The sequence below is a fragment of the Halictus rubicundus genome, unplaced genomic scaffold (assembly GCF_050948215.1).
Source record: "Halictus rubicundus isolate RS-2024b unplaced genomic scaffold, iyHalRubi1_principal scaffold0047, whole genome shotgun sequence".
Taxonomy (NCBI): domain Eukaryota; kingdom Metazoa; phylum Arthropoda; class Insecta; order Hymenoptera; family Halictidae; genus Halictus; species Halictus rubicundus.
This window is the reverse complement of record NW_027488588.1, coordinates 1,268,498-1,332,500: the sequence shown is the minus strand read 5'-3', so window position 1 is coordinate 1,332,500 and position 64,003 is coordinate 1,268,498. Positions and strand designations below refer to the sequence as shown.

The 64,003-nt window shown below is 33.9% G+C and overlaps 1 protein-coding gene, 1 long non-coding RNA gene and 3 pseudogenes across 2 annotated transcripts; 1 reads left to right on the top strand and 4 right to left on the bottom strand.

Moving 5' to 3' along the window:
* Nucleotides 1–3,634: 3,634 nt before the first annotated feature.
* On the top strand, nt 3,635–20,740 carry LOC143363429 (uncharacterized). Its single transcript, XR_013083824.1, has 2 exons — nt 3,635–4,942; nt 19,766–20,740. It is a non-coding gene; the product is annotated as an uncharacterized LOC143363429 (long non-coding RNA).
* LOC143363447 (cytochrome b-like) lies at nt 17,741–19,045 on the bottom strand (annotated as a pseudogene).
* A 1,142-nt stretch (nt 20,741–21,882) lies between the features above and the next one.
* On the bottom strand, nt 21,883–22,491 carry LOC143363468 (cytochrome c oxidase subunit 3-like; annotated as a pseudogene).
* Nucleotides 22,492–23,590: 1,099 nt separating this feature from the next.
* LOC143363421 (cytochrome c oxidase subunit 2-like) lies at nt 23,591–24,293 on the bottom strand (annotated as a pseudogene).
* Nucleotides 24,294–57,539: 33,246 nt separating this feature from the next.
* LOC143363466 (uncharacterized) lies at nt 57,540–62,783 on the bottom strand. The gene has a single exon (XM_076804042.1). The coding sequence runs from the start codon at nt 62,781–62,783 to the stop codon at nt 57,540–57,542; it is 5,244 nt and encodes a 1,747-aa protein (XP_076660157.1).
* Nucleotides 62,784–64,003: the final 1,220 nt, after the last annotated feature.

Sequence of the window (64,003 nt, the reverse complement as noted above, 5' to 3'; positions counted from 1 at the left end):
GAATTAGTAATGAAAATTTATTTGAATGAATTTTTTATATAAAATTATTTATGAAAAGAATTATTAGGGAAATTTTATTTATAAAAAATTTGTATTGAATTAGTAATAAAAATTTATTTGAGTGAATTTTTTATATAAAATTATTTATGAAAAGAATTATTAGGAAAATTTTATTTATAAAAAATTTGTATTGAATTAGTAATAAAAATTTATTTGAATGGATTTTTTATACAAAATTATTTATAGAAAAGAATTATTAGGAAAATTTGATTCATAAAAAATTTGTATTGAATTAGTAATAAAAATTTATTTGAATGAATTTTTTATATAAAATTATTTATAAAAAGAATTTATATAGAATTGTTAATATTTAAAATTTATTGAATTAATTTAGTAAATTTTTAATAATAGTTGATTTATATTAAAATTAAATATATTTAATAAACCTATAATAATAAGTTAAGTTGTGCATTAACGTCAATAATAAATAAAAAAAAAAAATGAGAAAAAAGCTTTGATTTGGGGGAAAAATGATTTTTTTTAGAAAAAAAAAATAATTTTATTGAATTAATATAAAAAATTTAAATTTAGGGGTAAATTTAAATAAAATAAGGGATAATTAATTAATAATAAATTTATTAATATAAAATTTTAGGGAAATTTTATTTATATAAAAAATTTGTATTGAATTAGTAATAAAAATTTATTTTAATGGATTTTTTATACAAAATTATTTATAGAAAAGAATTATTAGGGGAATTTTATTCATAAAAAATTTGTATTGAATTAGTAATAAAAATTTATTTAAATGAATTTTTTATATAAAATTATTTATGAAAAGAATTATTAGGGAAATTTTATTTTAAAAAATTTATATTGAACTAGTAATAAAAATTTATTTGAATGAATTTTTTATACAAAATTATTTATGAAAAGAATTATTAGGGGAATTTTATTCATAAAAAATTTGTATTGAATTAGTAATAAAAATTTATTTAAATGAATTTTTTATATAAAATTATTTATGAAAAGAATTATTAGGGGAATTTTATTCATAAAAAATTTGTATTGAATTAGTAATAAAAATTTATTTGAATGAATTTTTTATATAAAATTATTTATGAAAAGAATTATTAGGTAAATTTTATTCATAAAAAATTTGTATTGAATTAGTAATAAAAATTTATTTGAATGAATTTTTTATATAAAATTATTTATGAAAAGAATTATTAGGGAAATTTTATTCATAAAAAATTTGTATTGAATTAGTAATAAAAATTTATTTGAGTGAATTTTTTTATATAAAATTATTTATGAAAAGAATTATTAGGTAAATTTTATTTATAAAAAATTTATACTGAATTAGTAATAAAAATTTATTTGAATGAATTTTTTATATAAAATTATTTATGAAAAGAATTATTAGGGAAATTTTATTTATAAAAAATTTGTATTGAATTAGTAATAAAAATTTATTTGAGTGAATTTTTTATATAAAATTATTTATGAAAAGAATTATTGGGAAAATTTTATTTATAAAAAAATTTGTATTGAATTAGTAATAAAAATTTATTTTAATGGATTTTTTATACAAAATTATTTATAGAAAAGAATTATTAGGGGAATTTTATTTATAAAAAATTTGTATTGAATTATTAATAAAAATTTATTTGAATGAATTTTTTATATAAAATTATTTATGAAAAGAATTATTAGGGAAATTTTATTCATAAAAAATTTGTATTGAATTAGTAATAAAAATTTATTTGAGTGAATTTTTTTATATAAAATTATTTGTGAAAAGAATTATTAGGGAAATTTTATTTATAAAAAATTTATATTGAATTAGTAATAAAAATTTATTTGAATGAATTTTTTATATAAAATTATTTATGAAAAGAATTATTAGGTAAATTTTATTCATAAAAAATTTGTATTGAATTAGTAATAAAAATTTATTTGAGAGAATTTTTTATATAAAATTATTTATGAAAAGAATTATTAGGGGAATTTTATTCATAAAAAATTTGTATTGAATTAGTAATAAAAATTTATTTGAATGAATTTTTTATATAAAATTATTTATGAAAAGAATTATTAGGGAAATTTTATTTATAAAAAATTTATTGAATTAGTAATAAAAATTTATTTGAGTGAATTTTTTATATAAAATTATTTATGAAAAGAATTATTAGGTAAATTTTATTCATAAAAAATTTGTATTGAATTAGTAATAAAAATTTATTTGAATGAATTTTTTATATAAAATTATTTATGAAAAGAATTATTAGGGAAATTTTATTTATAAAAAATTTGTATTGAATTAGTAATAAAAATTTATTTGAATGAATTTTTTATATAAAATTATTTATGAAAAGAATTATTAGGGGAATTTTATTCATAAAAAATTTGTATTGAATTAGTAATAAAAATTTATTTGAGTGAATTTTTTTATATAAAATTATTTATGAAAAGAATTATTAGGGGAATTTTATTTATAAAAAAATTTATATTGAATTAGTAATAAAAATTTATTTAAGTATAAATATATATTTAAATAAAAATTTATATAAAAATTATATTAAATTAATAATAAAAGTTTATTAATTAATATTGAAAATTATTAATAAATATTTTATTAAAAAATTATATAAAAAATATTTGGTCCAGCATTTATATAAATATAAATGATTGTAGATGAATTTTATAGAAAATTTAATTATAGTTTAAAAATTAATTATAAAAATTTATTTATAAATGAAATTTATTTAAAAGTAAAAATTTAAAAAATTTTTATAAATTTTGTGTAAAAATTAAGTTTATATTTAAATGAAAGTTTGACAAAGAAATTTAAAATAAATAATGGTAAATTTTAGTGCCAGCATCAGCGGTTACACTATTGTTATGAGTTAATTAATGAAATAATTAGAGATTTTGAAATTTAGTTTAAATGTATATTATTTTTTTTGGTGAAATATAAAAGTATAATATATTTAATTATTAAAATACAAATTTTTGAAAAATCTTAAGAATAGACTAGGATTAGATACCCTATTATAAAGATAAATTAAAAATGTTAAATATTAAATGTTAATCATTAAAATTAAATAATATGGCGGCTTTATATACTTATTAGAGGAACTTGTTTATTAAATTGATATCCCACGTTAAGATAAACTTAAATGGAAAATTTATGTATTGTTGTTTAAAAAATTTATAGAAATTTTATTTTTAAAATATTATATATATATATATATATATATATATATATATATATATAATAGTAATTCAAATCAAAATGTAGTTTATTTAAGATATAATGAGTTACATAAAAATTATTTTTTTTTAAATTAAATTTTAATATTTAATAAAGATAGGATTTAAAAGTAAATTTTATAAATTAATGAAATTGAAATTAGTTTTATTTAGTGTACAAATTGCCCGTCACTTTCATTATAAATGGAATAAGTCGTAACATAGTAAAGGTATTGGAAAATGTTTTTAATAAAAAATTTAGTTTAATATAAAAATATTTCGTTTACATTGAAAAGATTTACATGAAATAAAATTTTAAATTAAATAATTAAATATTTAGGGTTGATAGTATAGTATTTAAGGTTAAATATATTATAAAAAAAATTATTTAAAAAAATTAAATTTTTAGTATTTATTTAAGAAAAAAATAAAAATTTTATACATATAGTATTGTGAAAGATAATAAATAAAATATTTAAAAGTAGAATTTATTTTTGTACCTTTTGTATCAGGGGTTATTAAAATTTAAATATAGTTTATATTATTCTCGAATATAAATGAGCTAATTAATTAAAATTTTTTTTGTAACAAAAAAATTACGAATATTTAATTTGATGTGAAATGTAATACGAATTTATAGATATCTAGTTTTTTTAGAAATGAATTTAATTCATATATTTATTTTAATAATATATATATATATATATATATATATATATATATTAATAAATATAAATAATTTAGGGGATAAACTTTAAATTAAATTTATAATTTTTAATTGAAATATAATAAATAAATTAATTTTAAAATTTAATATATTATAAAAAAAATTTAATAATTTAATAATAATAATATATATATATATAAAAAAAATTTAATTAACTAGAATATAATTTAATTATAAAAAAAATTAAATAAATTAAAAATTTAAAGATATAATGATAATATAAGTAATTGATTATATAAATATAAATATATATATATATATATATATATATATATATATATATATATATATATATAATATTAAAGAATTTGGCAAAAATTATACTCACCTGTTTAACAAAAACATGTCTTTTTGAATTTAATTTAAAGTTGTCCCTGCTCCATGAATAATTTTTAAATAGCTGCAGTATACTGACTGTACAAAGGTAGCATAATCATTTGTCTTTTAATTAAAGGCTGGAATGAAAGGGTTGATGAAGTATAAACTGTTTCAATATTAAAAAATGAAATTAAATTTTAAGTAAAAATGCTTAAATTAATTTAAGGGACGATAAGACCCTATAGAATTTAATAGATTAATAAAGTTTTTAATTTATTTATAAAAAAATTTATTAATTTATTTTATTGGGGTGATATTTAAATTTAATAAACTTTAAATTAAGAAATCATAAATTAATGTTAATAAAAATGATATTGTATTATAAATTATAAGAAAAATTACCTTAGGGATAACAGCATAATATCTTTAAGAAGGCCTTATTTATAAAGATGTTTATGACCTCGATGTTGAATTAAGATAAATTTTAAATGCAGAAGTTTAAAAATTAAGTCTGTTCGACTTTTGAAATCTTACATGATTTGAGTTCAGATCGGTGTAAGCCAGATCGGTTTCTATCTTTAAAAGTAAAATAATATTTTTGTACGAAAGGACTAAGTATTTTTAATAATTAATATTATATATGTATATATATATAAATATAAATAATTATTTTGGCAGATTAGTGTAATAAATTTAGAATTTAATAAAGTATACAATGAGTATACAGATAATAATTTATGCATTAAAATTTAATTTATATTTTAATTTATTTTTTTTTATTGTTTTAATTTTAATAATATTAATTAGTATAGCTTTTTTAACATTATTTGAACGAAAAGTATTAGGGTTTATTCAAAATCGAAAGGGGCCAAATAAAGTGTTAATTATAGGAATTTTTCAACCTTTTAGAGATGTAATTAAATTATTAAATAAAGAATTATTTTTTTTAGATAAAATTAATTTAAATTATTATATATTTGAGGGATAGGTTAGTCGGGAGTCTGCGACTACGGTCGGGCGCGAATGTGATTTCCCAGATCAAGGGAAAGATGGCGTCACGGTGGTTCCGCTCGCAATTTAACGAATGCGGGAGAAAGGTGGCGTGATGTTTTGTTTCACGCGGGAATGAGCGATCGCGGAGGCGCGGCGCGGCGTGGCGTGGCGATTGTTTTGAGGATATACGTTGTAACGGTCGAATGCAGCACGTTGTCACGTCGTTTGTTGTATTTCGTATTTTTTTTATTAAATCGTTAGTTGTCATAACCTAACCGTCTCTTCATTTCCGTCACCCTCGATAAAATCGATCCTACAATTGGGGGCTCGTCCGGGATCGAGAGATTGAGACGGATCGCGAAGTTTGTACGGGGGTTAGAGAACGTGGCGTAACGTCGCACGGCGGTCGTTCGGTTCGCGAGTGAGACGATCAGGTTTTACGGTTGTACGGTGCGGTGGAAAGTTGACCACGTGCCGATAAGTTGTGCCTATTTAAGTTGTAAATCTCGTGAAAGAACGGTCGAGCAATATACGAGGAAGAACCATGAATCCCACACCAGGAAAGAGTACAGACAACGATACGAAAGGCGGAGATGAGGCTGACAAGAAGGAAAAACAGAGTGAGAAGCTGGACGAGGAAACGATATACGAAATGAAGGTAGACCAATTGAAAAGAGAATTGAAAGCCCGCGGTTTGTCATTGGTGGGGAAGAAATGGGAATTGCGTACGCGATTGTTAGTAGCCATGCAAGATGATACGAAAAAAGAAACCGAAGATGAAGATGAGACCACGGAGGTTGACGAGGAAAGCAGTGAGGAAGAGGAAGACGGAGAACAGAGGAACAGGAAGAGGAACCGGAAGCGAAAGGAAAGCAAATTTACCATCAAAGACGTAGAGGGTAGTCTTTGCTATTTCACTGGAGACGATAAACGACAGGTTAAAAAGTGGATATCGGATTTCGAAGATACAAGCGAGTTATTAGGCTGGGATAGCATACAGAGTTTTATATATGGCAAAAAAATGTTGCAAGGATCAGCAAAAAAATTCGTGACGTTTGAAAAGGGAATCACGTCGTGGGAAAAATTGAAACGTTGTCTAATCCGTGAATTCCATGTTCGGAAAAACAACGCGGAAGTGCACGCCCAGCTGTATCGGCGAAAGAAATTACCCAGTGAGACCAGTCGGCAATACATTTATGAAATGCAAGAGATAGCGGAGCAAGGAGACATCGAGGAAGATGCTCTTATACAGCATATAGTTGACGGTATACCGGATAACAACGAGTCAAATAAAGCAATTCTGTATAGTGCTAGAAGTTTACGAGCATTAAAGAAAAATCTGGAGGTATATGACCGGTTGAGAGAAAGAACCGACCGGAAAAAGGGAGTGACGAGGAAAGAAGAGTCGAAGAAAGACGAAAGAAGGGTAACAAGTAAGGCAGCGTCGAAGGACAAAACAAAGTCACACTGCTACGCGTGCGGATCGACGGAACATGCAGTGAAGGAATGCCCGAATAAAGACAAAGGCCCGAAGTGTTTCGGCTGCAATGAATTTGGACATATCTCGAAGGCATGCCCGAAAAGGAGTGAAGAAGAGCAGCGGAAGTCAGTGAATTGTGTGCGAAGTGCGGACGATAAACTCGCGGTCGTAACAATCAATAACGTTATGTGCTACGCGTTAATAGACACGGGCTGTTTTGCGATGCGACTTCGACTACTGCCGCGCGGATCTCGACCGTACATCCACCCGAGGGCGTAAAGCTCGGATTCACCGATGTGAACGCGTCGCGTACCCGTGTCGCCGAAAAGTTACCCGCCAATTTAATATTGGGTAACGGGATCCGATTGATTTGGTCTGTGGTTGTGTGCGACTTGTAAGTGTCTGAGATAACGCGATGACTAATACGTTTTCTATGAGAGCGTTTGTTTCGAATGGAAGACTCAGACAGACTGCCCCGGGGTCCGTTTGCTGGCCACCTCGTTGGTGTCCAACTTTTCCAAGGGATGGGCCCAAAAATCCCGAAAGACTCATCCCCATTCGTTGATTGACCCGAGGGAGGCGGATCTTCCGGACAGTCCTCCACGGTAGAGGTGGAAGTCCTTACCCTCTGGTCAATCACCGAAACTTCGGAAAATTCTCGAACGACGGGACCCCGGTGCAGCGTGACGAAGAGACCCGAGTGGCCTGCACATGGTGGTATAAATTTATGGCCCCTTGTCCCGAGTGGATGGACGACCATCGGGTTCAGACCTTGAACACGAGACTCCTGAGTGCTGTACGTCCGGTACCTCTTCGAAATTTCGTATTTCTAAAACAGTGGGACCCGTGTCTGGTCTGAACCAGATGGCCCAAGGGGCTGCGACGCGTGTCTCAGACCCTCACGGACCTTGAAGATGACAGGGCGTGAGGGCCGGGCGTAACGAATGCTGTTACAACGCTACGGTCACGTCTCGAAACCGAACATGCTCCCCCCCGTTGATCGATACGATCGATCAACCTTAATTGAACGCTTCGATTTACGCTCGGTCTTGTTTACTCTATCTGTACAGTCTCTAATCGTGAAGGCACTGCTGTCAAGATTCGGCGTCTGGAAGCGGTGCCAATTTCTTGACGTTCCTCTTATAGATGCCATCTGCGGTACGAACGGTCACCGCTCGGATGACACCGTCTGCTCCTGGATGTACTTGTTCGATTCGACCTAGGCGCCAGCACAAGGGTGGTGTGGTGTCTTCCTTCAATACTACAATGGTCCCTTCTTGGAGGCGATGGGACCCCTTGGTCCACTTGTGTCGGACGTTGAGTTGGTGGATGTATTCCTTGTGCCATCTGGTCCAAAAGTCTTGTTTGACCTTTTGGATGTGTTGCCAATTTGATAATCTATTGCTCGGAGTTGTCCTGAAATCAGTCTCGGCAACGGCCGTTAAGGAGCCACCAATCAGGAAGTGGCCAGGAGTTAATGAGGATGGATCGTTCGGATCGGATGAAAGTGGGGTGAGCGGACGAGAATTTAATATGCCTTCGACTTCGATAACAAAGGTGTTGAATTGTTCGTACGTGAATAGTTCTTCGCCTACGACTCGCTTTGAATGGTGTTTGAATGCCTTTACGGCCGCTTCCCATAGTCCCCCGAAATGTGGAGACAGTGCTGGCATGAAGTGCCATGTAATTTCCTTGCTTGCGAGGAATTTTTGTAATTTCGGTTCCTTTGGTAGCGTATGGTAAATTTCTTTTAGCTCGTTGTCGGCGCCGACGAAGTTTGTCCCGTTGTCTGAATAGACATTTTGGCAAAGCCCCCTGCGCGCGATGAACCGTTTGAGGGCCGCGATGAATGCCTCTGTGGTTAGGTCGCTTACTACCTCGAGGTGTACCGCCTTTGTTGAAAAACAGGTAAATACTGCAACGTACACCTTGATTCGGGCTCGATTACGGTGACGCCGTTCCTTTATGTAAAAGGGACCGCAATAATCGACGCCTGTATTTCGAAACGGTCGACTTTCGGTGACGCGGGCCGCAGGTAGGTTTCCCATAACATAGTCGACGGCTGGTGGATTGACCCGGAAACATCTTACGCATTGTCGTACAATTCTTCTGGTTGTGTTTTTCCCGTCTATGGGCCAATATGTCTGTCGTACGTCGTACAATGTTGTCGTGATGCCTGAATGATGGTTTTTTACGTGTGCCTCGCGGATGATTAGGTCGGTTGTGTGATGCCCTTTCGGTAGGAGGATTGGATGTTTCTGTGAAAATGGTAATGTGGAATTTTGAAGGCGGCCTCCCACGCGTATGATTCCTTTGTCGTCGAGGAATGGGTGGAGCGATCGAAGTTTACTTTTTGTATGTAATTCTCTGGATTTCAAGTCTTTGATGTCCCTTGCGAATGAAATTGACTGTACGGAACGAATGATTCGGGTGTTGGCTTCTTGCAGGTCTTCGGCGGTCAAGGGCCCTGCGCCGCGATGGGTTGGTAGAAACCGTAGGCAATACGCTACAATTCGTCGGAGTTTTCGAATGCATGAGTATCGCGTCAGTAATTCGTTGTTTTTAACGACTGAAGTAGCGAGGCAAGTCATCTTTTTCATTTCCGGGAGCTCGTTTGATAGGGTGAACCTTGATTCAGGCCACACGGACTGTGGTTTCGCGAGCCATTCTGGTCCGTGTCGCCAGAGTGTGTTGCGAAGAAATTGTGTGGGGGTGATTCCTCTGGAGAGTGGATCGGCCGGGTTGTCTGCTGATTTGACATGGTGCCACGATGATGCCTTGGTTTTGTTTTGAATATCGGCTACGCGATTCGCTACGAATGTTTTCAAAGTGGATGGGTGTTTATCTAGCCAATTGAGTACAATGGTGGAGTCGGTCCAGAGCATGACCTTGTCAATGTTCTGGGTGATGGCTTTACGAACGCTGTGATAGAGTGAAGCCAGGAGCATGGCGCCGCATAATTCTAAACGTGCGAGTGTGACCGTTTTCAAGGGTGCAACACGAGATTTCGCACAGAGCAAATGTGTTTCGACATGACCACGTTTGTCTGTGGTTCTCGTGTACAGACATGCACCGTACGCGCGTTCGCTGGCGTCGCAGAAACCATGTAGTTCGATACTTCTTGCGTTTTTCATGGTTGCGTGTCGGCTGAATTCAATATGGTTCAACCTTTGTAGCTCTCTTTCGTAGTTGATCCATTCTGTGTGAATATTGGTCGGCAGAGATTCATCCCAATCGATTTTTAATTGCCAAAGTTGTTGCATGAGGATCTTGGCGGTCACCGTTACGGGTCCAAGCAATCCTAATGGGTCGAAAATTTTGGCGATGGTTGAAAGAATGTTTCGCTTGCTGATTTTGTTAATTGTAGCGGGTTGTACTGTGTACCGGATGGAGTCGTGTTTCGCGTCCCATGAGATCCCTAACGTTTTCATCTCGGCTGCGTCACCCAGAATCTTCGGATGAATAAGATTTTCGGGCAATCCTGCGAAAAGTTTGGGTTCATTGGAGGCCCATTGTCGGATGGGGAGACCTCCTTTTTTTAATAAATCGGTGACCTGTTGCTGTATGATTCTTGCTTCCTCGATCGTATCGGCTCCGGTAAGCAAGTCATCAACGTATAAATCTCGTTTGAGTATGGCGGCTGCGTTCGGTATGTTTTTTTGTTCATCATTCGCAAGCTGATGAAGACATCGGATGGCGAGATATGGGGCGGATGACAGTCCGAATGTGACGGTGTTTAGCTCGAATGTTGCTATTTTGCCGTGATTGTCTCGCCATAAGATGCGTTGATATGCGCGATCCTCCGATCGGACAAGGAATTGTCGATACATCTTTTCGATATCGGCGGTTATGACAACTGTGTACATCCGGAATCGTAGTAAGAGCGAGAAGAGATCGTCCTGAATGGTTGGACCCGTCATTAAGGTGTCGTTCAACGATATGCCGCTGGTCGTTTTGGCGGAGCCATCGAAGACCACGCGAACGTTTGTGGTTGTGCTTGATGGTTTTATGACGGCATGGTGTGGCAGGTAGAATCCGGGCGTGTCGAAGGTATCTACCTGAGTCATATGACCGAGCGCGAGGTACTCGTTGATGACCTTAACGTATTGTGTTTTTAAATCTATGTCGCGTGCCAATTTTCGTTCGAGCGAAAGAAAGCGGTTTAGGGCGCGTGACCGAGATTCCCCTAAATGACTCCTTTTTTCGTTGAATGGCAGCGCGACTACGTATCGTCCGGATGCGTTACGTTTGACGTTTGAAACGAAATGGTTCTCGCATTCTTGATCCTCGAACGTCGGATATTGAATGCTGGGTCCCTCTTCGATTTCCCAAAATCTCTGTAGATCGAACTGTATGTTTGCTGCAAACGTTTTACGTGTGGTTCTTGTATTAGTGGTCGGGACACTGCCTCCAACGATCCATCCCAACTGTGTCTTCTGTAGAATGAGATCTGTGTTGTTACGTTTCGAGAGGTTGTATTGGCCTACGCTAAGGCATGATAACGCTGGTCCTGTCCCGAGTAGCATATCGATGTTTTCCGGGCGGTGAAAATTTGGATCGGCTAATTTAATGTTTGCAGGAATGCCTAATGTCGACCGATCTATTTGAATGTCGGGAACCGGTCCTGCTATCGTCGGTATCGTAAAAAATGTTAACGTTCGTTCGTAGTTTGAAAGTCGTGACTTTATCGTTGTTGTAACAAGTTTGTTTGTAACTGTGTTTAATTGATTTAGTGCCTCGATTGTCGCGATTTGCTGTTTCGTGGGTAGTCGTAGCCTTTTAGCTAATGCGTCTGTCATGAGATTAGCGTTTGAGCATGTGTCGATTAGTGTTCGGCATAAAATCGGTTGTCGATCGCGATCCAACACGTAGATGGTTGCTGTGGTCAATAATCCGTTCGTTTGTCCGTCTGAAATGAAGGTCTTGGGTCGGAAGTTTAGTCTGTCTGTCGTCCTTTGTTCTAGTCATTGTTCTTTATTTATGTCTGTCGATCTCGAGTCGCGATGTAATTTTGTGTTATGTTTGCCGTTGCAGACACGACATAATCCCGCGTTACATTCTCCCGACGAATGGTTCGGATTTAAACAATTTTCGCATAGATTGGTTTTCCGCACGATTTTTATTCGTTCGGTTACTGGCATGTCTAGAAATTTTGGGCATGAAAATGGTGCATGGTTTGCGACGTTGCAGATTTTGCTCGCCTCCTTTGTTGTTATTGCGAAGGTTTGTTTGCGGTTTAATTTTGGTGAGGTCGGTGGACTTCGTTGGGTTCTATTGAACGCTTCCCTTGGCCGTTCGGGAGCGCGAGTCCAACGGTTCGCGGTTGCCTTTGGGAATGTTCGCGTATCGTTGATCTTCCCTCTATAGTTGATTGTGGATTCGTGCGTCTTGCAGCGATGTGACGCGTTCCTAAGATATTTAAATATCTCCGTGATGTTCGGCATGCGGGTATCGATTAAAGTATTTTCCCACGCCTTGCGCGTGTCGGGGCTCATTTTCGAGATGACGATGTTCGTAAGCAAGTCGTTCGCGATGTCCTCCCAGGACCGCCCGAGAGATTGTAAGGAACGAATCTGCGATTGTACGTGATTGACGAGATCTCGGATGGAATCTGCGGAATCGTCTGGCATCGCGGGTGTGTCCCAAAGCAGCGAGGTGTGCCTTAGGACGAGAGCGCGGACATTGTCATAATCTTCGATTAATTGTTCCCACGCGGCCTTGTAATTATCATCGCTGATGGTGAGCGATTCGATGGAAGACGCGGCCTTTCCGGTTAGAGATAGTCGCAGGTAGCTCAGTTTCTGGACATCGCTGAGGTCGGTGCGCGAATCTATCATTTGGCTAAATGAATCTTTGAACGTAATCCATTTCTCAAGGCGGCCGTCGAATCTCGGGAGGTCTATTTTGGGTAAGTGGACTCTGTTAGCTGTCGCGGACGCGGATGGCGCGGGGGAATCGGTGGTGACTCTAATGTCCGGACGTGATTGTGCGTCGGCTGTCTGTAGTCTCTCCAATAAAACTTCCGCGCTGGCGATAACGTCGTCGTAAATTGCCGTGGTCGCTTCTCGTTCGGCCTCGACTTCATCGGGATCTTCATGTTCGTGGAGTTTGTTTTGTGTGTCGTTGAAGACCTCGAATTGGCATCGCAACCGTTCGACGCGAAGCCGGAGTTTTGCGCGTTCGAGATCGGAATCTTGGAAGCCGGTTATGTGATTTGAGACCTTCGTCAGCTGAGCTTTGAAGACGCGTCGTTTTGTTTTCAATTCGCGGAGATACTGTTGATTATCGTTGGCCATTTTGCACGAAGTCGCGAAGGAGGATTATTGGGAGTATGTAGAGATTGTATAAAGGACCTGATTGGCAATTCGGTAACGAGCCTACCTTGACTGGATTTCGGCTGGTGTGCGATGTCTTTGACTCGTGTGTTGTCCTTGATCGTGATCCCAAGCAAGGTTGGCTGCTTTGAGTGCTGTCGACTAGGCTGCTTCGACTGTGCTGACAGCTTGGCTGCTTCGGCTCTGTTGTCAGCTTGGCTGCTTCGGTGTTTAATACACTTGTTGTTTATCGTACACACACTGTTATCACAGATCACTGGATCCGGTTCGAAGGACCATGTTTTGCGATGCGACTTCGACTACTGCCGCGCGGATCTCGACCGTACATCCACCCGAGGGCGTAAAGCTCGGATTCACCGATGTGAACGCGTCGCGTACCCGTGTCGCCGAAAAGTTACCCGCCAATTTAATATTGGGTAACGGGATCCGATTGATTTGGTCTGTGGTTGTGTGCGACTTGTAAGTGTCTGAGATAACGCGATGACTAATACGTTTTCTATGAGAGCGTTTGTTTCGAATGGAAGACTCAGACAGACTGCCCCGGGGTCCGTTTGCTGGCCACCTCGTTGGTGTCCAACTTTTCCAAGGGATGGGCCCAAAAATCCCGAAAGACTCATCCCCATTCGTTGATTGACCCGAGGGAGGCGGATCTTCCGGACAGTCCTCCACGGTAGAGGTGGAAGTCCTTACCCTCTGGTCAATCACCGAAACTTCGGAAAATTCTCGAACGACGGGACCCCGGTGCAGCGTGACGAAGAGACCCGAGTGGCCTGCACATGGTGGTATAAATTTATGGCCCCTTGTCCCGAGTGGATGGACGACCATCGGGTTCAGACCTTGAACACGAGACTCCTGAGTGCTGTACGTCCGGTACCTCTTCGAAATTTCGTATTTCTAAAACAGTGGGACCCGTGTCTGGTCTGAACCAGATGGCCCAAGGGGCTGCGACGCGTGTCTCAGACCCTCACGGACCTTGAAGATGACAGGGCGTGAGGGCCGGGCGTAACGAATGCTGTTACAACGCTACGGTCACGTCTCGAAACCGAACACGGGCAGTGACGTAAATTTGATTCGAGACGATGTTTTTAAAAAGATTGCAAGTGCGAAGTTATGTGCAACGCGTCGAGTGTTGACGGGCTTCGGGAATTTGCAAACAATACCGGTGGGTCGGTTCGACGCGAATTTAAGTGTAGATGGAACGGAATATAATACCGAAATTTTAGTAGTACCGTCGGAAGCGATGACGTCCGAAGTCATTTTGGGGCGAAATTTTTTAGCGCAGGTAGAAGTGTACATTCGCGGCGGTGAGATTACCATAAGACCGGTGAATATCGCGGTTTCGGGATTGAAAGAGACGTGCGAGTGTGACAGAACGAATGATGTCGTATCGGACGACGTAAGAAACGAAGTAGGGAAGCTGATGCAAATTAATTACGTGGAAGAGAGTGAATTAGACGTGTCTCAAAAATACCGCGAGAGAATAAACGTGTTAGTTACGAATTATCAGCCAGCGAGAAATACGAATACGTCGGTAGAGACAAAGATCGTGTTGCGCAGTGAGGAGCCGATTAGTCATCGTCCGAGGCGGCTGGCTCCAAGAGAGAAAGCGGTGTTAGACAAACAGATAGGTGAGTGGCTGGAGAAGGGCATAATATACCCCAGCACCAGCGAATTTTCGAGTCCAGTGGTGATTGTGCCGAAAAAGAATGGGGAATACCGAGTGTGTATAGATTATAGAAAAATAAACAGACAAATGCTGCGCGATAGATTTCCCATGCCTCTTATAGAAGACAGTATAGATTCCTTAGCCGAAGCGCGAGTGTTCTCGTTGATAGATTTAAAGAGCGGGTTTTTACATGTACCGGTAGAGAAAAATAGTCGGAAATACACGGCGTTTGTGACCCCGAGTGGGCAGTATGAGTTCGCGAAGACTCCGTTTGGTCTGTCGAATAGCCCAGCTAGTTTTACGCGTTTTATAACCGAAATTTATAAGGAGTTAATTCGGAATAAAAGCGTTATTATATACGTCGACGATATAATAATTCCAGGGAAAACCGGAGAAGACGCGTACGAGAAGTTAGTAGAAGTGTTAAAAATTGCGGCGAGAAACGGGTTAGAAATTAACTGGTCGAAATCTAAGTTTATGCAGACGCGTGTAGAATACCTAGGTCATGAACTTGAGGGCGGATGCGTATATCCCTCGCCTCTGAAGACGAAAGCGGTACAACATTTTCCGACGCCGAGAAATAGAAAACAAGTGCAGAGTTTCTTAGGCTTAACGGGTTATTTTAGAAAATTTATTCGTGATTATGCTAAACTGGCCCGTCCGCTATCGGAACTATTAAAGAATGAAGCAAAATTTCGGTTTGGGACGGATCAACAAAGATCATTCAATACGTTAAAGAGTGCGTTATCGAGCGGGCCGGTGTTGCGTATTTACAGTCCGACGGCGGAGACCGAATTACATACAGACGCGAGTAAAGAGGGATATGGCGCGGTGCTGCTGCAGAAAGATGTAGGAGAAAAAATGTTGCATCCAGTGCATTACATGAGTAGGAAAACTTCCGATGCCGAAAAGAATTATCATTCGTACGAACTCGAATTATTGGCGGTTGTAAGAGCGGTGCAAAAGTTTAGGGTGTATTTGTTAGGAGTAAAATTTAAATTAGTTACCGATTGTGAGGCGTTGAAAAAAACGTTGTATAAACAGGATATAGCACCTAAGGTCGCGAGATGGGCGTTGACATTACAGGAGTTCGATTACGAAGTCGAGCACCGATCGGGATCTCAGTTGCGTCACGTCGATGCGTTAAGTAGGTACCCCGTTCGCGTGATCGAGGACAGATTAATGAATACGTTGCGTGCGAGGCAAGAGGAAGATGACCGAATCCGAGCGATAAAGCAGGTGCTACAAAGCGAACCCTATGAAGACTACGTCCTGGAAAATAATCTCGTCATGAAACAAGTTGGAGATAAGAGAGTTATGGTCCTACCAGCTTCTATGTACAATGAGGTCATCAGGAGGGAGCACGAGAATGGGCATTTCGGAGTAAAGAAGATGGCTGAGAAAATTATCGAAGAATTTTATATACCGAAATTGACGGAGAAACTGGAGAGGTACGTGAAGTGTTGCATACCCTGTATATTAGCAGAAAAGAAGAAAGGAAAGGTAGAGGGAGAATTAAAACCAATACCTAAAGGAGATGTACCATTGTCAACGTACCACGTAGATCATATGGGACCAATGACGACTACAGGTAAATCGTATAAGTACATTTTCGTAGTCGTAGATGCATTCTCCAAGTTTGTATGGATATATCCCACCAAGACGGTAAGAACAACGGAAGTACTGGACAAGTTGGGTCTGCAGCAGAAGACCTTTGGAAACCCAACTCGGATAATTTCAGATAGAGGGACTGCATTTACATCGAATGAATTCCGTGAGTATTGCACCGGGGAAAATATCGAGCACATACTCATCACCGCAGGAGTGCCGCGAGGAAACGGACAGGTCGAGAGAATGAACCGAATTATAATACCGGTATTGACTAAATTGTCATTGGATAATCCGGACAGATGGTATCGGTATGTAGACAAGGTGCAGCGCAGTATTAACAGCACTTACCAACGTAGCGTAGGGATGTCCCCGTTCGAAGTAATGTTTGGAGTAAAAATGAAACAGCAGGAAGACTTCAAAATTCTTGAGCTGATTCAACAGGAAGCAACAGAGCTATACAATGAAGAGCGGGACAAGTTACGGGAGATGGCGAAGGAAAATATAACTAAAATACAAGAGGAGAATCGAAGGAGTCACAGAAAAAACAGCAAGGCAGCGACAATGTACAGAGAGGGCGATTTGGTTGCCATTAAAAGGACACAGTTTGGGCCCGGTCTTAAAATAAAGGCGAAATTCTTGGGGCCCTATAAAGTAACGAAAACGAAGCGGAATGACAGGTACGAAGTTGTTCGCATGGGAGACGGAGAAGGTCCTCGTCTCACTTCTACGTCAGCAGATTTCATGAAGCCGTATGGAAGGACCTCTTCGGGGAACGAAGAGGATGAAGCAGGAATGGCCGAATGAGGGATAGGTTAGTCGGGAGTCTGCGACTACGGTCGGGCGCGAATGTGATTTCCCAGATCAAGGGAAAGATGGCGTCACGGTGGTTCCGCTCGCAATTTAACGAATGCGGGAGAAAGGTGGCGTGATGTTTTGTTTCACGCGGGAATGAGCGATCGCGGAGGCGCGGCGCGGCGTGGCGTGGCGATTGTTTTGAGGATATACGTTGTAACGGTCGAATGCAGCACGTTGTCACGTCGTTTGTTGTATTTCGTATTTTTTTTATTAAATCGTTAGTTGTCATAACCTAACCGTCTCTTCATTTCCGTCACCCTCGATAAAATCGATCCTACATATTTATACCTATAATTTCTTTAATTTTATCTATAATATTATGATTAGTTTACCCATTTTATGTAAATATATTTTCAATAAATTTAGGAATTTTATTTATATTAAGATTAATAAGTGTAGGGGTTTTTCCAATTATATTAGGGGGGTGGGCCTCAAATTCTAATTATTCTATGTTGGGTGCTATTCGTTCAGTAGCTCAATCAATTTCTTATGAAGTAAGATTATTTTTAATTATTTTTAATTTAATTTTATTAGTTGAAAGATTTAATTTATTAGAATTTTTAAAATTTCAAGAAAATATTAAATTTTTAATTATAATTTATCCAGTTTATCTAATATTTATGGTTAGAATATTAATTGAATTAAATCGTACTCCTTTTGATTTAGTTGAAGGAGAATCTGAGTTAGTCTCTGGTTTTAATACAGAGTATTTCAGAAGATTATTTGCTTTAATTTTTATATCTGAATATTTAAGGATTATTTTTATAAGGTTTTTAGTAACAATTATGTTTTTAGGGTTTAAATTATTAAGATTTAAATTTATTGTTAGAATAATTTTCCATATATTTTTTGTGATTTGAATTCGAGGGGTTTTACCTCGAATTCGTTATGATGAATTAATAATAATATGTTGAAAGAAATTTTTGTCATTATCATTATTATATATTTTATTTATTTTAAGGATAAAGGAATTAATTATTTATATAAATATAAGTTAATAGATAGTTTTATATCTATAAAATATTTTCAAAATAAATGCTATTAAAGCTTATTAACTAATAGATTAATTTGTCTCAGATATAATTTAGTGAGGGGGTTAAAATGAAATATAAAAAGTAAATTAATGTAAATAATATTCTTAAGTTAATAAATGGAGGTTCAATTAATTGTCCTCCTAATCATGTTAATATGATAAAAGATAAAATAAAAATTCAAAAAAGAATTTTTCTTAAAAAATAAAATTTTCTTGAAGTTAATTTATTATAATTTAAAATAGGTATAAATATTAAAATTAAAATAGATGAAAATAAACCTAGAACTCCACCAAATTTATTAGGAATAATTCGTAAAATTGTGTAAGCAAATAAAAAATATCATTCAGGTTTAATATGTTCAGGTGTAATTATAGGATTAGCTATAATAAAATTATCTGGATCACTTAAATTATAAGGAAAAATTAAAGTAACTATAATAAATAAAAATAAAATTAATATATATCCAAGTACATCTTTAATAAGAAAATAAGGTGAAAAATAAATTAAGTAAAATTTATTTCTTGACCCTATAGGGTTATTTGACCCTGAATTATGTAAGAAGAAAAGATGGATAATTACTAAAAATAAAATTATAAATGGAAGAATAAAATGAAAGGTATAGAATCGGTTTAATGTGGCATTATTGATAGAAAATCCCCCTCAAATTCATTCAACTAATATTTTTCCAATAAAAGGTAAGGCTGATAATAAGTTAGTAATAACTGTAGCTCCTCAAAAAGATATTTGTCCTCATGGTAAAACATAACCTAAGATTCTTCAAATATATCTGCCCCAGTGTCATTAAATTTAGTGGGAGAAATTATATTATTAGTAGGGTTAATAATATGAATAGAGTATTTAATAATTGTTATAATTTTTTTTTGTTTTTTTAGATTTATTTATTCATTATATTTATTTTGTTATGTCCAACATGGGGAATTAAATTATTATTTAAAAATTAAAAGAAGTAAAATAATTAATTATATTGTATTAATTTTACATTGATTACCTTTAAATATTATATTTTTGGATTTAATTTTTTTTTAATTTAAATAGTTTAAGAAAAAAATTTTGAATTGTGATTTCAAAGATGTATAATAACTTTAAATTATTTATGAATTAATAGTTTATGGGGTAATTATATTTTTTTTAGGAATATTTTTTATTTTAATAAGTATATATATATATATATATATATATATAATATAATAATAATTTTAGAGTGAACAATTTTTATATTAAGTAGAATAAAATTTAATTATATAATTTATTTAGATTATATAGGTTTAATATATATAGGAGTTGTTTTAATTATTTCTTTTTTTATTATATTTTATAGAATAAATTATATAAATGGGGATATATATATTAATCGATTTAAATATCTATTATTATTATTTATTTTTTCAATATGTTTAATAATTTTAAGTCCAAGGATTTTAAGAATTTTATTAGGATGAGATGGGTTAGGTTTAATTTCTTATTGTTTAGTAATTTATTATCAAAATAAAAATTCTTATAATTCAGGGATATTAACTATTCTTTGTAATCGATTAGGAGATGTTGGGTTATTAATATTAATTAGGATATCATCATTTTTAGGTTCTTGAAATTTAATATTATATAGAATAAGATTAATTATAATAATTTTAATATTAATTTTAATAATTACAAAAAGTGCTCAATTACCTTTTTCGGCTTGATTACCTGCTGCTATAACTGCCCCTACTCCTATTTCTTCTTTAGTTCATTCTTCTACTTTGGTTACTGCTGGTATTTATTTAATAATTCGGTATAATAAATTTATTTTAATTGAAGTGAAAAGATATATTATTATTATTTCTAGTTTAACAATGTTTATGGCTGGGTTAATAGCAAATTATGAATATAATTTAAAAAAAGTAATTGCTCTTTCAACTTTAAGACAATTAGGGTTTATAATAAGAATTTTAGGGCTAGGTATAGTAAATTTAGGATTTTATCATTTATTAATTCATGCTTTTTTTAAATCTTTAATATTTATATGTGTTGGGGGGTATATTCATACATCTTTAGGAAGACAAGATTTACGTAAATTTAAAGGTGTAATAAGAATAACTCCTTTAAAGAGTATTGTATTTATTTTTTCTTTTATGAATTTAAGTGGTTTTCCATTTATTTCTGGATTTTATTCAAAAGATTTAATTTTAGAATTTATAATAGTAAGAAGATTAAATAAATTAATAATTTATATTTTAATGATTTCAACAGTTTTAACAATTAATTATAGAGTTCGAATTATAAAATTATTTTTTGAAATATATTTAGGGATTTATAGGTATCAATATGTAGGAGATGGGAAATTTATAATTTTTTGTAAATTTTTTATAATATTATTAGTAATTTTTTTTGGGTATTTTTATTTAAGGTTAATTAATTATTTCACTTGTATAATTACAGAAAATGATAAATTAGTTTTAATAATAATATATATTCTTAGATGAATAGTAACCTTTAGATTTCATTTTAGATGTAAGAAGTTAATAAATTTTAGTTATTTAAATTTCATCATGAGAATATTTTATTCAATTTTTTTTTATAAAATAATTTACTTAAATTTTTAAAAATTTATATTAACATATGAGAAATTCAATGAGAAATGAATAGATAAAATTTTAGGTGTAAATATAAAAAAAATATTTTATTTACAGAAGGTGTATCCATTGATGAATAGATGATTATACTCAATTCATATAATAAAGTTGATAAAATTTTATAGTGTTATTAATTTTTATTTTATTTATTTATAATTATTTAAATAGCTTAATAAAAAGTTTAATATTGAAAATATTAAGATAATTAAAAATTTTTAAATAAATTTATAAACTTAATAGTTAATTTTATATTGAAATTATAATATTTTTTTTAAATTATATAAATTTAGAAATATTTATGATTAAATCATATTAAAAGAATTAGAAGTTCTAAATTTATATTTCTTTAATTGGAGATATTAATCTCAAAAAAATTATTAACAATAATTTACCTAAATTTTGGTTTCAATTAAAAGATATAAATAATTTAATTTTAAAAAGCAAATTTAATGTTATATATAATATTAACTAATATCCTGTTTATATAAGAAAAATAAATTTCTTTTTTTTAAGTCGAAATTAAATGTAAAAATTACTTTATATAAATTAATGAATTCATTTAAATAAGTTACAAGTTCATTCAATTCATAATCTAATAATTAAAATTAAAAGAAAAGTGAAAAAAGTATAAATAGATAAAATTGAAAGATTATTAAGTAATTTTAAAATTGGTAAAATTAGAATAATTTCTACATCAAAAATAAGAAACATTAGAGTTATAATATAAAAATTAATTGAAAATGGTAATCGTGCTCTAGTAATAGGGTCAAATCCACATTCAAATGGTGTAATTTTTTCTCGATCTTTATTTATAATTATTGAAAAAAAAAATTAATTAAAATAATTAAAGAGATAATAATAAATATAAAGATAAAAAATATGAAGATATTAAAAATTATATATATTATTTAATTAAATCTTTTAATTGGAAATTAAATGTAATTATTTATACTATATATATATATATATATATATTTAATATATTCATCAATAAATTAGGATATAAAGAATAAGTCAAATAATATCAACAAAATGTCAATATCATGTAGCTGCTTCAAAATGAAAATGATGAATTTTAGAAAAGTGATTTAAATATATTCGAATTAGTCTTGTTCTTAAAAAAATGATACCTAATAATACATGGAGACCATGAAATCCTGTAGATATAAAAAAAATTGATCCAAAAATTCCATCGTTAAAAGTAAAAGGAGCTTCCATATATTCAATTATTTGGATAGAGGAAAAATATATACCTAGTAGAATTGTAAAAATTAATGGTGTTATAGATTTTTTTTTATTTTTAATTAATAAATTATGTCTTCATGTAATAGTAAATCCCGAAGAAATTAAAATAATTGAATTTAAAAGGGGGATATCATAAGGGTTAAATATAATAATATTTTTAGGTGGTCATATTATACCAATTTCAATTCTTGGGGAGATTGCTGAATGAAGGTAAGTTCAAAAAAAAGAAATAAAAAAAAATAATTCTGAAATAATAAATAAAATTATTCCAAATTTTAATAATTTTAAAACACTTAATGTATGACATCCTTGTATTGTTCTTTCTCGAATAATATCCCGTCATCATTGATATAGAATTAAAAATAGAATTAATAAATTAAATATAATAATATTGAAGTTAGAAGAATTAAATCAATAAGTTATTAAAGGTCAGGGTCTTAAAGTTACTATATGAAATGGATGGTGATGAGATATTTTCATTTAATTAGATTCATTAAAATATAATAAAGTTAAAATAGAAAATACATAAGATTGAATAATAGAAACTGAAATTTCTAAAATTATTAACAAATTTTGGATAAAAAAAAGAATTAATATATAAGGTATATTTTCTAAAGTTGTTCCTAATAAGGATAAAAGTAAATGTCCTGCTAATATATTAGCAGATAGTCGAATTGCAAGAGTTCATGGTCGAATAAAATTTCTAATAGATTCAATTAAAATTATAAAAATTATTAATGGTCCTGGTGTGTTTATGGGTAGAAGATGAATGAATATTTTATTAGTGTTATTCAATCATCCAAATAATATAAATCTTATTCATAATCTTAGGGATAAAGAAAGATTAATAGATAAATGTCTTGACGGAGTAAAAATATAAGGCATTAAACTTAATAAATTTAATTATAATAGTTAAAAAAATAATTAAGTTTGATGAAAATTTTTTTTTGTTAAATTAAAAAATTCTTGAAAAATTTTTTTGTAGAAATTTAATCAAAAGATATTAATTCGTGAAGGTAGTAATCAATAAGGTCAATTTATTAATATTAAAGGAAAAAATAAAATTAACCAATTTAAAGATAAAAATTTATTTGTAGAAGGGTCAAAAATTGAAAATAAATTAGTTAACATTTAAAATTTAATAGTTTTTTTTATTAATTTAAAATTATTTAAATTAGTATAAGTAGTTGGTGAAAATGAAAAAGGAGAAAAATATAAAATTGAAATATATATATATATAATTATAAGTATAAAAAAGAAAAGTAAAAGTCAATATATAGGTCTTATTTGAGGGATAAAAGAATAAAATCATTAGAAGTAGACGATTAACTACTATATTTTGGTTTAAGAGACCATTTCTTTCTTTCAGACATCTAATGAAAGAGTATTATTATAATAATTTTAAAATGACAATTTAATGTTATAAAAATTTAACTAATTCTTTAATTATTTTTATTAATTCAATTAATAAAATTAAAATAATTTGTTCTTTCAATAACAATAGGTATAAATCTATGATATGCACCACAAATTTCAGAACATTGTCCAAAAAATATTCCAGGTCGTAAAGAAATTAAAGATATTTGATTAATTCGACCTGGTGAGGCATCTATTTTAATTCCTATAGTTGGGATAGTTCATGAGTGAATTACATCTATAGAAGATACTAGTAATCGAATAGGAATTTTATAAGGAATAACTGCTCGATTATCAACATCTAATAAACGAAATTGATTAATGTTTTCAATTGATTTGATTATATATGAGTCAAACATAAAATTAGAAAATTCAGGATATTCATAACTTCAATATCATTGATGACCAATTGATTTAATAGTAAAATATGTAGGGTTTCATAATTCATCAATAAAATAAAGAGTTTTAAGAGAAGGGATTGAAATAATTAAAAGTATAATTATAGGAGTAATAGTTCATAAGATTTCAATATTGTGATTTTTTAATAAATTTAAATTTAAATATTTATTATTTAAAATAAAAATCATTATATATATAGTAGAAATAGTAATTATTGTTAGGATAATTATTGTAAAATTATAAAAATAAAATAAATTATCAGCAAATGGAGAGTTAGGATCTTGGAAAGAATATATATTTCATGTAGCTATATTTATTATATAAATAAATTTTAATAAAAATTATTAATTTTATTTATGAGACTTAAATTCATTACACTATTCTGCCATATTAAAATTTAAAAATAATAATAGGAAGTTCATTATATGAATGTCTATAAGGGGGGTAATTTTGTAATCACTCTAAAGATGATTGAAAATATTTAAATATAATTAAACGTTTTATAATTAATCTTTCTAAAATAATAAAGATTAATAAAATTATTCTATTAAAAGCAATTAATGAACCAATTGATGAAATTAAATTTCAACAATAGTAAGCATCTGGGTAATCTGAATATCGTCGAGGTATTCCTATTAATCCTAAGAAGTGTTGTGGGAAAAAAGTTATGTTTACTCCAAGAAATATTATAATAAATTGAATATTTAATAGTTTTTTATTTAGTGTAAGTCCAGTGAATAGGGGGTATCAATGAATTAATCTTGCAATAATTGCAAATACTGCACCTATAGATAAAACATAGTGGAAATGACCAATTACATAATATGTATCATGAAGTATAATATCAATAGAAGAATTTGATAATATAATTCCAGTTAATCCTCCTAATGTAAATAAGAAGATAAATCCTAAAGATCATATAATTGATGGGTTTATTTTAATTTTTGACCCACAATAAGTAGCAATTCATATAAATACTTTAATTCCTGTTGGTACAGCAATAATTATAGTGGCAGATGTAAAATATGCTCGTGTATCAACATCTAATCCTACAGTAAATATATGATGAGCTCATACAATAAATCCTAAAAATCCAATTCCTAATATAGCATAAATTATTCCTAAATTTCCGAAAATTTCTTTTTTTCCTCTTTCATTAAAAATAATATGTGAAATTAATCCAAAGCCGGGGAGAATTAAAATATAAACTTCAGGATGACCAAAAAATCAGAATAAATGTTGGTAAAGAATAGGGTCTCCTCCTCCAGAAGGGTCAAAAAAAGATGTATTTAAATTTCGGTCTGTTAATAGTATAGTAATAGCACCTGCTAAAACAGGGAGAGAAAGAAGAAGTAAAATAGCAGTAATTTTAACTGATCAAGGAAATAAGGGGATTTGATTTATATTAAGTGAAATATTTTTTATTAATATAATTGAAACAATAAAATTAATAGCACCTATAATAGAAGAAATACCTGCGATATGTAAAGAAAAGATAGTAAAATCAACAGAAAAAGATGAGTGATATATAATTGAAGATAGGGGGGGGGTAAATAGTTCAACCTGTTCCTGATCCTGTAGATAAAGTTCTTCTTATTATAAGTATAAATAATGAAGGAATTAATAATCAAAATCTTATATTATTTATACGTGGGAATGCTATATCAGGAGCTCCAATTATTAGTGGTACTAATCAATCTCCAAATCCCCCAATTATAAATGGTATAACTATAAAAAAAATTATAATAAAAGCATGTGAAGTTACAATAGTGTTATAAATTTGATCATTATTAATTCATCTTCCAGGTGTTCTTAATTCTATACGAATAATTATACTTAAAGATGCTCCGATTATTCCTGATCATATAGCAAAGATAAAATAAAGTATTCCAATATTTTTATGGTTAGTTGAATAAAATCGTTTTTGATAATAAATTTTATTTAGAAATATTATGCCTGATAAAAGGAGTAAACTGTAAATTTATTTATGAAAATAAATTTTCTAATATTAAATTAAGATTTAAATAATTAAGTTAAATATATATTTATATAAAACTTTGAAGGTTTTAAGTTTTATTAACTTAAAATCTTTATTTATATAGTTTATAAAAAATATTAAATTGCAAATTTAAAGAAATTAAAAAATTATAAATTTAGTTTATAAATGAAAAGGTAAAAATTAAGGTAAATGTTAAAAATGAAAAATATATAATGAATATAATATTAAAATTAGAGTAATCAAATAAATTAATTTTATGTCTAATTTTAGAATTTGTTAAAAAAAAATTGTTATTATTAAAATTTAAATAATTAAAGGTTATTAATAATCTAGAAAAGATAATTAATATAGATAATATAATTATATAATTATTTGATAATATAAGATCAATTAAATTTCATTTAATAATAAATGGTAAAAATGGGGGAAGTTGGGAGTATTTGAATATTATTAAATTATAAAATATTTTATTTTTATAATTTAATCTTAAATTTAAAGAGTTTTTGTAATAAAGATTTAATTTTTTAAGTATAAGTAAGATTATAAGAGTTGAAGTTATATAAATGGTTATATAAATGATTATAATATTAAAATTTAAATAGGAAAAGATTAATAATAAAGGGATATTATATATGGATGAATAATTTATTAAAAGAGTAAAGGATGAGGTATTTATTGAAAAAATTACTGGAGGGAGTATAAAGAAAATTAATAGAAATAAAATAATAAAATTAAATTTAATAAAATTTAAAAATATAAAAATAGGGATACATTTAATAATTGTTAATAATAAAATTAATGAATTAAAATTAATTTTTTTTATTAAAAAATTTATTCATCTATTTAAGGGGTATAATCCTAATTTTAATCATAGACTAAATAATAAAATAAAATTAATGTATAAATTAAATGTTTTATTTAAAAATCTGTAAATAATTAAAATAGAAGTTATTGAAGAAATTATAAAATATATAATTCTATAAATTTTTAAAGAATTAATATTTAAATAAATAGTGTATAATATAGAGGAAATTTCTAAAAATATTCATATAAAGAATAAATTGGGGATAAGTAAGGAGAGAATTATTAAACTTAATAAATTTAAATAAATAATAAAGTTTATTAATAATTAATTTATATTTAGTTTTAATTTTAAAAATTAATTATATTAAAAATTTTAATTATAAATTATAAATTTAAATATATTCAAGTGTTTTAAGCATATAAAATTTTGAATTTTGTGGAATTAATTAATTTAATGAATATAAATATATTTGTATAATAATAATAAATAAATAAAATTTATTGATAAAAATTTAGTAAAAGTGATTTTTTAACACATTTTTATTACATCAAAATAATCCTTTATTCAGGCATTTTACTTATATAAAAGATTTTTCTATATTTAGGGTATGATAGGGTATTGATTGATTTAGGGTATTTAGGGTATAATTATTATATAGAGAAAGTTAAAGAGAAATTCTTATAGAAAATAATTTTTATTTAAATTTCAGAGGAAAATTTATACAAAAATTGAATTTTAAAGAATTATTATGGAGAAAATAAATTAAAGAGAAATTTTTATAGGAAATAATTTTTATTTAAATTTCAGAGGAAAATTTATACAAAAATTGAATTTTAAATAATTATTATGGAGAAAATAAATTAAAGAAGAATTCTTATAGAAAATAATTTTTATTCAAATTTCAGAGGAAAATTTATACAAAAATTGAATTTTAAAGAATTATTATGGAGGTAATAAATTAAAGAGAAATTCTTATAGAAAATAATTTTTATTTAAATTTCAGGGGAAAATTTATACAAAAATTGAATTTTAAAGAATTATTATGGAGAAAACAAATGAAAGAAGAATTCTTATAGAAAATAATTTTTATTCAAATTTCAGAGGAAAATTTATACAAAAATTGAATTTTAAAGAATTATTATGGAGATAATAAATTAAAGAGAAATTCTTATATAAAATAATTTTTATTTAAATTTCAGAGGAAAATTTATAAAAAAATTGAATTTTAAAGAATTATTATGGAGAAAATAAATTAAAGAAGAATTTTTATAGAAAATAATTTTGGTTCAAATTTCAGAGGGAAATTTATACAAAAATTGAATTTTAAATAATTATTATGGAGGTAATAAATTAAAGAGAAATTTTTATAGGAAATAATTTTTATTTAAATTTCAGAGGAAAATTTATACAAAAATTGAATTTTAAAGAATTATTAAGGAGAAAATAAATTAAAGAAGAATTTTTATAGAAAATAATTTTTATTCAAATTTCAGAGGAAAATTTATATAAAAATTGAATTTTAAAGAATTATTATGAAGAAAATAAATTAAAGAAGATTTCTTATAGAAAATAATTTTTATTTAAATTTCAGAGGAAAATTTATATAAAAATCGAATTTTAAATAATTATTAATGAGATAATAAATTAAAGAGAAATTCTTATAGAAAATAATTTTTATTCAAATTTCAGAGGAAAATTTATACAAAAATTGAATTTTAAAGAATTATTATGGGGGGAATAAATTAAAGAGAAATTTTTATAGGAAATAATTTTTATTTAAATTTCAGAGGAAAATTTATACAAAAATTGAATTTTAAAGAATTATTATGGAGGTAATAAACTAAAGAGAAATTCTTATAGAAAATAATTTTTATTTAAATTTCAGGGAGAAATTTATACAAAAATTGAATTTTAAAGAATTTATTAAAATACGAACTCGAAAAAGGAAAACTATATTCGCACTTGATTGAAATTACAATAGACTATAAACAATGATGTGAGCACATTATTGTGGTCACCCGGACAGAATAAAGTAAAATAAAACTTATACAATGATTGTCGATCGAAACCTCATGGCAAGGGCGCGCATTCATGATCAAGAATCGAACAGAACAAGAACACACCAGATCGGCACGTGACAACCGAAAACGGACCACACACACTCCGCTCGCAGCGCCATCTATCTGATAGATTTCTAACACTTCCCCTTAAATTTAAAAGGAGAAACCTTAAATTTACTCATATAGAAAACCTTACTTTAAAGAAACCTTAATTAACTAAACCTAGCGCTTTTATACATTTTTCGTGCTTTGAGCCATTCAAAGGCTTGGTTAATACATCAGCAACCATGTCTTCCGTTCGCAAATACTTAAAATTAATCTTTTCTTCACGCAAAATTTCCTTTATAAAATGATGCCTAATCGCTATATGTTTGGTCCTCGCATGGTAGACCGGATTCTTAACCAACTTTAACGCACTCGCATTGTCGTTGAAAATAGTCACGTCGAATCCAGTTTGAACCCCAAGCTCCTTAAATGTATTGGACAAGTACAGGACCTCTTTAGCGGCATCAGTAATGGCCGTGTATTCAGCTTCAGTTGAGGATAACGCAACCGTCCGTTGCTTCCGGGACTCCCAGGTGACAGGACCTCCGCAAAAATAAAATACATAGCCGGTGAAGGAACGTCGGTCGATCTCGCATCCTCCCCAATCGGCATCCGTATAGCCTGTCAATGAGTCGTTACCTGATTTATAAATTATACAATAATTACAAGTTCCCTTAAGGTATCTCAGTACCCTTTTAGCGGCTTCCCAATGTGCCCTTCCGTAGCAGTTGTTAAACTGACTAAGATAACTCACCGCGTAGCCTATGTCAGGCCTAGACACCACGGCAAGATACATCAAACTACCTACCAATTCGCGGTAAGGATACTGTTTACTCTGGATATCTGCATCTTCCTTGACCAGTGCAATCCCAGGTTCTAAGGGCATTTTAACGGGATTGGCCTCTACCATGTTGAACCTTTCAAGTAACTTCTGAATATATCCTTTTTGGCTCAATTTAACCTTTCCAATGCCTAACTCAAACTCTATTCCTAAACAATACTCTAAATTCCCTAAGTCTTTAACGGAAGAAAAAACCTTAGATAGTCCACGCTTGATGTCTTCAATTTTCTTTGAGTCTCTGCACAAAATTAGAATATCGTCCACGTAGACGACAACTAATAACAAATCTTCCCCTTTGTTACGACGGTACACGCAAGGATCGAAATTTGATGGACTCATCCCTAAAAGTCTTAATTCCTTGTCCAACTTGGTGTGCCACTGTCGTCCTGCTTGCTTAAGACCGTAGATGGCTTTCTTTAACTTGCAAACTTTATTGCCAGATCTTGCTTGCTTTAACATCTCCCTGGCCGCAACTTTAACACGACTGCTACTGTCTCCTGAATCTGCAATTTTCCGTAGTATGGTCTGTAGATTCCTGGGCATCTCCATATATACCTCTTCGTCTAGTGAACCATTTAAATATGCGGTTGTTATATCAATTTGATTGATACTCATTCCGTAATGAGCAGCCAAAGCAGCAGCTAATCGAATCGAACTTAGGCGCGCTACAGGTGCGAAAGTTTCATTATAGTCCATTCCAGGTCTTTGGCTAAATCCTCGAGCAACCAATCTGGCTTTCCTTCGCTCGATTGCTCCATTTGGTCCATGTTTATTTGTCAGTACCATGCGACAATCCACAACATTTCTTCCTTCGGGTCGCTCAACCAAGTCCCAAACGTCCTTTTCCAGCATGGATTTTATTTCATCAACCATTGCCAATATCCATTCATCTGCATCTGCGCCAGATATGGCAACGTCCAGGGGAATCTCACTGGCATATCCTAAAAAATTTTCTTGATTATTTGTTCTTTGCGAGTATACTTTGCGTGGTCTGCCTCGGCCTCCAGTCCTTATGATTCGAGGGCGTCCGGGGCCTCTTCTAGACTCTATGTTGAATTCGTCCTCATTATCATCATCTTCAGGGTTCTCTTCATTTTCTCCATCAATTTCTTCATTTTCTCTATCAATTTCTTCATTTTCTGGAGCTTTATCCGCGAATTCTATTATAGAATCGTTTTTCTCATCTTCCTTAGTTGAATACTTTTCCTTATTGATGTCTTGAGTTGAGTCTGTGAACTTCACATCGCGGCTGACTACAATTTTGTCTGTGCTTGTGTCTAGAAGACGGTATCCTTTGGATTTTTCATCAAACCCTGCAAAAATGTATTGCTTTGCCTTGTTATCTAGCTTTTTTCTCAATTCTTTTGGTACATGTGCATATGCTTTTGATCCAAAAATATGCATATCCTTAAAGTCAGGCTTTATTCCGCACCATCTCTCCATTGGAGATGTACCTGTAGCTTTTGTAACCAGTCGATTTTGTAGATAATTTGAAAAATGGACTGCCTCACCCCAGTATTTTCTCTCAAGTCCAGCATCGATTAACAGGCACCTTGCCATCTCCATGAGAGATCTATTTTTCCTTTCTGCTACACCGTTCTGTTCCGGGGTGTAGCTGACCGTATATTGACATTTTATTCCATGTGCTGTGAAGAAATCCTTTAATTCTTTATTGATGTACTCCGTACCTCGGTCGGATCTGAAAACTTTAGGAACTTTTCCAAATTTGGTCTTTGCTTCTTGTACAAAGTCCTTGATCCTGTTTGTTGTGTCAGATTTATGACCTAACAGATATATTGTCGTATACCTGCTAAAATCGTCAATTAAAGTCAACACATAACGTTTCTGACCTGGAGTTCTAGTCTGCATCGGTCCACATACATCGGTGTGTATTAAATCTAATATCGATTCAGACTTACTGTCAGACTTCTGAGGGAAAGGTCTTCTGGTCATTTTTCCCTTTACGCAGGTGTCACATATTTGTCTCAATCCGCAGTCCTTAATTTTTATTCCCTGTATAAGTCCTTTCGACACCATTTCCTTTATTGCCTCAAAGTCCCTATGGCCTAATTTTCTGTGCCATGTGTGCTGGCAGTTTAATGAATGCTGACTAGTAGCAACAAGAGCCTTGTCGACACTCCTTAATTTAAATAGGTCACCGTATGATTCAGTCTTGATTATAACATGGTCTTTGCTGCTTATTTCACACATTCCTTTGGTAAAATTAACCTCAAAATCCTTATCTGTCAACCTCTTGACGGATATCAAATTCTCTTTTAATGCTGGAACATATAACACATCCTTTATATGAATAGCAAGAGGATTTCCTTGAGGGCCTTCGCACCAAATTTTTCCATCTCCTCTGCCTTCAATTTCTGCACAAGAACCATTCGCTAGTCTCACTTTCTCATTATTGCACTTCTTTAAACTAAGAAAGAAATTTCTATTATTTGACATATGACTGGTGGCACCGGAGTCAATGCACCAATCATCTTTATTCCATGATACGCTGTTGACCTCAGCATGGAAACAAACATCACTTGTAGAGTGAGGATCCGTAGAGTCTGTACGTACTCTCTGACGAACAACCTGACTAGCTTTCTGATTTGACTTGCCTGGATTCTTTTCCTTCCACCTCTGGTACTTTGTGCAATTCTTCTTCAAATGACCCTGCTTCTTGCAGAAATAACAGGTATACATACTCGGCTGTTCTGTAGTTTTTCCTGATCCGAATGTGTTTCTTTGAGTTACTTTTAAAGCTTTATCTTCTTCTGGAATTCCATTTCTCAAATTTTGACGCCTTGCTGCTTCATCTATTAATTTCCCCTTAACGAGTTCCAAGGTCAGCTCATTTTCATTTCGGGTTTCTAGCGCTGTAATAAGCGTCCCGAAAGAATCCGGAAGGTTACTCAGCATTATTGATATAACGATTTTCTCCTTCAGAGTTTCCCCTATGGCGGCAAGCCGGTCCACGAGGCTCAAAATTTCATGGACGTACCTTTCCATATCGCCGTTCTCGTCTAACTTTAGATTAATAATTCTTTTTAACAAGTGTACCTGATTTGTCAAAGAGGCTTTCTGGTGGTATTTCCTTAACGCTTCCCATGCTGCTTTTGCATCGGTAGCTCCCTTAAAATGTATAAATTGGTCATCTTCCAATAGAAGTCCGATGATCGCCCTGGCTTGACCGTCCGCTTTAAGCCATTTTTCATTTGCATCCGCAGGCTTATCCTTATTTATAGTATGCCACAAGTCCTCCTTAATTAACAGCAATTCAACTTTACTCCTCCATATCTCGTAGTTCGCATTATTCAGCTTTGTAATCGAAAACCGTATATCCGCCATTATGTCACGCCACGTGCACTGGGCCCATAACCTATTAAAATACCAACTCGAAAAAAGAAAACTATATTCGCACTTGATTGAAATTACAATAGACTATAAACAATGATGTGAGCACATTATTGTGGTCACCCGGACAGAATAAAGTAAAACAAAACTTATACAATGATTGTCGATCGAAACCTCATGGCAAGGGCGCGCATTCATGATCAAGAATCGAACAGAACAAGAACACACCAGATCGGCACGTGACAACCGAAAACGGACCACACACACTGTAGGGGCTACGTATGCTGCCGTACCTTGCCGCAGCGCTAGCATCGCCGGCATCAGCCGCGTGCAAGCGGCAAGAGCGAGTCGCCGCTCTCGACTCTACGTGTCCGACGACCCAAGGCGGATTTGCCGCCGCCGAGATTACACAATCTCTCTCTTGTAACAACCTTCGTCGTGATAAGACGTAATAAAGTTTTCTGTACTACAACACGCAACAGTGCCTTCCATCCAGTTTCCGGTTTCCCGGCGGTAGTAGGCCGCAGTCTGGAAATTCCCCAGACCGTAAACCCACATCTGGTGACCCCGACGTGATCGCTGCCGACTGATAGGTCGTGTTTTCGGAAAATTTTCGAAACTGTGACGAGGCATTGGACGCCTCGTGGAAGGGACATTGCCTGTTGCTGCCGTTGTACCTCCGCCGACGTGCTTTTCGTACCGAAAAGCCTGGCTGCACGTGCTCGGAAACCGTGCACGTTGTTCGGAGATCCGACGAAGAAGAGGTTTCCTGGCGGCGAGCAATCCGCTCGCTGCAATCCGCCGTTCCTGTTTCCAGGCGGCGAGCAGGCCGCTCGCTGCACGCTGCAGCCGCCGAGCGTGAAGCCATCGACGCCACGTGGGTACCACCGTCGCCGCCATTGCTGCCGCTACGAGGGTACCATTATCGCTGCCGTTGCTGCCGCCACGTGGGTACCGTTGCCGACGCCGCTGCCGAAGCCGTGAAAAGCTGCCGTCGTGGTGAAGTGAGCGTATTTTTTTTTAAGTCGTTTTCGTTCCGTTTTAATTCTAGTCTCGCGTGTGAAAAATGTCGCAGCCCACGCCGGAAGATAGAATCGCACGGTTAGAGGCGGAGCTCGAGGCCGCGCGCGAACTTTTAAACGCCCGTTCTGCATCGGATGCCGACGCGTTCGCGAACCGCGTAGATAGTTATCGTGCGCCGAAACTCCCCGCATTTTTCAAGAACGACCCTGCGCTATGGTTCGGACAGGTCGAGGCGTCGTTTCGAAACGCACGAATTACGAGCCAGACTACAATGGCCGACACCGTAATTGCCGGCCTGGATGCGGATACCGCGTCGGTTATATCCGATCTCATATTGTCGCCGGATCCCGTCGCGCCGTATAATCGAATCAAAGAGCGCATTATTTCCACTCTCTCCACTTCGGCCGAAACGAAACTCCGGCAGCTCCTCAAGGGGCAGGTAGCGTCACATGGCAAACCTTCGCATATCTTGTCACTTATGCGTAATTTAAACAATGGTGCTTGCGCAGATAATGTGCTTAAATCGATTTTTTTCGACCTGCTGCCCGAGCAGTGCCGCGCAATTCTAGTCGCGTCCAAGCATGACGACCTGCAGGAGATGGCCCTTCTGGCCGACAAGATCGTCGAGACGATACAGCCAGCGAGCGCTTCTGTCCTCGCAGCAGCTGCCGACGTATCACGGCCGGGCTCCATGCAAGAGCAGTTGGACAAACTCTTCCGTGAGGTAGCTAGATTGAATACCGCGATCGAGCGTGTCTCGCGGACACGCCAGCGTAGCCCCGGGAGAAATGTCGCTTCGAGAACTCGGAATAGGTCCCAGAGTCGTGACCCTTCCGGTCTCTGCCGTCTGCATGCGAAGTTCGGCGAACGCGCGTTTCGTTGCATTAAGCCGTGCGCGTGGCCCAGTCCTCCTAGAGCGTCGGAAAACTGAGGCCACCCTCCTCCTCGGAGACTGTTGGAGAGTGTTATGCGTCCTCGAAACGTCTCCACATACGCGACCGTAAGTCAGGCCGTACCTTTCTCGTAGACACAGGTTCGGATTTGTCTTTGCTGCCGGTTTCAGCTGCGTCGCGTGCGCGTCCCAGCGCGTTTAAATTGTTTGCCGCGAACGACACCCGTATCGATACGTATGGCGATATTCGCGTTGCCCTCGATTTCGGATTGCGCCGCCCGATAGAGTGGAATTTTTGCGTAGCAGCAGTCCCGTATCCCATCATAGGAGCCGACCTGCTTACGCATCATGGTCTCACGGTAGATTTGAAGAGGCGTCGCCTGATAGATTCTGCTACCGGTTTGTTTGTTTTGGCCGGTATCGCGAGCTCTCCCTCTTCATGCGTGAACGTCCTTGGACCGTCGTTCAAGTACTCTAGTATATTAGCTCGTTTCCCGCAAGTCATCGGACTCGAGCAACCGACTCCTCTCGAGTCGCGCGGTGTGTATCATCACATTTCCACCACCGGTCCCCCCGTCGCGGAGCGTGCTCGGCGTCTATCGCCTGAAAAACTCAAGGCCGCGAAGGCCGAGTTTAAACACCTGATCGAGGCAGGAATTTGCAGGCCTTCTAGCAGCCCTTGGGCTAGTCCGATCCACTTAGTCAAAAAGAAGTCCGGTGAATGGCGGGTATGCGGAGATTACCGCCGTTTGAATAGCGTGACGATACCCGATCGTTACCCCGTGCCTCACCTGCACGACTTCCCGGCTAACCTTCACGGCAAGACCATTTTCACGGCGCTAGACCTGTACAAAGCGTATCATCAGATACCCGTAGCTGCCGAAGATATTCAAAAAACTGCCGTCATCACTCCCTTCGGCCTTTTTGAATACTGTGCAATGACCTTTGGCCTCCGCAACGCAGGGCAAACTTTTCAGAGATATATAAACCGTGCTCTCGGCGATCTCGATTTCGTTTTCACGTTTCTCGATGACATCCTCATCGCCTCTTCCTCTCCGGAAGAGCATGAGACCCATCTGGCGATCGTCCTAGAGCGTTTACGTGACTTTCATCTGCGCGTGAACCTGGATAAATGCCGTTTCGGCGTATCCGAGTTAGTTTTTTTGGGACACCTAGTTAACTCTGAGGGGTTTAAACCCACTCCAGAGAAGGTCGAGGCTATTAGTCGTTTCCCCAAACCGCGCACGATCGACGACCTGCGTCGTTTTCTAGGAATGGTAAATTTTTACCGGCGCTGTATTCCTCACGCTGCCGCCACTCAAGCTCCGTTGAACGCGTACATGCAGGACGCGCGCAAACGTGATAAGCGACCCATCGTATGGACGCCCGAAGCCGAAGCGGCTTTCGTTAAATGCAAGGATGATCTTGCGAACGCTGCCCTTATAACGCACCCCTGCGAATCGGCCACCGTGCGCCTTGTCTCAGACGCTTCCGACGTGGCCATGGGTGCAGTTCTCGAGCAGCTGTGTGGCGATAGTTGGAGACCGCTCGCCTTTTTCTCGCGAAAGTTTTCCCCGGCTCAGTGCAAATACAGCACATACGACCGTGAGCTTACCGCAGCTTACGAAGCTGTGCGCCACTTTCGCCACTTCCTAGAAGGTCGCGAATTCATTATCTACACCGACCACAAACCGCTCATCTACGCCTTTGCGCAGAACTCTGAGCGTGCGTCTCCTCGGCAGACTCGGCAGTTGTGCTATATAGCGCAATTTACGTCGAAGATTCTCTTCTTGCCCGGAAATGAAAACGTCGTTGCCGATTCGCTCTCGCGTACCGAGGCAATCCGTCTGCCGACGCAATTCGATTTGAATGAGCTCTCTCGCGAGCAGGAAAACGACCCCGAGCTCAGGGAAATTCTTGCATCGCCAGACCACTCTCTCGCCCTTAAGAGACTCACGTGGGGCACAGATCACTCTCCTGTGTATTGCAGCGTATCCGAGGAGTGCATCCGTCCGTATATCCCCGCCTCCATGCGCGAGCGGTTGTTCAAGCTCTTTCATTCTTCCGCACATCCGAGCGCGAAAGTCACTGACCGACTCATACGACAGCGATATGTCTGGCCCGACATGCACCGCGACATAGCTCGCCAGTGTAAGTCGTGTGTCGATTGCCAGCAATCCAAAATTTCTCGACACGTCAAGCTGACTCCGTCCCAGTTCGTCGCGCCCGACGGACGTTTTACTCACGTACACATCGACCTTGTCGGTCCGCTGCCGGTCAGCGAAGGCTTTCAATACTGCCTTACCATGATCGACAGATTCTCTCGCTGGGCTGAGGCCGTTCCCCTGAAGGAGACGTCCGCTCAGACGGTCGGCCGCGCCTTTTTTGAGCATTGGGTGTCACGTTTCGGCGCTCCTGCATTTTTGACGAGTGATCAAGGTCCGCAATTCGAGTCACAGCTTTTCTCAGCCCTCCTGGCGCTCGTTGGATGCCGGAGAAAGAGAACCACCGCGTATCACCCCGCGTCTAACGGCATGGTTGAGCGCTGGCACCGCGTCTTGAAGGCAGCAATTATGTGTCACGCCAATCAGCAATGGTCGCGCGTCTTACCTATTGTACTGTTAGGGTTGCGTACTCATATCCGTCTCGATACTAACGCTTCTCCTGCCGATTACGTTTACGGAACCTCGTTGCGTCTGCCGGGCGAATTTTTCCTATTAGATAATTTTAGCCCTGATCCGCAGCCATTCCTCGAGGAATTCCGACAGTATATGCGTGCCGTCAAGCCTGTGCCCGTAGCGCACAAGCGTAGCGTTAAAACCTTTGTATACAAAGATCTCGGATCATGTTCGCATGTATTTATGCTTGTTAAATCCGTGCGTAGACCGTTGGAACGGCCTTACACGGGACCCCATCGGGTGCTTCAGCGTATTTCCGAACAAGTGTATTCAATCGAGGTCAACGGTTTACCGCGCAACGTCTCCGTAGAGCTGTTGAAACCCGCGCATAGCGTTTGCGAGGGACTTGCAGTCCCAGTATCGAGCGGTGCCCCGTCGCTGCCGAGCGTGCCTGTGCGCACCTACTCGCGTAAAAGAGTCACTTTTGCGGACTCCGTACATTAGGTTAAGGTTTTGTAAATATACGCGTAGCATGTAAGTCGTAGTTTATAAGAGTCGTTTGTAATTCTATGTAGCCTTTAAGCAAAGTATCTGTTGTTCGCTGCCGCTTTTCCTTGGGGGGGAGTGTGTAGGGGCTACGTATGCTGCCGTACCTTGCCGCAGCGCTGGCATCGCCGGCATCAGCCGCGTGCAAGCGGCAAGAGCGAGTCGCCGCTCTCGACTCTACGTGTCCGACGACCCAAGGCGGATTTGCCGCCGCCGAGATTACACAATCTCTCTCTTGTAACAACCTTCGTCGTGATAAGACGTAATAAAGTTTTCTGTACTACAACACGCAACAGTGCCTTCCATCCAGTTTCCGGTTTCCCGGCGGTAGTAGGCCGCAGTCTGGAAATTCCCCAGACCGTAAACCTACAACACTCCGCTCGCAGCGCCATCTATCTGATAGATTTCTAACAGAATTATTATGGAGTGTTATGTACGTATTAGGGACCCGAAATTACGATACTTGTCTGCAGATGGCACAACCGGTTAATCTATCAATTTCGCGGCATGAGTTCAAACGCCTCAAAGTACTAAGGTACTAAACTCCCGAACGCGGCTTTATCTGGGAAGGGAAAATGGATATAAAATGTTATAAACGTAACTTGGTCGGAAAACTTTACTGTATTTCAAATAATGTTGATGGGTCGACAAAGTGATTTTCGAGATCAAAAACGAGTGTCCCGGGCCTTTGCTCTGTTCCTTTTATCGGACCTCCGGTTCCAGGATGCGTTGATGGTGGGGCGTCGTGAGGTCCAATCAGAAGGGTAGTCTCCTCCCCTAAGTTGCGTGGGCCTAGAATGCGTAAGGCCTCGAGGGAGTGGCCCAAGGGGACGTAATCTGAGGGGTTACTCGCGTGTAGCATGCCACGTGCGTTTCGATTGCCGTTCGATGTCTTCGTAGGTGGCCTCTTGTTCGGGGGTGACTAATTTATGTCTTCCGGGTCCTTGAGGGAGGCTGTAGAGCTGTCTTCTCTCGGGTCTGTTTTTCCTCGTTGTCCTTCGCTTAAGCGGGCCTGGTCCTAGTAGAAGTGGTTCCGCTCCGTTATCGCTTGCAGCTGACATTCCTTGCGTCTCGCTTTCCCTACTCGAGTGACCTCTTAACTTAACATAACATTTTCTAACTGCGCTTTCTTAAAAATTATCCTTATAGAATACGTGTCTGTTCGAATACGCGCGGTATCATGTCTAGTTATTACCGAGATGGCGCCTGTTTCGATTAGGGCGACGTCACACCTCCCCCCTTAATAAAAAGGATGTTACATGTAGTAACAACTTTTACTTTAATACTAGGTAGAACACCTTATAACTAAGCGGAACAATAATAATTAATAATAATAGATTAATAATAAAATTAGCGGTAAACGCGAAAGGAAAAATAATAGCAAAGCGCCAATTGCTACAGTAGTAATAATAATAATAATGATGACAATAAAAAAAAAAAAAATATAGTATAGTATGATTATAGTATAGAAAGGGGGTAGTTATAATAATATTTATTATAGAAAGCAGAGGTACTAAAATGCTTAGTAACATAGACAGATATTTTATTTTGATATATAGAATAATAGAGAAAATAACTACTGTAACATAATCATATTAAAGGTATGCATATATACAAAAACACAAAAAGAAATTAAATGACAATAGTAATAGCGATCTTAATAATGATGTTTATAATTATAAAAGGATGTGGTATGACTAAGTATAAAAATAGGTGTTACTAACGATACAGCTTATTTAGAAGATATATGCATATATTATTATTCGCCTATATTCCGCATTCATGATACATATGCATACATACGTAAGCACCCCTGCTATAATGCTCGACTCGATATTCTACAGGTATATCAAGGATCTGGTTGTGGATCGGGTAGCGGTTCAGGCCTAATATGGGCTAATTTAAGTTTATTGGTATGGACTATCTTCATACGTGATTGGTTGATTGCGATTTCGGCATTGAAATCATCAAATAATCGGGTTATTTTATACGGTCCGTTCCATTGGGGGTCAAACTTGGAAGTTCGAGGTTCGTGAAGCAGGTACACGTGGTCGTCGATCCTAAACTTGTGTGGGTTGACGTTCCGGTCATAAAGTTTTTTACACTTAGCCTTGGCTTTCTTAAGGGTTTGGGCGGCAGATGCTCGTACGGTTGTTATTGTAGAGAAAAGGTCGTCGAAGTATTGAGAAAACGTTCGGGGTGGTTGTACGTCGGCAAATTCTGAAGGGATGCGGGCCTTTTTACCAAAAATAAGTTCATGGGGAGTGAAACCTGTAGACTCGTGAACCGATGTATTGTAGGAAAACATGCCGAATCGTATCCATTTATCCCAATCTCTCTTAGTGCAATAGTGTTTTAAATATTCGATGAAGACGTGGTGAGCGCGTTCGAGCGAACCTAATGATTGGGGATGGTATGCTGTAGATTTAATTTGTTTGATTTTGAAGATGCGGCAAAAGCATTTCATTATTCGGCTCATAAAATTTCTACCTTGATCAGTGTGGATGGTTTTTGGGCATCCGAAACGAGAAATAAATTGTTCTGCAAGTGCAGAAGCAACAGAGACTGCATCCATTTCTCGGAGAGGGATAGCATCTGAATATTTTGTCAGATTATCTTGGAGAGTGAGGAGATATCTGTAACCTGATTCGGTTACTGGTAAAGGTCCAACAATGTCTAACTGTACCTTATCGAATGCCTGTTGAGGGGTGTCTGTAATACGAAGAGGTTGTTTAATCCCTTTCCTTACTAGTTTGAATTTTTGACAACTGGGGCAGGTTTTTACGAGGTCTGCGATATCTTTTCGCATTCCTTTCCAATAGAAGTCTTCACGAACACGGTTATATAACTTAGTAATTCCTTTGTGACCACCCACCACAGACTCGTGGTATTCTTTAAGGATACGACTTTGGTCGTCCTTTGGGGGAAATTTTAGTTCGTTTGAGCATATAGTGATAGTATACCCTTCCGTCGAGAAACCAGCCTTGAATAGTTTTTCTATATCGATCCAAGGAATTTGATCTAAGTCGTTACGATTTTTCGATACACTGCAAGTAAAGAGGCCAAGTCCCTTCATTAAATTTTTTAAACTATGAATGCACAATTCGATGTTTGTAAGGCTGGTAGGTGAATTGGGGGTTTCTTGGGTAATTAAGTGGAAAATATTGGTTCGACCGGATCGGATGGCAATGGCTTCACCTACGTTGGCATCCACGTTGCGCAATTCATGGATGGAGAACCTCCCTTGTTCGAGTAACTCATTACTAGTTGCAGAAGTTAACTCGTAGTTTGCCGAAATGAAATGAACTATGTGATCTTTTCTCAGAGATAGGAAATCTTTACTGTAGGTAAAACATGAATGGGTTAAAGTGTATAATTCGTTAGTGTTGAATCGGGCAGCGATCGGTGGATCTTGGTTGGATATGTTTCGTTCTTCTGAAAAAGGGTTATCGTCGGGTTGGGTAGCGTCAGAGTCAACCGTGTCCCATAAATACCTTCCCTCGATGCGTGCACTGCAGCCTGTCCGTGGAGACGGTACGGGAATTTGCGCGCGTACCGGAACTCCGACATGGCGTACAGGCGAGATTTCCCTCGTTGCGAGTACGGGTTTTATCGTCGCTTCTCGTTGCACTGCAGCTTGTCCTTGGAGACGGTCTGGGAATTTGCGCGCAGAACCGGAACTACCGACATAGCGTGCAGGCGAATTTTCCAGCGTTGCAGGAAGAAGGGTCCACACTTTACTCCCCGGGACACGATCTACTGTCTTGTCTTGTTGAGTAGTCATGCAAATGTTGTTGCAGGATTTCGATGTTATTGTGGATGGTGTTCGGGTGGATACAAGTTGGTTGTTTATCTGGGGTAGATTTCCTATCTCTTCCGCCAACTTCTCGCTAGCAAAGAAGCAGGCGGCAACGGAAGCTTCACATTCGAGACATTGAGATACTTTGCCAGGATCGTCACCCGTTTCGATATCAGTAACCGGTGTTTTGTCCGCGCGGACAAGCATCTTTTCCTGACATCTAGAGTGAGAATCCCTTTGAAGTTCCACTGCCGTTTGTTGCAAAACCTCATCCGGAACGTTACGGGAAAGAGCATCCGCGTTGGAATTTACGCGTCCTGGCTTGTATACGATATTATAATCGTACTCGTTCAATTTGATTCTCCATCGCATTAATTTGGAGGTTGGATCTTTGGTGTTGTGGAGCCAAACTAGAGGTCGATGGTCCGTGACAAGGGTAAATTTATGGCCGTACAGATAGGGGCGGAAATGATTAACAGCGAAAATTATGGCGAGTAATTCCTTTTCGGTAGTAGAATAGTTTGTTTCGGTGTCGTTCAGTGTTCTCGATGCATAGGCAATAGGAAGATCTTTGCCTATATCACCCTGACTGAGGACGGCACCGATGGCATAGTTGGAGGCATCGGTAGTGACTATAAATGATTTGCGAAAATCCGGATATTGCAGGAGGGGTTGCCGGCAGATAGTGTCTCTTAGGTTTTCAAATGCTTCTTGCGCAGCATGGTTCCAGAAGAATGGAGTACTCTTTTTTAGCAATCGAGTCATGGGTTTTGCGAGTCTCGCGAAGTCCTTGATAAACCTGCGATAGTATCCGATTAATCCTAAAAAGGATTTAATTGTTTTCCTATTCGAGGGTACCGGGAACGATTTCACGGCTTTAATTTTACCGGGGTCCGGCTTCACTCCTTCGTTAGTGATCAGATGCCCTAGATAAGCTATTTCTTTGCGAAGAAACATGCACTTTTCCGGTTGAAGTGCCAGCCCAGCGTTTTGCAAGCGACCTAGCAGAGTGTTTAGTTTTCTAGAGTGTTCTTCGAGTGAATTAGCATAGACGACAATATCATCCATGTATACGAATAATTCGATACCCTGTAGACCGACGAGGACACGATCCATAAGCCTCTGGAAGGTGGCTGGTGCGTTACAAAGACCAAAGGGCATTCTATTAAACTCGTAATGTCCAAAAGGGGTTGAAAATGCGGTTTTTGATTTAGAAGAGGGGTCCATAGATACCTGATGAAACCCTGAGGCTAAATCGAGCGTGCTAAAATATTTAGCACCTCCTAGTTGATCGAGGATATCCGTTATATTAGGGAGTGGGTAAGCGTCGTTAATTGTTTTTTCATTGAGTCTGCGATAGTCGATGACCATTCGCCAACGAGGTTCACCAGACGAATCCGGCTTCTTCGGCACGATCCAAACAGGTGAATTATATGGGGAATCGGAGGGTTCGATGATTTTATTGTTAAGAAGGTCTTGGACTTGGTTCTGAATTTCTGCCTTGTGGATCTGAGGATATCTGTATTGTTTGGTGTGTAGTGGGCTCTCATCGGTGGTAATTATCTTATGTTTTACGGTGGTGGTGGACTCTAATCTATCTCCAGGTAAGTGAAATTGGTATGCGTAAGTAGCAACACTTGATAGAATACTAACTCTTTCTTCCTCGTTCAAATTATCTAATTTAAGAAGGCCAGAAAGCTTTGAAAGTCTCTCGGCAGAGGAGCGTTGGTTGTCTATACCTGGGTTACCGATTCGAGCAGAACGGGCTAATGGGGGTTGAGCCTCGAAATCTTCCAGTTCGACCGGAGGTAGAGTAATATTGACCTGATCATACGTACAATTAATGGCGAACAATTTTACATGACCCTGATCTTGCGAAACAATTGCTTCTCCTACGTACACTCCCGGTCCGAAATCCATTTTCCTAACGTAACCTTCCCTTAAATTTGGAGTTTTAGTAGGAATTTTAATTAACGTTTTAGTTCGCGGCGGCAAGTCGAACGAAGGGTGGTTACAAAACGGAATTTCTTTATTCCCTAAGATTAGTGAACTTGACAATTTTTCTCGAAAAGCTAGAAGAGCCTGCTGTTTAGTAAGGAATTCCATTCCAATAATTCCGGATTGTTCTATGGGGAAGCTATGGTCTACTACTTGAAATTTTATTTCGACACTCAGCATATTGAGAGTAATTTCTCCATAGGTTCGACGAGTTCCTGTCCCAATGCCTCTCAAATAATACGAAATTTTAGTGTTAACATGAACCTCTGGAGAAATCGCACTTTCTTTAATTAGATTCAATTGTGAACCGGTGTCAATGAGGAAATAACCCTGGTTGTTATGGAAAAAACAATGTTCTATAATTATGACGGGGAGTTGGGTTGTTCGCTTTCGACTGAGATCGTAGTTAACCTGGCAGAGTCGGGTCGCGCTTTTATTGCTACACTCTTCGTAGCGCTGTCTCGAAGAGCGAGATTGGAGTTTAAATTACGCCCAGGTGCAATGTATGATGATGGGTGATTATCACTACGTCGTTCCCGATCGCGCTTAGCAAAACAATTAAACTCGTTATGACCTTTCCGTTTACAATAAGTGCACATAAGGGCCTCCCGCCGTTTGAAGCTATTGCAGTTTTCTGACGCGTGACCCGGTTTCCGACAGGTATGGCAGTAAAGGCGTGAACGACGATCATCACCGCCTCGTGTTGCCCGGATTTCGTTTACCCGGACTGTCTCTATTTCTTCGCGAGGACGTCTCGTGTCAAATCTTCGTTCTTGCCCACGTTCGCGACGATCGTATCGCACGATTTTTTCCCGACGAACACGAGCTCTATTCTTTTGATGTTCCTCCTCGTCCATCGCCAAATCAATGGCCGCTTGGAGAATCGCGGGTTTTCCTTGACGAACCTGAGTCTCGATTGTATTACTCAATCCCGTGATGTAACAACCGCAGGCGTTGTCTATGGCCCTAGTCCGTACTCCATATGCGACGTCCGGATCACATTCTTCATCAATCGCGTCAAGTATATCGTCTAATAATTCTTTGACTCGATTCCCGTACTGGAGTGCAGATTCTCCGATTTCTTGATACATATTCGACATACGCGTTTGGAGGGTGTCGAGAGTGTGCCTTGGGGTAAATGCACGTTCCAAAGATTTTAGTAATTCTTCCAGGTTATACGTATCTCGTTGTCGTCGGATATGACTTTTCGCGTCCTTAATTACTTTTTTCTCTATTATTTTAACAAGAAATTGCCGTTCGTTCAACTTTACCGCCTTCCAAATATCGCGGCATAATCTCGTAAACTCTTTCACCGGTGTAGACTTCCCATCAAATTCAGGCAAAATTTCTGAGGCTAATTTTAAAGAGATTTGGCATCCGCCGACGGATTCGACATTAGAGACAGCGGAAGCAGAAGATAATTCCTCTATATTCGAATTTTCGTACTGTTCAGACACAATCGATGGGGGTTGATACCCCGGTGGCCGAACAAATGGTTTGTCAATTTCATTTCGCATGATCTCAGGGTCACGCCAAGGGATAAGAGAGAAATCGGAGGAGCTATCAGACCGTGAGGTTCCCTGCGGGCACGCGACAACCCACGAGCTAGTCGATCGACTATCGTTACTCATGTTTACACTAGACAATTATCTATCTTAATTTAAATACCAAACTAATCTAATCCTGACTGGTCACTCGAGATAGAAACAATGAACGTGTGTCTTACACTTGAGCTGCTGATGAGTTGACGATGTCCGCTGCTACTGAATTCCAGAAGGGTAGGTTCGTTTACTAGATGTTGTTCCCTTCTTCAAATGGACGTTGAATGTGCAGCTATCAGGATGGCAGGTGCGCAGCAGGTATCCAGTGATTGCCAGTGATTTCAGGGTTGCTTTAGGCTAGCTTGCGTGGCCGCTGATAATCACCTCTTCCGGTATTCACCCGTCGCTCCCTGGGGAAACCACGCCAAAACCCAGGAGGGAAGAGTGGCACGAAAACTCAGTTTGTAATTCACAGTTCAATGTTCACCTGCACTCTTTTATTGTCCTTATTTAATTAAAATACACTGTTAGTTCAGTTCGAATTCTAAGTCACAAATGTGTTCTTTTGAAAAAGCGCGCACGAAAGTTGGCGTATCCCACCGCTGTCACCACTGTTATGTACGTATTAGGGACCCGAAATTACGATACTTGTCTGCAGATGGCACAACCGGTTAATCTATCAATTTCGCGGCATGAGTTCAAACGCCTCAAAGTACTAAGGTACTAAACTCCCGAACGCGGCTTTATCTGGGAAGGGAAAATGGATATAAAATGTTATAAACGTAACTTGGTCGGAAAACTTTACTGTATTTCAAATAATGTTGATGGGTCGACAAAGTGATTTTCGAGATCAAAAACGAGTGTCCCGGGCCTTTGCTCTGTTCCTTTTATCGGACCTCCGGTTCCAGGATGCGTTGATGGTGGGGCGTCGTGAGGTCCAATCAGAAGGGTAGTCTCCTCCCCTAAGTTGCGTGGGCCTAGAATGCGTAAGGCCTCGAGGGAGTGGCCCAAGGGGACGTAATCTGAGGGGTTACTCGCGTGTAGCATGCCACGTGCGTTTCGATTGCCGTTCGATGTCTTCGTAGGTGGCCTCTTGTTCGGGGGTGACTAATTTATGTCTTCCGGGTCCTTGAGGGAGGCTGTAGAGCTGTCTTCTCTCGGGTCTGTTTTTCCTCGTTGTCCTTCGCTTAAGCGGGCCTGGTCCTAGTAGAAGTGGTTCCGCTCCGTTATCGCTTGCAGCTGACATTCCTTGCGTCTCGCTTTCCCTACTCGAGTGACCTCTTAACTTAACATAACATTTTCTAACTGCGCTTTCTTAAAAATTATCCTTATAGAATACGTGTCTGTTCGAATACGCGCGGTATCATGTCTAGTTATTACCGAGATGGCGCCTGTTTCGATTAGGGCGACGTCACAGGAGATAATAAATTAAAGAGAAATTCTTATAGAAAATAATTTTTATTTAAATTTCAGAGGAAAATTTATACAAAAATTGAATTTTAAAGAATTATTATGGAGAAAATAAATTAAAGAAGAATTTTTATAGAAAATAATTTTTATTCAAATTTCAGAGGAAAATTTATACAAAAATTGAATTTTAAAGAATTATTATGGAGGTAATAAATTAAAGAGAAATTTTTATAGGAAATAATTTTTATTTAAATTTCAGAGGAAAATTTATACAAAAATTGAATTTTAAATAATTATTATGGAGAAAATAAATTAAAGAAGAATTCTTATAGAAAATAATTTTTATTCAAATTTCAGAGGAAAATTTATACAAAAATTGAATTTTAAAGAATTATTATGGAGGTAATAAATTAAAGAGAAATTCTTATAGAAAATAATTTTTATTTAAATTTCAGGGGAAAATTTATACAAAAATTGAATTTTAAAGAATTATTATGGAGGTAATAAATTAAAGAGAAATTCTTGTAGAAAATAATTTTTATTTAAATTTCAGGGGGAAATTTATATAAAAATTGAATTTTAAAGAATTATTATGGAGGTAATAAATTAAAGAGAAATTCTTATAGGAAATAATTTTTATTCAAATTTCAGAGGAAAATTTATATAAAAATTGAATTTTAAAGAATTATTATAGAGATAATAAATTAAAGAGAAATTCTTATAGAAAATAATTTTTATTTAAATTTCAGGGGAAAATTTATACAAAAATTGAATTTTAAAGAATTATTATGGAGAAAACAAATTAAAGAGAAATTCTTATAGGAAATAATTTTTATTTAAATTTCAGAGGAAAATTTATACAAAAATTGAATTTTAAAGAATTATTATGGGGGTAATAAATTAAAGATAAATTCTTATAGGAAATAATTTTTATTTAAATTTCAGAGGAAAATTTATATAAAAATTGAATTTTAAAGAATTATTATAGAGATAATAAATTAAAGAGAAATTCTTATAGAAAATAATTTTTATTTAAATTTCAGGGTAAAATTTATATAAAAATTGAATTTTAAAGAATTATTATGGAAATAATAAATTAAAGAGAAATTATTATAGGAAATAATTTTTATTTAAATTTCAGGGGAAAATTTATACAAAAATTGAATTTTAAAGAATTATTATGGAGAAAACAAATTAAAGAGAAATTTTTATAGAAAATAATTTTTATTTAAATTTCAGGGGAAAATTTATATAAAAATTGAATTTTAAAGAATTATTATGGGGGTAATAAATTAAAGAGAAATTCTTATAGGAAATAATTTTTATTTAAATTTCAGAGGAAAATTTATATAAAAATTGAATTTTAAAGAATTATTATAGAGAAAATAAATTAAAGAAGAATTCTTATAGAAAATAATTTTTATTCAAATTTCAGAGTAAAATTTATACAAAAATTGAATTTTAAAGAATTATTATGGATATAATAGATTAAAGAGAAATTCTTATAGGAAATAATTTTTATTTAAATCTCAGAGGAAAATTTATACAAAAATTGAATTTTAAATAATTATTATGGGGATAATAAATTAAAGAGAAATTCTTATAGGAAATAATTTTTATTTAAATTTCAGAGGGAAATTTATATAAAAATTGAATTTAAAAGAATTATTATGGAGAAAATAAATTAAAGAGAAATTCTTATAGGGAGTGATTTTTATTTAAATTTCAGAGGGAAATTTATATAAAAATTGAATTTAAAAGAATTATTATGGAGAAAATAAATTAAAGAGAAATTCTTATAGGGAGTAATTTTTATTTAAATTTCAGGGGGGAATCTATATAAAAATTGAATTTTAAAGAATTATTATGGAGAAAATAAATTAAAGAGAAATTCTTATAGGAAATAATTTTTATTTAAATTTCAGGGGAAAATTTATATAAAAATTGAATTTTAAAGAATTATTATGTGGATAATAAATTAAAGTATAATCCTTATAGAAAATAATTTTTATTTAAATTTCAGAGGAAAATTTATATAAAAATTGAATTTTAAAGAATTATTATGGAGATAATAAATTAAAGAGAAATTCTTATAGGAAATAATTTTTATTTAAATTTCAGAGGAAAATTTATATAAAAATTGAATTTTAAAGAATTATTATAGAGAAAATAAATTAAAGAAGAATTCTTATAGAAAATAATTTTTATTCAAATTTCAGAGTAAAATTTATACAAAGATTGAATTTTAAAGAATTATTATGGATATAATAGATTAAAGAGAAATTCTTATAGGAAATAATTTTTATTTAAATCTCAGAGGAAAATTTATACAAAAATTGAATTTTAAATAATTATTATGGGGATAATAAATTAAAGAGAAATTCTTATAGGAAATAATTTTTATTTAAATTTCAGGGGAAAATTTATATAAAAATTGAATTTTAAAGAATTATTATAGAGAAAATAAATTAAAGAAGAATTCTTATAGAAAATAATTTTTATTCAAATTTCAGAGTAAAATTTATACAAAAATTGAATTTTAAAGAATTATTATGGATATAATAGATTAAAGAGGAATTCTTATAGAAAATAATTTTTATTCAAATTTCAGAGTAAAATTTATACAAAAATTGAATTTTAAAGAATTATTATGGATATAATAGATTAAAGAGAAATTCTTATAGGAAATAATTTTTATTTAAATTTCAGAGGAAAATTTATACAAAAATTGAATTTTAAATAATTATTATGGGGATAATAAATTAAAGAGAAATTCTTATAGGAAATAATTTTTATTTAAATTTCAGAGGAAAATTTATATAAAAATTGAATTTTAAAGAATTATTATAGAGAAAATAAATTAAAGAAGAATTCTTATAGAAAATAATTTTTATTTAAAGTTCAGAGTAAAATTTATATAAAAATTGAATTTTAAAGAATTATTATGGAGAAAATAAATTAAAGAGTAATTTTTATTTAAATTTTAGGGGAAAATTTATACAAAAATTGAATTTAAAAGAATTATTATGGAGAAAATAAATTAAAGAAGAATTCTTATAGAAAATAATTTTTATTTAAATTTCAGGGGAAAATTTATATAAAAATTGAATTTAAAAGAATTATTATGGAGAAAATAAATTAAAGAGAAATTTTTATAGGGAATAATTTTTATTTAAATTTCAGGGGGAAATCTATATAAAAATTGAATTTTAAAGAATTATTATGGAGATAATAAATTAAAGAGAAATTCTTATAGGAAATAATTTTTATTTAAATTTCAGGGGAAATTTATACAAAAATTGAATTTTAAAGAATTATTATGGAGATAATAAATTAAAGAAGAATTTTTATAGGAAATAATTTTTATTTAAATTTCAGAGGAAAATTTATATAAAAATTGAATTTTAAAGAATTATTAGAGAAAATAAATTAAAGAAGAATTTTTATAGAAAATAATTTTTATTCAAATTTCAGAGGAAAATTTATACAAAAATTGAATTTTAAAGAATTATTATGGAGGTAATAAATTAAAGAGAAATTCTTATAGAAAATAATTTTTATTTAAATTTCAGGGGAAAATTTATACAAAAATTGAATTTTAAAGAATTATTATGGAGGTAATAAATTAAAGAGAAATTCTTGTAGAAAATAATTTTTATTTAAATTTCAGGGGGAAATTTATATAAAAATTGAATTTTAAAGAATTATTATGGAGGTAATAAATTAAAGAGAAATTCTTATAGGAAATAATTTTTATTCAAATTTCAGAGGAAAATTTATATAAAAATTGAATTTTAAAGAATTATTATAGAGATAATAAATTAAAGAGAAATTCTTATAGAAAATAATTTTTATTTAAATTTCAGGGGAAAATTTATACAAAAATTGAATTTTAAAGAATTATTATGGAGAAAACAAATTAAAGAGAAATTCTTATAGGAAATAATTTTTATTTAAATTTCAGAGGAAAATTTATACAAAAATTGAATTTTAAAGAATTATTATGGGGGTAATAAATTAAAGATAAATTCTTATAGGAAATAATTTTTATTTAAATTTCAGAGGAAAATTTATATAAAAATTGAATTTTAAAGAATTATTATAGAGATAATAAATTAAAGAGAAATTCTTATAGAAAATAATTTTTATTTAAATTTCAGGGTAAAATTTATATAAAAATTGAATTTTAAAGAATTATTATGGAAATAATAAATTAAAGAGAAATTCTTATAGGAAATAATTTTTATTTAAATTTCAGGGGAAAATTTATACAAAAATTGAATTTTAAAGAATTATTATGGAGTAAATAAATTAAAGAGAAATTCTTATAGAAAATAATTTTTATTCAAATTTTAGGGGGAAATTTATATAAAAATTGAATTTTAAAGAATTATTATGGAGAAAATAAATTAAAGAAGAATTCTTATAGAAAATAATTTTTATTTAAATTTCAGGGGGAAATTTATACAAAAATTGAATTTTAAAGAATTATTATGGAGAAAATAAATTAAAGAAGAATTTTTATAGAAAGTAATTTTTATTTAAATTTCAGAGGAAAATTTATATAAAAATTGAATTTTAAAGAATTATTATAGAGATAATAAATTAAAGAGAAATTCTTATAGGAAATAATTTTTATTTAAATTTCAGGGGAAAATTTATATAAAAATTGAATTTTAAAGAATTATTATGGGGGAAATAAATTAAAGAGAAATTCTTATAGGAAATAATTTTTATTTAAATTTCAGGGGAAAATTTATACAAAAATTGAATTTAAAAGAATTATTATGGAGAAAATAAATTAAAGAAGAATTCTTATAGAAAATAATTTTTATTTAAATTTCAGGGAAAAATTTACACAAAAATTGAATTTTAAAGAATTATTATGGAGAAAATAAATTAAAGAAGAATTTTTATAGAAAGTAATTTTTATTTAAATTTCAGGGGTAAATTTATACAAAAATTGAATTTTAAAGAATTATTATGGAGAAAATAAATTAAAGAGGAATTCTTATAAAAAATAATTTTTATTTAAATTTCAGAGGAAAATTTATATAAAAATTGAATTTTAAAGAATTATTATAGAGATAATAAATTAAAGAGAAATTCTTATAGGAAATAATTTTTATTTAAATTTCAGGGGAAAATTTATATAAAAATTGAATTTTAAAGAATTATTATGGAGAAAATAAATTAAAGAGAAATTCTTATAGGAAATAATTTTTATTTAAATTTCAGGGGAAAATTTATATAAAAATTGAATTTAAAAGAATTATTATGGAGAAAATAAATTAAAGAGGAATTCTTATAGAAAATAATTTTTATTCAAATTTTAGGGGGAAATTTATATAAAAATTGAATTTTAAAGAATTATTATGGAGAAAATAAATTAAAGAGAAATTCTTATAGAAAATAATTTTTATTTAAATTTTAGGGGGAAATTTATACAAAAATTGAATTTAAAAGAATTATTATGGAGAAAATAAATTAAAGAAGAATTCTTATAGAAAATAATTTTTATTTAAATTTCAGGGGTAAATTTATACAAAAATTGAATTTAAAAGAATTATTATGGAGAAAATAAATTAAAGAGAAATTCTTATAGAAAATAATTTTTATTTAAATTTTAGGGGAAAATTTATACAAAAATTGAATTTAAAAGAATTATTATGGAGAAAATAAATTAAAGAAGAATTCTTATAGAAAATAATTTTTATTTAAATTTTAGGGGGAAATTTATATAAAAATTGAATTTTAAAGAATTATTATGGAGAAAATAAATTAAAGAAGAATTCTTATAGAAAATAATTTTTATTTAAATTTCAGGGGGAAATTTATACAAAAATTGAATTTTAAAGAATTATTATGGAGAAAATAAATTAAAGAAGAATTTTTATAGAAAGTAATTTTTATTTAAATTTCAGAGGAAAATTTATATAAAAATTGAATTTTAAAGAATTATTATAGAGATAATAAATTAAAGAGAAATTCTTATAGGAAATAATTTTTATTTAAATTTCAGGGGTAAATTTAAATAAAATAAGGGATAATTAATTAATAATAAATTTATTAATATAAAATTTTAGGGAAATTTTATTTATAAAAAAAATTTATATTGAATTAGTAATAAAAATTTATTTGAATGAATTTTTTATATAAAATTATTTATGAAAAGAATTATTAGGGAAATTTTATTTATAAAAAAATTTATATTGAATTAGTAATGAAAATTTATTTGAATGAATTTTTTATATAAAATTATTTATGAAAAGAATTATTAGGGAAATTTTATTTATAAAAAAATTTATATTGAATTAGTAATGAAAATTTATTTGAATGAATTTTTTATATAAAATTATTTATGAAAAGAATTATTCGGGAAATTTTATTTATAAAAAATTTGTATTGAATTAGTAATAAAAATTTATTTTAATGGATTTTTTATATAAAATTATTTATGAAAAGAATTATTAGGGAAATTTTATTTATAAAAAAATTTATATTGAATTAGTAATGAAAATTTATTTGAATGAATTTTTTATATAAAATTATTTATGAAAAGTGTTTTGCGATGCGACTTCGACTACTGCCGCGCGGATCTCGACCGTACATCCACCCGAGGGCGTAAAGCTCGGATTCACCGATGTGAACGCGTCGCGTACCCGTGTCGCCGAAAAGTTACCCGCCAATTTAATATTGGGTAACGGGATCCGATTGATTTGGTCTGTGGTTGTGTGCGACTTGTAAGTATCTGAGATAACGCGATGACTAATACGTTTTCTATGAGAGCGTTTGTTTCGAATGGAAGACTTAGACAGACTGCCCCGGGGTCCGTTTGCTGGCCACCTCGTTGGTGTCCAACTTTTCCAAGGGATGGGCCCGAAAATCCCGGAAGACTCATCCCCATTCGTCGATTGACCCGAGGGAGGCGGATCTTCCGGACAGTCCTCCACGGTAGAGGTGGAAGTCCTTACCCTCTGGTCAATCACCGAAACTTCGGAAAATTCTCGAACGACGGGACCCCGGTGCAGCGTGACGAAGAGACCCGAGTGGCCTGCACATGGTGGTATAAATTTATGGCCCCTTGTCCCGAGTGGATGGACGACCATCGGGTTCAGACCTTGAACACGAGACCCCTGAGTGCTGTACGTCCGGTACCTCTTCGAAATTTCGTATTTCTAAAACAGTGGGACCCGTGTCTGGTTCGAACCAGATGGCCCAAGGGGCTGCGACGCGTGTCTCAGACCCTCACGGACCTTGAAGATGACAGGGCGTGAGGGCCGGGCGTAACGAATGCTGTTACAAAGTTACGGTCACGTCTCGAAACCGAACAAAAAGAATTATTAGGGAAATTTTATTTATAAAAAAATTTATATTGAATTAGTAATGAAAATTTATTTGAATGAATTTTTTATATAAAATTATTTATGAAAAGAATTATTAGGGAAATTTTATTTATAAAAAAATTTGTATTGAATTAGTAATAAAAATTTATTTGAATGGATTTTTTATACAAAATTATTTATAGAAAAGAATTATTAGGAAAATTTTATTCATAAAAAATTTGTATTGAATTAGTAATAAAAATTTATTTGAATGGATTTTTTATATAAAATTATTTATGAAAAGAATTATTAGGGAAATTTTATCCATAAAAAAAATTTGTATTGAATTAGTAATAAAAATTTATTTGAGTGGATTTTATATATAAAATTATTTATAAAAAAGAATTATTGGGGAAATTTTATTTATAAAAAAATTTATATTGAATTAGTAATAAAAATTTATTTGAGTGGATTTTTTATATAAAATTATTTATGAAAAGAATTATTAGGGAAATTTTATTCATAAAAAAATTTGTATTGAATTAGTAATAAAAATTTATTTGAGTGGATTTTTTATATAAAATTATTTATGAAAAAGAATTATTGGATAAATTTTATTTATAAAAAAATTTATATTGAATTAGTAATAAAAATTTATTTGAATGAATTTTTTATATAAAATTATTTATGAAAAAGAATTATTGGATAAATTTTATTTATAAAAAAATTTATATTGAATTAGTAATAAAAATTTATTTGAATGAATTTTTTATATAAAATTATTTATGAAAAGAATTATTAGGGAAATTTTATTCATAAAAAAATTTGTATTGAATTAGTAATAAAATTTTATTTGAGTGAATTTTTTATATAAAATTATTTATGAAAAGAGTTATTAGGGAAATTTTATTCATAAAAAAATTTGTATTGAATTAGTAATAAAAATTTATTTGAATGAATTTTTTATATAAAATTATTTATAAAAAAGAATTATTGGAAAATTTTACCCATAAAAAAATTTGTATTGAATTAGTAATAAAAATTTATTTGAATGGATTTTTTATATAAAATTATTTATGAAAAGAATTATTAGGGAAATTTTATCCATAAAAAAAATTTGTATTGAATTAGTAATAAAAATTTACTTGAATGGATTTTTTATATAAAATTATTTATAAAAAAGAATTATTGGATAAATTTTATTTATAAAAAAATTTGTATTGAATTAATGATAAAAATTTATTTGAGTGGATTTTATATATAAAATTATTTATAAAAAAGAATTATTGGGAAAATTTTATTTATAAAAAAAATTTGTATTGAATTAGTAATAAAATTTTATTTGAGTGAATTTTTTATATAAAATTATTTATGAAAAGAGTTATTAGGGAAATTTTATTCATAAAAAAATTTGTATTGAATTAGTAATAAAAATTTATTTGAATGAATTTTTTATATAAAATTATTTATGAAAAGAATTATTAGAGGAATTTTATCCATAAAAAATTTATATTGAATTAATAATAAAAATTTATTTGAGTGGATTTTTTATATAAAATTATTTATGAAAAAGAATTATTGGGAAAATATTATTTATAAAAAAATTTATATTGAATTAATAATAAAAATTTATTTGAATGGATTTTTTATATAAAATTATTTATGAAAAGAATTATTAGGGAAATTTTATTCATAAAAAAATTTGTATTGAATTAATAATAAAAATTTATTTGAATGGATTTTTTATATAAAATTATTTATAAAAAAGAATTATTGGGAAAATTTTATTTATAAAAAAATTTGTATTGAATTAATGATAAAAATTTATTTGAGTGGATTTTATATATAAAATTATTTATAAAAAAGAATTATTGGGAAAATTTTATTTATAAAAAAAATTTGTATTGAATTAGTAATAAAAATTTATTTGAGTGGATTTTTTATATAAAATTATTTAAAAAAAATAATTATTAGGAAAATTTTATTTATAAAAAAATTTATATTGAATTAGTAATAAAAATTTATTTGAATGAATTTTTTATATAAAATTATTTATGAAAAGAATTATTAGGGGGATTTTATTCATAAAAAGTTTGTATTGAATTAGTAATAAAAATTTATTTGAATGGATTTTTTATATAAAATTATTTATGAAAAGAATTATTGGGAAAATTTTATTTGTAAAAAAATTTATATTGAATTAATAATAAAAATTTATTTGAATGAGTTTTTTATATAAAATTATTTATGAAAAGAATTTATATAGAATTGTTAATATTTAAAATTTATTAAATTAATTTAGTAAATTTTTAATAATAGTTGATTTATATTAAAATTAAATATATTTAATAAACCTATAATAATAAATTAAGTTGTGCATTAACGTCAATAATAAATGTTGTGGCGTGAGCAAAAGGGGGTTGTCTAATCTTGAGAGAAACTCTCACTGCATGCTCCGCTTCACTCGCTGACTTAACGGCGAGGGAATATTTATTTTTAATTAAGGTGGATGCTGAATAAGGTGCATTCGAAGAACTGATAACTTAACTTTATTATAAAAATATAAACGATTAGGTGTTAGGTTACAGAGTGAGTGAATGTGATTTAACGGTAGGTGTTTTCCGGTGGACGGACTGATCGATTCTGATCTCGTGGAATGATTTTTTGGAAGACTTGGAGTTTGAGTTGGGGGGTGGTTTGCTGGTCGGTGGATCGTGATTGGTCAATGGGGATTGTAGGCGGTCGGTTTTTGAAGGAGTTTGATTTGGCTAAAACTTCCTTGCAACGGCTCAAGACCGCGTGGGGTGCCTTACGCAGGTAACGCGACGGTATTGTGCGTTACGGTCATAAAATTGACCATCTGCCGGGTTTCGGTCTTTTAACAATTTAGCGTATTGTAAAGTGATTTTTAATCTCCTAATATTCGTTTTCGTCACGTCGGGGTAATAAAGTGATTTAGTTGACCGGCATTTGGGAAGTTTCAAAATTTTACATTTTCTGGTGTACCTTAATAGGGGTCCGGGTTTATGATTGGTTGTTACGCCGTAACACGCCGCCCGCCTTGAACGTCTTGCGTTCAAAGTTAATCGCTTGGTGGTTACATGTGTGTATTGTTAATGAGTACAATGTGACGATCTTTAGCGAATGATACTTGATAGACTAGCTGTAATGAATATGAATTGCTATACACTAACGCGTGCTTAATGACTATCAATGAATACATATTATGTTGTAAATGCTTATAGCTCCTAATGAGATCTTAGAGATATATATGTTAATGACACTTATACAATTAAACATTGTGAAACTGTTTATCGAACTACACTTCATTGTCTGTGGATATATCGATGGGTAACGGTGCGAGCCTTTTAACGCATCGCTTATACACCCCATCTTGTGTTTTTACGGTCACAACACGCACTACATTGTCTTGTCCTGGGTGGATCGCGATGATGCGTCCGAGCCTCCAATGCATTGGGGGGAGGTTCTCTTCTCTAATTGTCACCAGTTGTCCAACGGCGATTCCCTTTCCATCGCCGTCATGCCATTTGCTTCTTGTACGCAACTGGTTTAAATATTCTTTGTGCCATCGCACCCAGAAATGTTGCTTTATTTGTTGGATTCGCTGCCACATCGATAAGCGGTTGATTGGTAGCTCTCGGAGATCAACTTCAGGCACGCTTTTCAACGAATCTCCGATGAGGAAGTGAGCTGGGGTAAGGGCTATGAGGTCATTTGGATCGCTGGATACTGGAGTTAAAGGTCGTGAATTCAAGATTGCTTCTATCTCAATTATGCACGTATTAAATTGCTCGTATGTGAACATTGATTCGCCTACTGTACGGTATAAGTGATGTTTAAATGATTTGACGGCGGCCTCCCACAGGCCGCCGAAATGTGGTGATCGCGGGGGGGAAAATTGCCAATCAATTCCTTCAGAGAGCGAATAATGTGCAAATTTAGCTTGATTTTTATTGTCTAGAAAAAATGCTCGAACCTTCATAATTTCATTTTTAGCTCCCACAAAGTTGGTTGCATTGTCTGAATAGATGGTTTTAGGTTTTCCCCTTCTAGAGCAAAACCGTTTTACGGCTTCCAGGCAAGTTTCGGTAGTCAAATCAGTGACTAATTCAAGGTGAACGGCTCTTGTGCTAAAGCAGACAAATACCGCTACATAAGATTTTACTTTACCAGTGTTTCGAAATTTCTTTTCTTTGAGCGAAAAAGGACCACAATAATCAATTCCCACATTCGCGAATGGTCTTGACTGTGTTACACGGTGTTTGGGCAAATCACCCATTATATATTCTGGTAGCTGAGGATTTAACTTGCTACAACGTATGCAGTTACGTATGATTTGACGGGTCTTGTTCTTCCCATCTATTGGCCAATACTTATGTCTAATGGTATTAAGTGTGGCTTGTACCCCTGCATGCCAATTCTTTTCGTGTTCATGACGCATGATTAAAGTCGTCACGTGATCATTTCTGGGCAACAATATTGGGTATTTACGCGAGTAACTCATTGCCGCGTTTGTTAGTCTGCCTCCGACACGCATGACGCAGGTTGAATCTAAGAACGGGTTTAAGCAGGTAAGCTTGCTTTTCGCTCCTAACTCTTTGCCTTCCTTTAAACAGTTGATATCTCGTGAAAAATGATTGTATTGAATCACCTTAATTATTTGCCAATGTGCATTTTGTAGTTCCCTTGCTGTATATTGTCCCCTTATTTTATTTTCTAATCTTCTATTTGCTACGGCTCTACGGCAAAGTGCAACAAATCTATTTAAGGCGGTAATGGAGGAAAATTGTTCAAACGTATCATTTTTTATTTGCAAGTAATCTTTATTTAAGGTTGCATGTTTTAAATTGTTTTGTCCCAGCCCTGCAACCAGAAGGGCTGTCGCAACTCGTTGATCCGGAATGACTATTTCTGACAATTGCCGTATTTTCCACTGGCTCTCATTTTGAGCAAGCCATGTGGGTCCGAGTAACCAACGTGTGTTTCGAATGAATTCACAAGGATTTTGACCGCGAGAGAGATCGTCCGCGGGGTTGTCGTCAGTGGAAATATGATGCCAATCATTGATGTTTGTTTTTACCTGAATTTCCGCCACGCGATTGGCAACGAATGTTTTTAGCGTATGAGGAGAAGCTTGAATCCAATGCAATGCGATTGTAGAATCAGACCACAAGTGAATTTTGGCGAATGTTAACCTTAAAGCCTCTGTTACGGTTTTAACTAAGTTTGACAACAAGTGAGCCGCGCATAATTCTAATCTAGGTATGGTCATGGTCTTAACCGGTGCCACTCGAGATTTAGCACATAACAATTGTACATAACAATCGCCAGTGTTATTAACGGATCTTAAGTATATACAGGCTCCATAAGCACGCTCGCTGGCGTCGCAAAATCCATGTAATTGAATATCAACGGAATTAACTTGGATAATCTGTCGAGGTACTTTAAACTGGCTAAGTATCGGCAACTCATGCTTGAAGTTCATCCATTTTGTGAATAACGCCTTTGGTATTGACTCATCCCAGTTAAGATTCGCCTTCCATAATGATTGCATGATAAGTTTGGCTATTACGATTACAGGCCCTAATAGTCCTAACGGATCAAATAACTGTGCAATATGCGATAATATATTGCGCTTGGTAACACACTTGTCGTTAGACAGCGGTTTGATTGAATAGATTAACGCGTCCTCGATAGAATTCCAATGAACTCCTAACAACTTTCTTGTCTGCATATTTAAACAAACGCTTGACGACGCATCTGCATTGTCGGATTCGACAACTAATTCAGGCTTATTTGATGCCCATTTGTGGAGTTGAAATCCACCGAGTTTTAATAGTTCAACTAATTGATTTTTTATTTTTAATGCTTCTTGAACGGTAGCTGCGCCCGAGAGCAAGTCATCGACATAAAAGTCATTTTTTAAGATCGCGGCGGCTTGAGGATATTTACTCCTTTCATCACTTGAGAGTTGATGTAAGGTTCTAGCTGCAAGAAATGGTGCTGGTGCTGTGCCTTGAGTAACAGTTGTTAATTTGAATACACGGATAGCCTCATGCTCATTTTCTCTCCACAAGATTTTTTGGTAAATCGCGTCTGAGTCTTGAACTTTGATTTGACGGTACATTTTTTGTATATCAGCTGCAAGTACCACGTTATGTAATCTGAACCTCATGATAATAAATATTAATTCATCTTGGATAGTAGGTCCAACTCTTAGCGTGTTATTTAATGAGATATTCGTGCTACTTTTGGCGGATGCATCAAACACTACTCGAATCTTAGTAGATAGACCTTCGTCTTTGAATACCGCGTGATGAGGTATGTAGTAACCTTCATGTGTGTTATCGTGTTGAGTAATTTCACGCATGTGCCCGAGATCGCGATATTCTCTTAAAAATTCTGAATATTGTTGCTTCAATGCATTGTTTCTAGCTAGTTTTTTCTCTAACGCGTAGAATCGATTCAATGCCATATTGTGAGATTGACCGAGGGAATTTTTTCGCTCATTGAACGGTAGTTGTACCGTGTATCGTCCACCTGAATCGCGTGTAGTGGTTTCCGTGAACAATTGTTCACATTCTAATTCTTCTGTCGAATAATGCCTTTTACCAGGAATTTCTTCCACCTCCCAGAATCGAGTTAACTGATTATCCAATGATGTAATTAAGTGACAAGCTCTAGGGTTTACGTTATAATGCAAATTGCCGATTTCACCTACAACTATCCAACCTAATAGTGTTTTCTGCAATGTTAATTTCGACTGGTCTTCTAATTGAATTTGACCGTTGCTTAGTAATTTATAAAATAGTGTGGTTCCTATTAACGCATCGATTTCTGCAGGTTTATCAAATTCTGGGTCGGCTAATTTAATGTTTCGCGGAATGGCAATAGTTCGTCGATTGATTTGTCGCGAAGGTAATACGCTTGTGATTGTCGGTAACGCTACAAATTCTACTTCTGCTTCAAATTTGTTCGCCTTTGACCTAATTTTGGTTTTGACTCGATACTTAGCTCGTGTGGTAAGTTGACCTAATCCTGCGAATGGTAAATCAATGTTATCCCGTTCTAATTTAAGGGTTTCTGCTAATCGCGTAGAAATGAAATTGCATTGTGAACATCCGTCTAACAGTATTCTACATTCACGTTCTCGGTTATTGTTATCTAATATTTTTACTCGTGCCGTTCCTAATAACACCTCCGAATCATACGTTACTGCATAACTTTTCTGTATCACCTCGTTCGAACTACCAGGAATTGCCTTAGCTTCTGGTCTTTTTTCGTTATTTGATTGTGTATGATAATTGTCTATATGCAATAGCGAATTGTGTTTTCGGTTGCATTTTTTACAGACAGATGCGATACAGTTAGCTGTGATGTGATTGTTTCGTAAACAGTTAATGCATAATCGCTTGTCTCTGGCTGCAGCTATTCGATCATGCACGTTTAATTTCAAGAATTTATTGCATGCATAGATATAGTGATCTCCACGACAAAAGGTGCATTCCGGCCGTTGTTGGGTACCAATGTACGCTTGTGCGCGAGCTTTAAATGGTTTTTCGATTCGACTTGCGTGCCTATCGGTATTACAGTGATTGCCTAGCTTGTTCTTCGCGACTGTAAATTCTTCTATTTCATCTCCCCGCTCTTGTTTCCCCAAAAAGGCAATAAGCTCAGCAAACTTCGGCATTTGAGCATTCTCTAATGTGCGTTCCCAGGATCTACGTGTTAACTTATCTAATTTTTGCGTGAGAATATATACCAACAATGCGTCCCAACTATCGACCGGCAACTGCAAGGCCTTTAGTGCATTCACGTGCATTAATGCGTTTTCCTTTAATGTTCTTAGGCTAAGAGGTGAATCCTTGCTGATTTCAGGTAATTCAAAAAATGACTTTAAATGTGCATATACTATTTGTCGCGGTCTGTCACATCGCTGCTTAAGAAGTTCCCATGCTACCAGATAATTTTCCTCGGATGCGTGTAAGGGTTCGATTATTGTGGCGACGCTACCGCGTAATGAATTTTTTAATAGATAGAATTTTTGAACTGCTGGTATTTTGGAATCATTGTGGACAAGAGACTGGAATGTGTCATAGAAACTATTCCATTCAATAGGGTTACCGTCGAATGGACGGATTTCTATTTTAGGTAATAGTGTGTTACTTTGTTGAATCACGAGATTTGAAGTACCTGAGGCTGATTCAGGCGTATTAGTGGCGGGTTTTGTCAATGTTTCTTTAGCTTTAAGTGCCTGAAGCTTTCGACTAATTAGATCGGAACATTCGTAAAACAGTTCATCAAATCGTTCTCTTTCAATATTTTGATCATCTCCAAGCTCTGCTTCTTCGGCAAGCTCCTCAATTTCAACTTGAGTGTTTTCGAATGATTGGTAATATCCATCTAATCTCATCTTACGCGTCTCTAACTGATCGATATCCATGTCCGGATGTTTTTTTATGTGAGTTATTAGACGCGTTATATTCGCCTTGTTTACCGACCGTGCCTTGATTAATGATTTAATCTTCTGTAAAGCGGCCATTTTTATGTGTTCAACTTGACGAATTGATTTAGAGTAGAAGCAATTTGATCTCACGCCTTGGGAATCTTGGGAAGTTTGTGTGTGTAATGGAAACGGAGATTGTTTAAAGGCTTACTTGATGTTGATCTTGTCGTTGGTATTGTGGTTGATGGCGTTGATCTTGTCCGATGATTCTGCCCTGACGCTGCACTCCTGGTGGATGTCCCCTTCTGGATGTTCAGCGATGATGATTCGTTCGATGGTTGATGACCACCGATATGATGATTCGTTCGATGGTTGATGTTCACCAAGTCGTTGATAATGATATCGTATGTGACTGCTCTCCTCTGGGATGTCCACTACGGCTGCTGCTTGTTTGACGTACATACACGTCGTTGATTTCTTCCTTCCGTACGTGGCTGCTCTCCAACAGGATGTCCACTACGGCTCTTTGATGTATGACGTAAATACACGTCGTTGATGTTTGTTTTCCGTACGTGGCTGCTCTCCAACAGGATGTCCACTACGGCTTGTTTGATGGTCGACGTAAATGCACGTCGTTGATGTCTGTTTTCCGTACGTGGCTGCTCTCCAACAGGATGTCCACTACGGCTGTCTGATAGTTGACGTAAATGTACGTCAGTGCTTCAATGTATTGTTAACAATTATTCACTCGACTGCACTGTTCACTATTGTTCGTATCACTTCGATTTTCAATTCAGTATCCGGCTCGAAGGACCAATGTTGTGGCGTGAGCAAAAGGGGGTTGTCTAATCTTGAGAGAAACTCTCACTGCATGCTCCGCTTCACTCGCTGACTTAACGGCGAGGGAATATTTATTTTTAATTAAGGTGGATGCTGAATAAGGTGCATTCGAAGAACTGATAACTTAACTTTATTATAAAAATATAAACGATTAGGTGTTAGGTTACAGAGTGAGTGAATGTGATTTAACGGTAGGTGTTTTCCGGTGGACGGACTGATCGATTCTGATCTCGTGGAATGATTTTTTGGAAGACTTGGAGTTTGAGTTGGGGGGTGGTTTGCTGGTCGGTGGATCGTGATTGGTCAATGGGGATTGTAGGCGGTCGGTTTTTGAAGGAGTTTGATTTGGCTAAAACTTCCTTGCAACGGCTCAAGACCGCGTGGGGTGCCTTACGCAGGTAACGCGACGGTATTGTGCGTTACGGTCATAAAATTGACCATCTGCCGGGTTTCGGTCTTTTAACAATTTAGCGTAT

Excerpts from the sequence above, each read along its gene's own strand:
- LOC143363466 (XM_076804042.1), bottom strand. The coding sequence starts at position 62,783 with ATGGCCGCTTTACAGAAGATTAAATCATTAATCAAGGCACGGTCGGTA.